Source organism: Schistocerca nitens, chromosome 3 (genome assembly GCF_023898315.1).
Source record: "Schistocerca nitens isolate TAMUIC-IGC-003100 chromosome 3, iqSchNite1.1, whole genome shotgun sequence".
NCBI lineage: Eukaryota > Metazoa > Arthropoda > Insecta > Orthoptera > Acrididae > Schistocerca > Schistocerca nitens.
Genome location: NC_064616.1, coordinates 33,560,096 through 33,632,184, shown reverse-complemented (window position 1 = coordinate 33,632,184; position 72,089 = coordinate 33,560,096).

Here is a 72,089-nt window from a genome sequence, read left to right as displayed (position 1 = left end):
TTGTCAGCATTAATCACTAGAAAGTGGACGACTCAGTTCCCACAAAACGCCGCAACCATTTTCTGATATCCGTCCCCACACCATGACAGATGTTCGGCCCCTCCATTCTCTGCTGGATATATTTACTGTCGAATCTCGTCCCGCTTGGGGAACATTTATTGATAGAACTATTTGGTGTTGTGTAAAATATGTTCTTGTCGGGAAACGTAACTTGGTCCAAGTATGAAAGCGCCTCGAATCACCTTCAAGTGTACCTTTTAGTACTCGGAACGTCCCAATGGGCAGAAGGATTCTAAATAATTCGATAGTCGCGTCCAGTACAATGTATGGCGGCGGAACGCCTTACGAGTCGTCGTCAAGTGGAACCACAACTCGAGAGCGCATTCGGGCGCGGCACGCAAAACGTAATACAGCATCATACCTTTCAGCCAGTTGGCGGCGTTTGTTTGGGCGGTGGGAAAGTATACAATATCTCTGCATAGGAGTTCGTCCGGCGTGATACATTCTGGCTGTATTCGCAACAGCATGCGTTGTATACGATCCCTGCAGCTGCTCGTCGCAGCACATCTCAAGCGGTGAGCGTCCGAATACAAAGGGTCGTCCGTAGGATGGAAGGAATGGAAGCGCTGTCCTATGGCTAATTTGCCGTTCACAGCCCCGTACCGCACGGGACGAGCGTACGTGGCCAGGTATGGGGTGTGGACGGTCCCTCACACCCTGGTCGGCGATTGCTGCGCAAACACTGTCTCCACATATGCGTACACCATATTTACTCTACTATGCAAACATTTGGGATTACACTCGTCTGGTATGAGACGTTGCACGGGGAGTGGGTGGGGGGGGGGGGGGGATGTCCACGGGGGGCCGGACCGCACAGTAACCCTGGGTTCGGTGTGGGGCGGCGATGGGGTGGGTGGACTGTTGTTGGGTTGTGAACCACGAGGGCTACGGCGGGACGAAGCCTCTCCGTCGTTTCTAGGTCCCCGGTTCAATACACAATACACAAAATTGCATACATTCATGCATATGGCTTCAATGCTCACTGGAGGAAGGCAAGACCAAACAGTTCAACTTCCATGTTATAAATACGTCTCAGTTTGCTAATAACCTCAGCCTTCGGTTGATAATCGTTTTGTGTTTCAAGCAGTTAAACAGGTGTTAAACACGTTTTCAGTTAATGATTTCGCCGGCCGCGGTGGTCTCGCGGTTCTAGGCGCGCAGTCCGGAACCGCGCGACTGCTACGGTCGCAGGTTCGAATCCTGCCTCGGGCATGGATGTGTGTGATGTCCTTAGGTTAGTTAGGTTTAAGCAGTTCTAAGTTCTAGGGGACTAATGACCTCAGCAGTTGAGTCCCATAGTGCTCAGAGCCATTTTAGCCAGTTAATGATTTCATAGCTACAGAAACGCAACTTCTGATACCTCTTATGCAAAATAGTTATGCACTGCTGTCAGACGAAAGGATCGACCTGGCTCACACTGTGTGTACTGTTCGAAATCCTCTTCCTATCTGGACAATTAGTTTCTCTTATTCGCAAAATTTGTGAACTTTGTGGCTTAAGAAGTTTTTCGAGGAAATTGATTTCCTTCATCTACAACCAATCTTACAAGAAATCTTCTGAACAGCACTTAATAGCGGTATTGGAATCTGTTACAGGCTGCATTTTGCCGCATTTGGCTGGATGGAAGACAAATAACTGACTGATAAAAAACATCTTCCAGAAGCAAAGGAGGGACGAAATGAAAGCTCCCATGTTGAGAGGTTATTACAGTGATTACAAGACCCGAGTAAAGTTGACAGTACGAGCACGCTGCTGGCGAGACTACGATGTTGCACTGCCTGGGACTTCAATTGATGCAGGGTCAGCTTAGGTCAGACGTATACTGAGCTGGACCTCACGGCTCTGTTAAATTCTACGATAAATAAGCACAGCTTGGATACGAAATTACTGTTGCAGTTTGGTTAAGGAGCCCAATAAGTCAGTTGCATGTTTTCAGACGTAAAAGAGCACTGCAAACAGTCTTCGCTGAATCAGATTATTGAACCTGGTGTTCCACAGAGTTAGAATTCCTTGTTTGCGACTAAGTGTAAGATCACTGAGCCGGATTTGAGGTTTCGAACTCCGCAGTATTATTCTACATTGTTGACGTGGATGCTAAATTAAAAAAGTTATGGGAAAATGTAAACTTAGAACATGTAGAATGCTAAAATTTCATAGTTGATTTTTTGCATTATTTTGTTCCTTACGCTACTTGAAATACGTGACGTCGACCAAATTATCTTGAAGGAATGAACATGTTTCTTGAGCCTTGTGAATTGGCATTTACCGTCAGTTTTAGAGTTTTACAACCGTCGTTGCAAATCACAAGTAATTGAAGTAATGCTGCGCGATTTCTTTTATCAAGTAACGTCTTCGCTAATTAAATTAGTCTTAATGTAATCAATGAATAATTCGAGATGTCCGATATTCACTTGAAAATTAATCCGTAGATATGGAAGGAAGTAAATAATTACACGTTTTTCGGTAACTGCTACTAAATAATGACCAAACTACATTAAATGCATCTTGCAAGCACACCTGCAGCAGCAGCTGAACGAAGAAAATAGCAGAAACAATAATAGTAATAACAGAATTATCTGCTTACTTCATAATCTGCAATGGCAGTTCTCGAATTTTATTGAAACAGGGAAAATTTCCAAACGGCTATAAAAGTAAAAAGCGATTTACAACCCGCAGACAAAAGGACAGCATAATTTCCGTATCAAAAGTTTGCTGAAAATTAACCAGTTAATTTGTAGGTGCTTCTAAAGTTAGAGACGGAAATTTATCAATTTGATGCAAGCATAATTCGAGTGTGGGATTTGTGCACGTATCTAAAGCATGCGTTTTGTAGCCGAGGCAGTTGTTGAATTTCGAAACAGTCGAACAAAATTACTACAGAGCCAGGAAATGAATGCCTTGAACATGGAGTCGGGGATTGAGACCTCTCATACACTGTCGCGCACCTTCCATTACAAGGCGCTGGCATGACTGTAGAAGGTGTCTTTCAGTAGTATGGTTGACTGATCATAGAATGATGTGTCGAAGGTATTGGTTCTGTTCTCACTTCAGGCTTCCATTTTTAGCAGGCACGCACAGATTTCTTCCATCTATGGTAACACCAGGTGAAGAACGTCAGGTTGCACAGTAGTTCATAATCCATATGTTTAGGTTATATCCTGACAGAAGCGACAGTTTTGGAAAACTAACCCTGTCGCCATTAACCTAGATTTTTTTTTTTTTTTTATCTTCGATGAAGTTGAGACGTCGAAAATGTTGGTGCTGGACTGGGATTCGAATTCGGATCTCCCCTTTCGCGGTATTTGACTCTCAAGGGACGATACAGTTGCATCATTTATTTTTTTCCTCAAGAATGCAAACCTCTGTAGGTCTCCACGAAAGGCACGTATCTGGGTTCGAACCCTGGTCCAGCACAAAAATATTCGTATTCCATTTCAAGCCTTAGCGTGTGGACACCGAACTATTTGTGAAAAATAATTTTCATTATTAACGTCTCCTCGTGTGTTGTCAACAATAACTTTAGTTGCCGGTTACACTCGTAGCCATACACTGAACTTCTCATCACATCACAAGTTCAAACATTTCAGTACATCATTACATCTTCAAGCACTCTGCTCCTAGCTACCTGTGAAAGATTATTCGAAAGTAAATATCTCTTCTATTGTTGTCAACAATGTCGATAAGTGCTGGGTTCGACTCCTAGTCGTCAGAGAATTTCCCGTCAAGAAAGAAAAGTTTCCAGTTAAAACATCACGTTACTAGTGAAAAAATCGGTATCTGACGTTTTATATTACTTAGTCAACAGTCCGATGATGTTCTGGGTTTGAATCCCCATCACAAAATTTTGCATCACTTTAGGTAACCGCATTTCAATTTTAAACACTAGCACACATTGTTACTTGTGGGTGAAACCATATTAAACGTCTTTCGTGGTTAGTTAACAACTTAACGAGGGTGTTAATACGATTCAAATAAAGACTACATGCATCAATATATTTTATTTCTGTGCTAACACCATCAGCTTTTGCTCTTAATTTTATTGCATTTGTTCGACCACCATAAAAAGCATCTCTTGGATTCAATGGCTCGACAGTTTCAGGTAACTGTTTTAATTTCTCAAGTTTTTTATACTCCGCTGAGTTAAGCCAATCACATTCCCACATCTCTACTACATTATATCCCGCATTTCGTATTTCTGCACTTCTCGTTAAGTTCTTTTGATGAAGGTCATTCATTTTTTCTTTATTTTTATTGTTAATTGTCTCACTTTTGAAACATTTTTTACAACCATGCCAATAATAACCATCGTATTGATAAACAGCGTTAGTTTCTTTATCAAAACCATCTACTTTTGCACCAGCTATTCTTACTTCACCGCCATTAAGAGGATGCGAGATATTGTTATTGTTTAAACTGTTTTACCAAACTATGGATTCTTTCTTTCTGTTCTTTATCCAATACAGCAATTGTATTTTCAGGTAAATATTTAGATCTGTAAATAGCCATGCAAACCCCAGTAACAGTTAAATAACAGAATGTATCAATATTAGCTATTTTTAAGAACTGTTTTCCCAGTTCTAAACAACCGCTTGTCAAAATATCTACATCAGAATTGCAGTATTCAACAATTTCTTTCTTCATATTGAACACAAAGTTTTCTTTAACTCTTGAGCTGTGCCATTTGAGAAATGCTTCTGTATCTTTTGGCTTCATAGTGTCAACACAATAATATTGAGTATCTGAAATAGGTCCTATGTAATTTTCATTTTCTTGTGTATTGAGCAAATGTGGGAAGTATCCCTTCTTCATGTCTTTCAAATCAGATGTTTTTGGAAAGCTACTAAGTGGCCCTTGGTCAAAGTTATTGCGATATAATTTTTAGGCCTAACTGATCTCCAATAACATCAGCTCTGTTCCTGTGTAGATGGTATATGGGTTTATTCTATTTTCAACACAGTACTTCAAAATGAATTGTGAATCATAACCCTTAGCATAATGAGCTATGAATGTGTAATAACTGTTTTTTTTTTAGATATCAACCACCTACCGAATTCTTCATTTATCTTAATTCTATAAACAGTATCTCCATTAAAATTGTGAAGAATTGTGAGATTTGGAATATGTATACCAGTTTCTTGTTGAGCTTCATAATCAAACCACATGTATCTTTCTGTATGGGTACAATACACTCTTTTAGGGAATCCATCACACAGCATTTAAACTGTTTACCAGCAACTATTTTACTGTATATGAAGCATTGGTACACATAAAAATCTTTGAATTCTCCATTAATATAACAACCATCTTTATTATAATTTGGACAACCTTGCACTATAAAATTCTCACTAAATTTTCTATCACAGATACCTCCTTTTAGCAAATTGTTTTGCATGTAACATTTATGATTTCAAATTTTCGCTGCTTGTTAACAACTTCTGCAAAGTTCAAAGCCACATTTATGTTCTTTAGATTTCAAGGGACCCGTAGTAACGTGGCCGACCCTGATTTGAAGCGGGACAAAGGCCCAAAGAAAATGATGACAATTTTACACACTGGACTTGTATTCAGGAAGATGGCGGGTCATATCCTCGTTTGCAATCCAGATTTAGTTTTCCGTGGTATCCCTGATGGCTTAAGACATTCTCCTAGGATGATTCCTAGGAGGAGGCACGGCAGATTTCCTTCTTCATCCTTCTCCTGTCCGAGCTTGTGCTCAGTCTGTTAAGACCCCATCGTCGACTGGATGTGAAACTCTGTTCCTTCGGTCGGTTTATGCGTACACAGTGATATCCACGCGCTCTAATGGAGGAGATAGAAAGTACTGAGGTCCAGCGACACTGTGGGCCTAGCAACTGGACCGCCTCGAGCGGTCAATCTACTGGGAAAGACGTCGTGGTGCCTTCGCACCGAAACGTGGAAGAACAGCTAGAGCAACGTGATCCTAACGCTAAAGGCACCTCTTCCTGCAGGGGAGACAATGTGTCCCGCTGAACAGTAAATACGTTTCGCCTTCGAAACATCCTGCTGTGAGTACCGGGCGTGAGTCGTGCTTCGGTAGCTCAGTTGGTAGAGCACTTGCCCGCGAAAGGCAAAGGTCCCGAGTTCGAGTCTCGGTCGGGCACACAGTTTTAATCTGCCAGGAAGTTTCAACCTGTCTGCGTGCTAGCCACACTGGTCTGTGGTGCGATTTCGTGTGATAGCAGGAGCAGTCTCGAGGTTATCCCACGCACCCTGACTGCAAAACTGTACGTCAACCTGGTGATTCAATCTCTCGTGCTGCCATTCATGTGCAGCATTCCAGGGGGTGTTTCCTAAGAGGTTAACGCTCGTCCATATACTGCTGTTGTAACCCAACATCCTCTACAGAGGGTCAACACGTTACCTTGGTCTGCTCGAACACCAGATCTATGTGCAGTCGAGCACATATGGGATATCACTGGATGACAACTTCAGCGTCATCCACAACCAGCATTAACCGTCCCTATATCGACCGACCAAGTGAAACAGGCATGGAACTCCATTCGACAATATGACATCCGGCACCTGTGCAACACAATGCATGCACATTTGCATGCTTGCATCCAACATTCTGATGGCTACACCGGTTATTAATGTACCAGCATTTCACATGCGCAATGACTTATCTTGTGCTTACATTAATCTGTGATCTTGCAATGTTAATCACTTACATATGTCACCTAGACACATGTATTTCCGAAATTTCATTACTCTACACTTTTGGTGTCGCTTTTTTTTCCAACAGTGTAAATGCAATGTTTTCAGTCACATATACAGTACATCACTATCACAAGGGATATCTCCAGACAAACTGAAATATACCATTGTCAGACTCCTTTACAAGAAAGGTAGTGAAACACATATCAACAATTACCGACCAGTCTCACGAGTTACCTCTTTCTCGAAGGCACTATAAAAAATTATATATGCAAGAACCATGTTACACCTCTTTAAAAATAAGATACATAGTGAATACCAATTTGAATTTCAAAGGGATCATTCCACAGAACATGCTCTTTTTCGTTTCACAAATCAGTTCATACAAAAACTGAAGAACAAAATATTTCCAACTGGTATCTTCAGCGGCTTGTCAAAAGCGTCTTCGTAGTAATGTCCTAGCGAAGCCAAAGTATAAGTATTAAATACCTTGTTGACAACTGGTTTTGATCCTATCTAACTGAAAGGAAATTCAGGAGGTGTACGTAATGAATGGGAAATAATCACTACACGTGTACCACAGAGATCGATACTGGGAACGCTCTTGTTCTTCTTACATACAAATGATCTTTCGTCATATATCCAAGAAGCAGAAGTAGTTCTCTTTGGTGATGATGCAAGTATTATAACAAAACCTAAAGGAGTAACTTAAACACTTGAAAATATAATTAATATTTTCGTGAACATTGTTCTGCGTAAGATGAATGTCACTGAATTTAGATAAAACGCAATGGTGTAAGTGGGGATTAATGTACTCTTGGGGCAACAGTACGCATCAAGCTTTTAGGTCCCTAAAGCAGTTCAACATCCCACCAGGCAGCGGATACGCCGTTTCAGTTTTATTCTGGAACCTCGTGGCAGTCCGACGCTTACAACTGGAGAAAATGCGGTATCTCACATTTAAATGTTTCCGATTCAAAATCTGTATAATTTTGATTCAGTTTTAGGTGAACCTAAATCTATTTAAAAATTAGATAAACAGTACTGGAACAGGCAGCTATAAGCTTTCAACATCCTCACAGATCTCCGTGATTTCAGTTGTAGGTGTTATCTGCAGAGTGCGAAAAAAGAAAATAGCGGAATGGGATAAAAGTACGCAGGTCCAATGAGGTAGAAGTTCGCGTACATTTTTAACCATATCAAGAAACTATTTGCGAATGTTTATCCTATAACATGTACTCTGACTCGTGTAGTCTCTTCTATCGTATTCAAACATTTCTTGTTGCTGTTTGTTTACCGTAGTTGCTTCATTATTCAGCTTACAAAACATAAATTAATTTTCCTTTTCTGGACTTTTTATTTCGTTTTGTAGTTGTCTTCTCAAACATACCTATCTCCCAAACACATTTCGAGTGTAATCTTCCATAGAGACATGGTTCAAATGGCTCTGAGCACTATGGGACTTAACGTCTGGGGTCATCAGTCCCCTAGAACTTAGAACTACTTAAACCTAACTAACCTAAGGACATCACACACATCCATGCCCGAGGCAAGATTCGAACCTGCGGCCGTAGCAGTCGCACGATACCGGACTGAAGCGCCTAGAATCGCTCGGCCACAATGGCCGGCCATAGAGACATCTCTTTTCCAGAAACCGACCGAGAACATCAAGTCGACAGTCATTAACGGAGCTGCTCTACCATCAAGCTTTTGCCGTAATTCAGAATGCGAGCTTAATACGGCAAGCATCCAAAGCTATCGGGTTTTCAGAGGCTGCCTTACGAAAACGTCTTAAGATCGGCAAAGGATGTGATCACCTCGCCCGATTTACAAAATCTTTTTCACTGGACGAAGAATAAGCAATAGTGCAGCAGCGCATTTTTTTCGAAAAACTTTTTTCGGCTTTACTCTCAGATCATTACAGCATTTACTTTTTAAACTCACCGAAAAGTAGTGAGTTCCTAATTTGTTTTTCCACGTATTTATTTGTAATCCTTTTCAATGTACGAGCTGCGTACTCTTGCCCCAAGCCCCTGTACTCTTACCCAACAGCATGTGGGAAGAGTACGCATAATTACCTTTTAGCAAAACTTTTATTACTCCTCTAATAACAATTGGATGATAAAATTTTACACTATGTTAGCAAAATGTTAAACTAGGTGTTGCACGCGTAAGTGATATAATGTTGCTGCAGACTTTTTTGAAATATTTACAAAAACCAAAATACCGCACTTTTACCCCCACCTACCCTACATGTAATTTATCAGCGTACAAAGGCTGACCACAGCCTTCTAAATTCTTACATGCTTATGTTGATAAGAACCCGACCTGGAAGTCAAATGTTACAGGTCGATTTAAACGTCTTCTCTTTGCAATTTTTGCGTTTTGAATAACATCAGATTTTATAGATATGCTAAAAAAGTAAAAAAAAAACTGACTTTTCCTACTTTTATTCACTAATGTCTTATGGCGTCATATTCTGGGCCAACTCGTCACTGACGGAAAAAGTATTTGTTGCACAGAAGCGTGTAATAAGGATAATGTGTGGTGTCCATTCTAGAACCTCTTGTAGACAGTTCTTTAATCAGTTGGGCATAAAGAGAAGAGTCTCGCAGTTTGAAATCAACAGCAAAACTGATAAATAGCTATCTGCTTGACAACTCTGCTCTATAGAAGAATTTCTGAATGTGTTGTACAAGGATTTTGGGCAGTTGTGTGTAAGAGAGAAGAAAGGGGCATTGAACATAGTTAACCACACGTCACTCTATGCATGCATATTAAAAAACCTTAGGAAATCATGTAAATTGTTAGCACGCTGCAATACAACGTTAAAAAGAGATACTAAAATTGTAAAACTGATTTGTTTCATATCATAGTGAGAGCTCATAATTATGATCCACTGAAGAAGCAAATAATAGTCTATTTAAATACTAACTACCGCTTGATAACTCGACAATTTCTATTGATTAGCTATCGGAGCGGGTAGGACTAAGCAACTAATTCGCAAGCGACATTACACAACGGAATCCCTATACACGTCAATGTAATCCTCACCAAAATAAAAATGAAACATGACAACTAAAATAAAACTTTCGTGGGGAAGGATGCATGACAGACGCCATTTAAGTTATAACGCCGGTTACAGCGCCGTACATTCATAGCAATGCCATTGAAAACACTTCGTTTCAAACCACCACCTTTATGGAACAGAATAACAAAGAAATAGTGCTCATCTACTCACGAATTCGTTGCTCCGCAGTTACTCATGACTCGCTCACTCACTCACTCACTTACACTCACACTCACACACACACACACACACACACACACACGGTACTCGCATAACATCATAATCTCGATCACTAAATTTCAACAGTGGTGGTTAGGAATGATAGTGAAATGAGACTGTTTTAATACCCGTCTGAATAACTGTTAAGTTATTACGATGTTTAATATATATGACTGTGAAGCACTTATACCTTATACAAAATTTGAGCCTAGCATGATCATTTTTTACAACGAACTAGCGGTCTGGCATGGCTTCGCACAGGTAGCACTAAGTATGTGTAGCCGGACGACTTGTTCAGTTGTTTACAGACCCCTGCCGACAGTTGGGAATAAAAATTAGAGAACAGGTTTAGGTAACTGATTATCATCAGTGTCACATACTTTAAACAACTGAAGCAAGGCACTTCAGGAATGTCCTTAGGAAGCATGAATGTTATCTATTTCATATTTAATTAGCGTTTGGAGTGCCATCTCATGGTAATAATGGGAGTAGATCGAGACTTGATTATATTTATACAATCAGTGTAAATATTGTATGCGAATCTTGTGAGACCGAGTGAGGTGGCGCAGTGGTTAGCACACTGGACTCGCATTCGGGAGAACGATGGTTCAAACCCGCGTCCGGCCATCCTGATTTAGGTTTTCCGTGATTTCCCCAGATCGCTTCAGGCAAATGCTGGGATGGTTCCTTTGAAAGGGAACAGGTGACTTCCTTCCCCATCGTTCCCTAATCCGAGCTTGTGCTCCGCCTCTAATGACCACGTTGTCAACGGGACGTTAAACACTATAATCTTCTCCTCCTTCGAGTCATGTATGTCTTATTTTGTAGCATATCATGTGTCTGAGCTGAGTGGACCATGTCTGAAGGCAACAAATGAAATAGTAAAACAACGCCTTGCAGATTTGCAGTCCGTGACAGCCCTTCCTTTGTAAAGCTTAGTACACACCGATTCATTGTACACACTGCCGCAAATTTTTGTCGCAGACTCTTTGTGACAGACTTTTTCGCCCTGCCTCGCAAAGAATCGTGTTCGCATCTAGGTTCGATCCAAGGAAAGCAGAAAGCTGTAAACGGAGTCATCTGCTGCGCTGGTGAAAAAACTTCAAGTAAGTGAAACAAAGCTGCATCCCTCGCTGAAGTGGTTTTTTCTTTTTACTTTTGGTATAAAAAATTAAAATCCACAGGTTTTGGATTCGTGTATTTTTTTCGGTATGCAGTTGTTTCCGAACGGTTGCAGGGAAGCTATTCGGTGAAAATATTGCCACCTGCGCACTTTACAGTCTCACATCCCTGCTTGATCATGAAGTGATTATCTTTACGGTATTGGCTGTGTTTATTACGATACTGAGATATTTAATAACTTACTGTCTATTGGTGAAAGATGTGGCAGTGAATTATGAGCACGAAATGCGAATACTAAATTTACAGAAGCATAAATTGGTCATCAGAAAATGCCCTTTTTTGCCAATGGGGTCACCCAACAATTCTGTAAAAGTTTTGCGAAATGTTTTGTATGCATGTGTAAAGAATTTCTGGATCGCATTCCATCCTCTATGTTTAAGGTACCAAGAAGATCATGCCCTTGTCTGTTCCCTTCTTTGAGAAGCAATGCTGCTACTTCTCGGTTGGTGCACTTAACGTTCCTGCCGGCAGAGATTCGTTTTACCAAGAAAGTGTCGAAACAAGTAATACCTTAATACATGAAGGCCATTCCACACTGAGCGCGCTGTGCCAAACGTATTCCGTGTGTTGTAGGTAAATCAAAGATAGCGGAGTATAAGCTCCAGTTTGAACAAGGCTGCGACGCGTCGTGCATAGTTGTGTTTTCAAGGACTTCTGCCACTCACTGCGAGATGGCAATGGTGTCGCTCCCATAATAGCGGTGGACTTTAATTCATCAGAGTCCAGTCAATCTTCATGAAATATTTATATGCATAGATATTCCTCGTGAATCAGTCTGTCTAGTTGTGAAAACCGTACCAAAATCCCTTCAGTAGTTTCTAAGATTAGCCTGGACATATAGACTGCACGAAGAAGAAAGAGGGGAAGACGAAGACGATATATTGACGTTTCCTCCTGTGACACTAACTATACTGATAAGTCCATTATCTCCAGCAAGTGTACGAGTATCTGCTTTGTCGTACCTGAGGTTGAAAAACATTACTTGTGTCTGAGAAGGCTCTGTACGAAATGCGATCTTTTGAGCGAGATTTGTATATTCTTCAGAAAAAAAACTCATGATGGAGGCTCCTGTCTCATAGACAGACATTCAGTACTTTTCTGGCATCGTTACAGACCCATCACTTATCGCATTGCAATTTCCTCATAGACTGTGGCTGAAACAAAATGTCACCGCAGATTGGGTACATAACATTACAGAAATAATTTTTATTAACGAACTGTACGTGACTTCTCTCTCCAAGAAACCCCGACACAGTCTCTGAACGCCACTGGCTGGTTATCTTCCAGAGGACTCTACCTCCATGCTGTTTGTATGTGCACCTGTAGACAAGGGATGCAGTGCTATCCATTAATCTATGATGAGTGGTTTCACATTCGTGAACGGCTCTATCTTCTATAAATATAGCACGTGGAATAGTCTTAAGAGCTGGAAGTATCACCGCTCTCTTTCTGTGTTCAAAATGAAGAAAGGAAGATTATAGTTTAATGTCCCGTTGACGATTAAGTTGTTATTGACGGGCCACAATCTCGGATTGGAGAAGGAAATCACTCGTGTTCTTTTCAAAGGAACCGCCCGGAAATTGCCTCCACTGATTAAGGGAAAACACTGAATATTTATTACTGAATGGCCGGACAGGGATTTGAACTCCTGTCGTCCTGAATATGCGCCCACTGTCTTGTTCGGGTATCACCTCGATCGGCTGGAGTTCAGATAGTCCTCAGTACTTTGGATTCGTAGCGGCGTATTGTTTGCTCTAACCAAGACACTCGAAGTTTGTCCACCATACCGTACTACAATTCTGTCACCACAGCAGCGTGTAACAAGTTCATCACCGTCTGGTAAGTCAGTTTGAAATGTTTTGTCACAAGAGGGACGGCAGTCTCGTTCGCACTGCTGTCTGAGACGTTTGTAGTTTCTAAACAGTGGAAGTCGCAGACCATCGATGCAGATGGGTACACACCTGTTTCTATACAGATAAAGCTGTACTGATGACTATGGTCATGTGTACAAGATGGAGGTTATGTTGTGTTGTGTTTACATTGAGTCTTACCCACTGGTCTGAAACACGCATCTCTGTCATAGCAGTGGGCCCTGCATTGGCCTCTTACCTAGCTTGTATTTATCGTGGATCCCTCGCACGAAGTCCCAAGCGACTGGAAAGAAGCGCAGGTGACTCCAATGTATAAGAAGAGCAAAAGAACCGACCCGCAAAATTACAGACCAGTATCCTTAACTTCTGTTTGCTGCAGGATCCTTGAACATCTTCACAGTTCGATTATAACAAACTTTCTTGAGACTGAGAAGCTTATGTCCACGAATTAGCATGGTTTTAGAAATCATCGCTCGTACGAAACTCAGCTTGCCCTTTTCTCACAGGATATACTGCGAACAATGGATGAAGGGCAACAGGCTGACTCCATATTACTAGATTTCCGGAAAGTATTTTACCCGGTGCCCCACTGCAGGCTGTCAACGAAAGTACAAGCATTTGGAATAAGTTCACAGTTGTGTGAGTGACTCGAAGACTTCTTAAATAATAAAAACCCGTATGTTGTTCTCGGCGGCGAGTGTTCATCGAAGACAAGGGTATCGACGAGGAGTGTCCCAGGGAAGTGTGATTGGACCGCTGTTGTTCTCTATATACATAAATAATTTGGCTGACAGGGTGGCCAGCAAACTTCGGTTGTTTGCTGATGGTGTGTGGTGTACGGTTGGGTGTCAGACTTGTGTGACTGGAGGAAGATACAAGACGACTTAGACGGAATTCCCTGTTGGTGTGACGAATGGCAGCTAGCCCCAAATGTGGAAAAATGTAAGTTAATGCGGATGAGTAGGAAAATCAAATCTGTAATGTTCGGATACAGGATTACTAGTGGCCTGCGTGATTCAGTCAAGTTGTTTGAATATCTGGGCGTTACGTTGCAAAGCAATATGAGATGCGTTCCATCTTATATCGCTTTGCAACCTTGCTCCCAGATATTCAAACTTGACGAAATCACGCATGTCAGAACTGTGGTAGGAAAAGTGAACAGTCGACTTCGGTTGTTGAGAGAATTTTAGGAAAGAGTAGTTCACCTGTAAAGGAGACCGCATATGGGACCCTGGTTCACCCTCGTCGCCAGTTGTGTAAAGGCCTCGTCCCTACTGCTGTGGAGGTCGAGTTGCCGCTGTTGTTACGGTAGGCGGAATTTGTGAGAAAACAGGATAGGAGAACGAAAGTTTTACAACATTCCAACGAATTGACAACTAAATCACACAAATGAGGTAAAAAAATGTTTACTTATCTTTGTGACTTGTCGAGTAGTGAAGTCTGCATCATTGCATGTAATGTAACACAAAAAAGGCCCTCAATGGCTAAGTACAAATAACCGTCGATAAACTTCCGATTAAATAGCAAACGCTATTTACAACAACTGTCTGTTCCCCGTATAGTCTCCCGCGACCCAGACACATTTCTGTAGAAATTATAAGCGAAATTGTTATTTTTGTGTTCCTTTAGGCCTAAAACTACTTGGGAAAATGCTTAAAAATATTTAATTGACAATTTTCGTGAAATGGTGGGTACAGTATACTGTACTTCTAGACTCCGTCCAATGAAAGGCATATATAAATTCAGTAATGACATCCAAAGTAAACAATTGTAATATTATTCAAACACATTTATCGAAAGTAATAAAATGGATTACAATGTATGTTGAAAAACACATTTTAGTTCAATTAAAAACAGTAACATATATAGTAAATAAAACATATAACAGAGTCATGGGAGTTAAGTTTTCAAGAAACATTTTAAAACAGTTTCTTTTCACTGTAAGGCACAGGAAAATGTTACAAGTTGTACATTGTGCTCTAGTTCTTTCTATGTAGCCTGGCCTTCTACATTTTTACCAGTCCTTAACATCAGAAATTGCTGCCATGTGTACGTGCTTGCATATTGTCCTGCAAAATGATGGTCAGGTTCTGCAGAAAGTGTCATCACTTCTGTCTCTAAGCTGGTCGTAGGTTGTGTTCAAAAAATGAAAAGCATAGAGACGGAAGTGAGACACTTTCTGCAGGACCATCATTTTGGAAGACAATGCTCAAGCACGTACAGTGCAAGCTGATTTATTTGACTGATGGGGCTGCTAAGTGCTATACCACCTACTGCACTCCCCTGACTTAAGCCCTCGTGAGTTCAACTCGATTTCTAAACTGAAGGAAGCACTTCACGGCATTCGCTTCAGAACTGCAACAAATTCATTGGGAAACAGACCGTGCCGCTCGAACTGTCAACACAACTGGCACTGCGAAGAGTATCCTACGACTTCCACATCGCTGGCAACGAGTTATACACAATGCTGGTGACTACTTTGTTGGTCAGTAAAACTTTGAAACACGTATCTATTTTGTACGAGCTGTAAATAAATAGTTTCCACAATTAAAATTCCAATCTTCGTATATATTGAGCAAGCAGTAAAGGAAACAAAAGAAGAATTTGGAGCAGGAACTAAAATCCATGGAGAAGAAATCTTTTGAGATTTGCGATGACATTATAATTCTGTCAAAGACTGCAAAGGACCTGGAAGAGCGGAATGGACTGTGTTTTGAAAGGAGGATATAAGATGAACATCAACAATAGCAAAACGAGGGTAATGGAATGTAGTTGTAGACTGGCACAGAAGGCTACCTGTGCCTGCAGCTGAGCATTGCTTGCGTGAAACAACCACAGCCCGGCAGAGCACGACATTGCAAAGTACACGCTATAAACACACGCTCTTCAAAACACGGCTTACGCTCACTCACTCGCGTTCGCCCGGCTTTCAGTAAATCTCCCCCGGTGGGAACGGATATATTTCCGTACCCCAACTCATAATCCACTTTTTCCTGGGCCTTGGCAAGTGCAAGGAAGTGTTCCATCTGTAGTACCTTAGCTCCACGAAAAACATTCGAGTTATACGAGGTGTGGCTAGAAAAAAACCGGACTAGTACTGGTGAAACAATAAAACGAATGCAATAAGGCTGAAAGTCGCGTGGCCTGTCACGTGACTCTCGCTCCGCCTACTGCTCGAGTTTCATCTGCCTCCTGCACTCAGTCTGCCCGTGGCGTCTGTTTTAAGTAGTTGACGTTTTGTTTGTGCGTCGGAAAATGTTGAGTGTACAGAAAGAACAGCGTGTTAACATCAAATTTTGTTTGAAACTAGGAAAATCTGCAAGTGAAACGTTTGTAATGTTACAACAAGTGTACGGCGATGATTGTTTATCGCGAACACAAGTGTTTGAGTGGTTTAAACGATTTAAAGATGGCCGCGAAGACACCAGTGATGACACTCGCACTGGCAGACCATTGTCAGCAAAAACTGATGCAAACGTTGAAAAAATCGGTAAACTTGTTCGACAAGATCGCCGTTTAACAATCTGCTCTGATTGTTAAACGGCGATCTTGTCGAACAAGTTTACCGATTTTTTCAACGTTTGCATCAGTTTTTGCTGACAATGGTCTGCCAGTGCGAGTGTCATCACTGGTGTCTTCGCGGCCATCTTTAATTCGTTTAAACCACTCAAACACTTGTGTTCGCGATAAACAATCATCGCCGTACACTTGTTGTAACATTACAAACGTTTCACTTGCAGATTTTCCTAGTTTGAAACAAAATTTGATGTTAACACGCTGTTCTTTCTGTACACTCAACATTTTCCGACGCACAGACAAAACGTCAACTACTTAAAACAGACGCCACGGGCAGACTGAGTGCAGGAGGCAGATGAAACTCGAGCAGTAGGCGGAGCGAGAGTCACGTGACAGGCCACGCGACTTTCAGCCTTATTGCATTCGTTTTATTGTTTCACCAGTACTAGTCCGGTTTTTTTCTAGCCACACCTCGTAAGCATATTTATTAGAGACAGCTACCCTCTTGAAGAGCCAACGCCAATGCCGTAAGGACCATTTTGTAGTCCGGCGTGGCACGTCACTATCACATCGTCAGAATTTTCATTCACCATCTGAGTGACAGGTGTGTGCAGGATGGAAAATACATAAGTTATAAGCATCTTTGTAAGCGGTCACGTCATTAGGGATAAGGCTAGAGGCATTACATCTCCATAGTACAGTCGTTGATTTCTTTTACGAATTACTGTGTTGAAGGTGTACCGTGAAAACTTCTAAGTGAGTAAAACGACAGCTTTCAGCATGAAATGTCATCGTCGACAATGTATGGACAGCAGAGGCTTGTAATAAGGGCTATGAGGGCCCACATAGTACACTCCTCATTTCCGCAACTGACTACGACAACGGATAGTCGTGCTAAACATTCACAAACTCCTTGCTATGGTGTACGAAATTAAGCTTTTCAGACGGACATTTCTGATGGACGCACTTCACAGCGCGTACAGAATAGAATGAATACATAATAGTCTTCGACGCTGCAGCATCAGTAAAGGTCCCATGGACTGGCGGTACATATTCGTAAAACTGCGACTAAAAACCACGCGAAGCGATGGATTTCTTTTGATCAGAATGCTATTCACCTCTGTAGCGGTAAACTCGTACAGGAAACGTGGGCTCCGTGGAACGTCTACTATCATACCTTATGAATGAAAATATACTCTGCGAGTAACTGTAATGTGTCTTCCAGAGAGCCGGCCGAAGTGGCCGTGCGGTTAAAGGCGCTGCAGTCTGGAACCGCAAGACCGCTACGGTCGCAGGTTCGAATCCTGCCTCGGGCATGGATGTTTGTGATGTCCTTAGGTTAGTTAGGTTTAACTAGTTCTAAGTTCTAGGGGACTAATGACCTCAGCAGTTGAGTCCCATAGTGCTCAGAGCCATTTGTCTTCCAGAGCAGACTTTTTCCATCGTCCAGTTGTTTCAGACATTTCCTACCAACCATTAAAGCGAGTGACAGGATCGTCCACTACTCTCAGTGTATAGCGATTAACATACAACAGAACATACACGTGAATTTACACGAGTTTCAGGCATATAGTGTACAAACATACCTCATATTTGGTTAAGGTGCTGTTTAAAACTTGAAATACTACAATACTCTGAAGAATGTTTACACCATTCATACACAGGTAAAAGATATCACTTCCTTTTCTTTACGGTGATTTGAGGACGGGAGCACATTAGGACAAAAAAAATGGCTCTGAGCACTATGGGACTTAACTTCTAAGGTCATCAGTCCCCTAGAACTTAGAACTACTTAAACCTAACTAACCTAAGGACGTCACACACATCCATGCCCGAGGTAGGATTTGAACCTGCGACCGTAGCGGTCGCGCGGTTCCAGACTGTAGCGCCTACAACCGCTCGGCCACCCCGGCCGGCCCTTAGGACACACAGATGCTTCTTCGTCAGTGATGTTTAAATGCTTTGGGAAAGTATGATTCTGAATAGACACGTCTAGTAACGATATCAGGCAACCCACTAAATGTGTGAGAGTGCTGTACGCCTGTTATAACCGCGAACGATCGACGAGCGGTGCAGGGCAGAGAATGGAGAAGCGAAGCAGCCATGCGGGGAGCCCGTGAGTGTGGCATCAGTCGTGGGTATCTGGAGCGTGCATCCACAATGAGTAACCACACTGATCCCAAGAATGGGCCCGCAAAATCGAGATTGATGCGGTCGCAGGTCGGCGAGGCGTGGGCCGAGGTGCAAATGATTGCGAAGGGCTGGGCTGGCTTGGTGACGCGCACACACCGTGCAACCACGGACCGAGCGTTCGATGCCGGGCCAATACACCTGCTGGCGAGCCAACACCTTCATACCGGACATCCCCCCAATGTCCACGGTGTAGAAAGTGTAGGACGCAGTGGGTCAAATCGGGTGGGACGATCACCCGATGGGCGTCAGCCTATGTGACAAACGGAAGGACACCCGCCACAACCGAGAGCCTGTGTGAGAGGCGCCGTCAGGGGCTGAATTCAGTTTTCAACCGACGAGTCAGATAGGTGGGCCAACCGTTGGTCACGCAGCGGACAATCTGCCGCAGAATGGGGTCCCGGCGTGTGGCAGAGGCGACCTGTGCAGCTGTGGCAGGAAATCCGTCCAGTGTATGTTGGCGGGCAGTATCAAAGTGAAAGCAGAGGACGTCCTCCTGCTCGAACTCGGAATCAGGGCCAGAGGGGAGACGTGAATAGTCATCTGCGTTGGAGTGATGATAGGTGGGCTTATATCGGATAACGTAAGCGTAATTGCGTAAGACGTTGAGCAGTTCGCTCTGGGAGGTGTGTGTTCCCCAAATAAGGTAACCAAGGGCCTGGGATCAGTGAGGAGAGTGAACTCCGTCCCAAACAGGTAGATGTAAAACTTTTGAATGGCAAACAATCGCCAGAGCCTCTTTCTCAGTCTGCTGAGGATAGCGTCTTGGACGCACACGCAGTGGGCTGTTCTGAGTCATCCTGATTCTGTGAGCCAGGACTGCTCCAGTACCATAGGCCGAAGCATCGGCCGCCACAACCGAGGGGCGGTCTGGAGAGAAGGGAGTCAGGCAAGGACGACTTAAGCATAGTTTTCAAGCAGAGAAAAGCCTGAGCACAGGCCGGAGTCCAGTTGAAAGGCACCCGTTTGCGACGCAAGCGACTGAGGGTCTGTGCAGTTAGCAGCCTGGGATAAAACTTAAAGTAGTAGTTCACCTTGCAAAATAAAAAAAAAAAACTTTGAGCTCATATAAAACCTTGGGGCGGGGAAGGGAGTTGATGGCCGCGACGTTGCGATCCGACGGATGAATGCCGTCTTTAGTAAGCCAGTGCCCCAGGTATTCGACGTCCACTTGAAAGAAACTGAACTTTTCCAGCCGACAGCGTAATCCTGCAGTCTGCAGGGCGTGAAATACAGTGCCAAGGTTTTGAAAATGCTCGTGGCGTGTACGGCTGCTGACTAAGATGTCATCCCAATAATTGACACAAGCCTATGTGAGCTGCTCCGGGTATCTCTGGAAAATAACCGGCATTGAGGAAATACCAAATGGAGGCACTTGTATTTATAAAATCCGAAAGGTGTGTTAATGACAAAGATGTCCTGGGATTCGTCATCTAAGGGTAATTGGTGGTAAACCTCCACCAGGTCGATCTTAGATAAGTGCTCATCACGCGCAAGTTTAGCGAAAAGGGCTTCTGGCCGTGGAATGGTATAAGTTTCAGTCAGGGACTGGGCACTGATTGTAGCTCCGAAATCCCCCACATAGGCGAAGGGAGTCATTGGGTTTCTTGATCACCACTAATGGGGTCGCCCAAGCACTCACTTTCACGTGCTCGATGACGCCAGCAGCCTGTAGTCCATCTAGCTTTTGCTCGACTGCCGGACCTAAGGTCAACGGAATGGGTCGAGCCCGGATGAACCGTGTCTGAACATCAGGCTGGAGAGCAATGTGCTCCTGGAAGTCCGAAGCACACCCTAAGTCAGACTGAAAGAGAGGCATAGGCCGAGCACAGATCATCGTAGCCTGGAACGGGACGGAAGTGGAAATGACCTTAACTTTGTCAGAAATCGAAAAGACGGACAGTGTGAAAGCATCGAGTCCAAAAATGTTTGAAGCCAAGGGATGGTAGAGGGTCAGGAGCCGGGGAACGTCTTTGTGGGTGGCCAGGACCGTGAACTACCCACGGAGGGTGATAGAAGCGTCACCGTCCGCGACCAACGGCCGAGAGGTGGGAGGCAGCTCCGGGGAACCCAGGAGCGTATACGTCGCCAGATTGATCGAGGAGACGGTGGCCCCCGTATCGACCAGCAAACGAACGTCCACGTTAAAAATACGGAGCGTGAGGAAGAACTTCCGTGTCAGTTGGGTGTCCAGTGGGACGACTGACGACAGCGTGCTCACGGTATCCTGATGCCCCGTGGGTGGGGGAGAGAGCGGGTTGAGCGGTTGCGACAGACAGATCGGAGATGACCGTCTTTCTGACAGAGCGTGCACGTCTTCCAGCGATGGGGACAGTCTGCGAAAGAGTGGGCGGAGAAGCACTGCGGACAAGACGGAAATGACCCACGCGACCGCAGACGAGGGGCGACCGGCGGCTCCGAAGCCTAGAGTTGTCAGACAAGGAGGAGACTCGACGACGTTGCTCTCTGTTGGTTGCACCACGCCGACGGGGCGAGGGAGGCGCCCGCTGGGAGGGCTCTGCTGCTGCCACCTGTGGTCTCACCACGAGACGCTCGTTCGCCGGTTGTGCGATTTCAAAGGAGTGAGCTATGCGCAGAATGTCTTCCAGCCAGGGGTTATCGAGTTTCAACGCAGCTGTGAGGAGCTCTGGGTCGGATGCCAGTTGGACGACAAAAATTGCGAATCGAGGAGTCCGCATACGACGCCTTACAATGCTGATCGGTGCAAGTGAAGTCGCATTTGCGGCTGAGACCCTGTAAGTCCGTGACCCAAGAACGGTATGACTGACCGGGTTGTTTGTGGTACTGGTGGAACTCAAGCCGAGACGGTAAGACATGGTATAGCTGGGAATAGTAGTTAGTCAGCAGCACACATATCTCGTTAAAAAGGAGAGCCATCGGGTCTGACAACGGTGCTAACTTGCGGAGCAGAAAGATCGTGTTTGCTGATGCCCAGGACATAAATAACGACCGCTGTAGGGAATCATCCGTGACCTAAAACATTGTGAAATGTTGTTTCAGACGATGCAAATGTGTTTCCACTCTTCCTTAGCGCCGCCAAAGGGCGGAAATGGCGGCGGACGTGGGGAAGCGTCCGAAAATGGGACACTCGGAACGTGGTGCGATAGGGCGTCCCGTGTGTTGACTTTGTCCGTCAGCAACTGCAAGACGTCTAACTGGCGCTGCTGCTGTTGCTCCAGGAGACAGACCGACTTAGCCTTCATGCTACCGAATCTTTTATCTAGTCGCCAATGTTAAGAACGGCTAGCGGTGCCCGGTGGAGAATGGAGACGCGAAGCCGCCAGGCGGGGACCCGCTGGAGGTATCGCTGACAACGAACAGACAGCACAGACGAACAAGTAGGGGATGACCGACACTACGACCGACCAGGACAACGCGAGGCAAGCAAGCAAGAACTGAAGTGATGCATACGGCGAGGCAACAACAGCGCAGGAACACTCCAAGCAACGACAGTATGTTTCTCAAAACACGGAAAGGGAACGCAGTACGGCCGAGATCCAATTTTTACACAACTGACGCTGGAAATCGGTTCTCGAGATTTATCCGACAGGGTTTCCATAGAACGATGTCAACTTTCTTCAGCAAGACAATACATCACTGACATTCTCGAATTATGTCAAACAGTTTCGATCAGCATACCACAGAAGTGAGAGTACGCACTAGACTTGAACGCTGTTCCAACCAATTTTACGAGTTTTAAAAGGACTATGAATTAGGCTAATGGCGTGTGTGTGTGTGTGTGTGTGTGTGTGTGTGTGTGTGTGTGTGTGCGTGTGTGTGTGTCGTAATTGCTCAATAGCCGTTCATCCCAGCAGAAATTTAAAAACAGGAGGGAAAAGGAGCGGATTTCTTCTGGAGGCTTACAAATTACCATTACTATCACAATGAACTTTTTACCTTAGTGACAGTTTAAAAAGAGTGCCTCACACTTGCATTCTATCTGAGCTGAAATAGTGTCACATTGATAATCCGACCACTCCGAGGGAAAAGTTGTAGAGCAACCAAGTACTCATCGCAGTGAACACTGAGAGCCGTTTCCACCTGCCCGCACCTCCTGCTGTCAGGCTTGAGAGGAGAACTGGAAAGTGCCACAAAGCTCCCATCGTTAACAAGACGCCTCCAACTTCAATTCACCGAAGTTCAGCACCGTCGGGTGCGGCCAGTACTTGGACTGGTGATCGTACGGGTACGCTGCGCGCTGTTCACACTTTTCCCTTGGCCTTTAATGCAGTGGGGACAGTAGATCCAGTAGATTTGCGCAGCAATCGCCGACACAGTGTAACTGAGGCGGAATAAGGGGAACCAACGCGCATTCGTCGAGGTAGATGGAAAACCGGCTTAAAAACAGGCTGGCCGACACAGCGGACATGGACACTAATCCGCCGGGCGGATTCGTGCCGGGGACCGGCACGCCTTCCCGACAGGGAAGCAGCGCGTTAGACCGCGCGGCTTGTCGGGCGGGCATTGTTAGGCATACGTTTTGCTTTTCATTTAATCTTATGGATCCTCCATAATTTGAAGTACTCTGTCAGTAACCAAGTGTTAAGATGAATTACTGTCGACAAAATTAAAGAGCTCAAACAGGGCAAGCAATCAGCCAGGCTTAGTTAGCAGAACAGCTATCAGGATTAACGAGCAAAAGCAAAAATGTCAGTTTCTCCTCCACACCAAAATTATGAGGGGGATTCGCTCATTTATATATGGCTGTCAGAATGCGTTTTTATTGTCAGCTTCAATTACATAAATGCCACTGTGGATCCCAAGAGTATGATAACCAGTATTTTTAAAATTAATTTACAGAATTCTACATCAATTCTGAAACAGCTTAACAGCTTTACTGCCCAACAGCAGACCTTTCACTTGTTTAATTAAGAATGACAGTGTAATTCTACCAGATATGGACAGCTTGGTCATTTGAAAAGTTTCGTAACGCCCTGGGAGAAAAGTTGTGAGCGACTGTGTAGTCAGCTCCAGCGAAATGTGTTACTCAACACGCAGGCAGCAAGTGTAAGGGAAACATATTTTCTTAAAAAGAAGCAGACACGCACCAGATGCTAGACGAGAGAAATATATGTGCCAAATGTTGGAAAAAATCGATTTTAATAACTGTTACGTAAAGTCTCAAAAAAAAGTCAAACTTTCATATTAAAATTTCAAACATCGCAAAGACATGATGTTTTCAGTAAGGAATCCATCCACTATTTAGTGGCATAAGTCGGGCAAAGGTGGTCTGGATATAGAAATGTTCGTCGACGCTCTTTCCTCGTCGAAGTGACGAGAGGGGGCGGTGCGCATTTCACGGTCACCAGACTGAGCCAGTGTTCTTGATTAAATTCCGAGCTTTTCCGCGGTGTCTTATGCGATGAAGGATGAGTATTTCCCATTGACAGGATGGGGACGTTAGCCCTGTTACCTACGTAACTTCCTGAGAGTGCCAGACAGTGTGCAGACGCTAGTACTAAACCTCTCTCAACTCTCAACCAGCTTGTCTGACAATAAAATTGAAAGCTACAATTGTTCTTCAGCACAATTATCTATGCCGAAGAGTCATGCTGAGATGGAGCACATCTATTTCTCGACGAATGATTTGATGATATACACTCCTGGAAATTGAAATAAGAACACCGTGAATTCATTGTCCCAGGAAGGGGAAACTTTATTGACACATTCCTGGGGTCAGATACATCACATGATCACACTGACAGAACCACAGGCACATAGACACAGGCAACAGAGCATGCACAATGTCGGCACTAGTACAGTGTATATCCACCTTTCGCAGCAATGCAGGCTGCTATTCTCCCATGGAGACGATCGTAGAGATGCTGGATGTAGTCCTGTGGAACGGCTTGCCATGCCATTTCCACCTGGCGCCTCAGTTGGACCAGCGTTCGTGCTGGACGTGCAGACCGCGTGAGACGACGCTTCATCCAGTCCCAAACATGCTCAATGGGGGACAGATCCGGAGATCTTGCTGGCCAGGGTAGTTGACTTACACCTTCTAGAGCACGTTGGGTGGCACGGGATACATGCGGACGTGCATTGTCCTGTTGGAACAGCAAGTTCCCTTGCCGGTCTAGGAATGGTAGAACGATGGGTTCGATGACGGTTTGGATGTACCGTGCACTATTCAGTGTCCCCTCGACGATCACCAGTGGTGTACGGCCAGTGTAGGAGATCGCTCCCCACACCATGATGCCGGGTGTTGGCCCTGTGTGCCTCGGTCGTATGCAGTCCTGATTGTGGCGCTCACCTGCACGGCGCCAAACACGCATACGACCATCATTGGCACCAAGGCAGAAGCGACTCTCATCGCTGAAGACGACACGTCTCCATTCGTCCCTCCATTCACGCCTGTCGCGACACCACTGGAGGCGGGCTGCACGATGTTGGGGCGTGAGCGGAAGACGGCCTAACGGTGTGCGGGACCGTAGCCCAGCTTCATGGAGACGGTTGCGAATGGTCCTCGCCGATACCCCAGGAGCAACAGTGTCCCTAATTTGCTGGGAAGTGGCGGTGCGGTCCCCTACGGCACTGCGTAGGATCCTACGGTCTTGGCGTGCATCCGTGCGTCACTGCGGTCCGGTCCCAGGTCGACGGGCACGTGCACCTTCCGCCGACCACTGGCGACAACATCGATGTACTGTGGAGACCTCACGCCCCACGTGTTGAGCAATTCGGCGGTACGTCCACCCGGCCTCCCGCATGCCCACTATACGCCCTCGCTCAAAGTCCGTCAACTGCACATACGGTTCACGTCCACGCTGTCGCGGCATGCTACCAGTGTTAAAGACTGTGATGGAGCTCCGTATGCCACGGCAAACTGGCTGACACTGACGGCGGCGGTGCACAAATGCTGCGCAGCTGGCGCCATTCGACGGCCAACACCGCGGTTCCTGGTGTGTCCGCTGTGCCGTGCGTGTGATCATTGCTTGTACAGCCCTCTCGCAGTGTCCGGAGCAAGTATGGTGGGTCTGACACACCGGTGTCAATGTGTTCTTTTTTCCATTTCCAGGAGTGTATTTATAATGAAAGTAGCTGAATTATTCTTTGGCATCTCTAAGGACGACTTAGGTGCTTAGAAAAGTGCCTTCATGATCTTCACTGGCGCTGGCGTCTACTTAGGGAAGAAGCCACACAGGTTGCTCTGCAATTATTCACTGCGAAGCTCTCTTTCCACCATTAGACACTTGGTCGCGGCTGAAGCTGATCAGTAGTGAAGGAACCTCCCAAGAATTTCCTTCAACAGATTAAGCAAAAGAACTACGAAAATTTTAAGAACTACACGTTATAAGTCGAATATCTTCATCCTGTGCCACGTCACGTTGTGCGGTACATTGAGTTTGTGAGAAAAGATGCTTTTTTCATCGATTTCGGATACCATTAAAGCTACTTTTCACCTACCGTGAATTGATTTATTATTTAACGTAGCCCAGAGCTCACTACACAAAAGAATAAGAAAAGAATTCATACACCCTTATACCAAATCACTTCGGACTGAACTATCAACAACGTCACGCCCGATTTTCTCCCCTGTCTCCAATAAATAACCTGGTTCCCCGTCTCTGAACATTCTTGTGAATTGGAAATGAGAATTAAAAATTCGTTCCCTAAAATACGATAGTTTCAGGGATATCGAAGATGAACTTGGCAGGATTGTCCAGGAGGCCCGATGTGAATACAAACTCGATGGCTCTTGTCCACGGAGGATATCATAAGATGGTGGTTATCCGACGCCACATACATTCGTGAAACAACCCCAGTGGCTAGAGAAGCACGTGTCTCTTCAATATAGTAGTAAACCTGACGCGATTGGAATCTACTGATCGGAATACATGTCTAGGACCTTTTTAATGAGTAAAAACGGCTATAGTGCGCAGAAATCTTCTAGGATGAGCTCGACAAGTGCTGATATTGTCCGCGGACAAGGTGAAAATTTTTCGCTATGACACAGACATGAAGTTAATATCAATGAATTGTTTTATACGTTGGTAATTATTTGACTATAAAGAAGTTCATGTCTAAACTCGATCTGCGGAATAATTTAGCTTATATGGTCTTTTAAAATTGTTGTAAGGGTTCTGTTCAAATGGATAAAAGCCAAATGTGTCAATAAATGTATGGACAATGCTTGGAATATTTTAAAAGAAAGCAAACTAATTCTGTAAACCGATTTCGTTTTGTGGGTGCCACGTGGATCGACTACATCCCGTCCGAATAGAAACAGCAACAAAAACAGAGGACGGAAGCCGTTGGTTCCTCAGCAAAGAGGTCGATATTGACTTCAGCTGCCAGGGCTGTGTCCTCTAGTATGCAAACGAGATTCATCTTGAAACCTTCCCTCACGTCGTACTTGGAGTTTCGTTTCGTCGAGCGAAGTCTGCCTTAGGTCTGCGGCCAGAATCTGCACTCTTAGCGACACAAATTATGGGACTTATTACTCCGATGATTAACTAGCCAACGTTTATTGGTGGACCCGAAACTATTTACTGCACTTTCACACTTACAAAAGAGTACTAATCAAAAATGCCAACCTCACGGTGACTCGCCACATACGGTTAAACTTGTCTCTTCTCTGAATCCAATGACTTATGCTCTGCAGTTAGCTAACTGCATTCAGAAAGATCCTGAGATACGACGACTGAGCTGGAATAAACGTACAGTGCTGAAAGGAAATACACCACCTCCAGCTGCTTTCTAGTAACGTAAGCCGTTAATGCTCTCCGAGACAAAACAGGACGATACGTCAAAAGGCACACAAAAACACCCAACTTAAATTGTCCACTAATAGAAATGTACTTTTTTCGCTTCAAATAGACCTCATCGAGTCCATTGATTTTATTAACAGACACACCCAGCAATTACGTGCGCAAGCACTAACCAGCAGCCGGCCTTAGTGGCCGTGCGGTTCTAGGCGCTGCAGTCTGGAACCGCGAGACCGCTACGGTCGCAGGTTCGAATCCTGCCTCGGGCATGGATGTGTGTGATGTCCTTCGGTTAGTTAGGTTTAAGTAGTTCTAAGTTCTAGGGGACTGATGACCTCAGAAGTTGAGTCCCATAGTGCTCAGAGCCATTTGAACCATTTTGAACTAACCAGCATCACTCACCTATAAAATCCGAAAGGAATAATCGGAATCCCACGACTGCGCAAGGGAACACGTTTGCGGAACCTTTTATGCTTTGTGTATTGCCATAAGGACTTTATAATTCACTGAGGATCACTGACTACCGACTTAATATACGCAGCACTCTTAAATCATCACCTCGCCCACCACAAGGCCCACGATGTGCGTGCTACAACCAGCAAGACTGCTAGCGGCCTCCGCGATTTCTCCATCTACTGATATTTCCACGAAATTGTTTTAAGATTTAGGTCTTTCAGCCAATCAAAGCGTCAAATTTCTACAGGTCACTTCCAGCTTCCGCGAAAAGCACTCTTCCACAAAGCGCCGCTACCTCCGATGACTTTTCTCAACTTTATTTCACACAGGTGCTAGAAAATACGAGCCTACATGGGAACCTCACTAGCTCTTAAGTCAGTTCAGTAGGCTCCGGACACAAAGCACTTTAGACAGATTGCGGAAACAGCAGCCAATTCGCTCGTGGCTGGATAAAGCTCCCTGTCACCGAACGCCGAGAACTGGCTATGATGTCCCGAAGAGCCGAGAGGTCGAGCCAAGAATACTTACTTATTTCCCTGTAAAGATTGAAAAAGATACTGGCGAATGCTGCGCAAATCTTCTGGCTTAAATGGACCTACGATGGCCGTCCAATACATAATGCATGACATTTCTTTTTCTCAGACCATATTTATTCTTAACACTTAACATTTAGAATTTGTTGACAATATCAGTGATCATTTCTTTCACATTCACTGGTTTGCTACACAGTCTCCATTACGTTCGACGGCCCTACGCCAGCATTGTGTACAGGCAATCGCAGTTGATAGAAGCTCTTGTCCTGTGCCCGAAGCCATGTTTTGATAGCAACAATTACTCTCTCGACGTCATCAAAATATGTCCCACATTATCGTGAGTGCAACAATTACTCTCTCGTCGTCATCAAAATATGTCCCACATTATCGTGACTTTGCCAGCAAAGGGAGGTTCCTCGAAATTTTTCTTTTTGTCTAACTGTCCGTGACAGAAAGGCCCCGGCTCTCCACTGGTTTCAAACGGCTCCGGCTGTGCAGGTGAAATGGCCTTTCATTGAATGTTGTGCTATGTTGTGAGTATTTGTGCTTCCCGTCGTAGCACGTCTTAGAATATCCAACAGTGTCACTCATTGCTCACTGACAGCTGTAGAAGCAATTGCCGAGTTGTGTCGAGCCGGTCCGCACGATTTATGGCACCCGCGCGAGTCGTAAAGCGGCTGTGACAAGACTGCCCGAACGTAGCCCAACATGGAGGTCCGTTTCTGCACATCACGACGCTTTAACCCTCTATCGGGCTCGTGCATTCCTCTACATTAGTGGACGCACGGCGTACTACGTACTGCATACCAGTCTGTCACATACCCATCACTTCAGTGGAGTCATATTCGAGTAATACATCATTTAGTAGCATTTTACAATGAAGAGCCAAAGAAGCTGATACACCTGCCTAACATCGTGAAGGGCCCCCGCGAGCACGCAAAAGTGCTCCAACACGACGTGGCATGGGCTCGACTACTGTGAAGTAGCGCTGGAGGGAATTGACATCACTAATCCTACAGGGCTGCCCATAAATCCGTAAGAGCACGAGGGGGTGAAGACCTTTTCTGAACAGCACTTGGAAGACATTCCAGATATGCTCAGTTATGTTAATGTCTGGGGGTTTGGTGACCAGTGGAAGTGTTTAAACTCAGAAGAGCGTTCCTGGCGCCACTCTGTAGCAATTCTGGACGTGTGGAGTGTCGCATTGTGCTGCTGGAATTGCAAAAGTCTGACGGAATGCACAACGGACATGCATGGATTCAGGTGATTAGACAGGATTCTTACGTACGTGTCACATGTCAGAGACGTATCTAGACGTATCGAGGGTCCCGTATCACTCCAACTGCACACGCTCCACACCATTACAGAGCCTCCACCTGCTTGAACAGTCCCCTGCTGACCTGCAGGGTCCATGGATTCATGAGATTGTCTCCATACCCGTACACGTCCATCCGCTGGATACAATTTGAAACGAGACTCGTCCGACAAAGCAACATGTTTTCAGTCATCAACAGTCCAATGTAGGTGTTGACAGGCCAAGTCGAGGCGCAAAGTTTTGCGTTGTGCAGTCATCAAGGGTACACGAGTGGGCCTTCGGCTCCGAAAGCCCATATAGATGATGTCTCGTTGAATGGTTCGCACGCTGACAATTGTTGATGGCCCAGTATTGAAAACTGCAGAAATTTCCAGAAGGTTGCACTTCAGTCATCGTTATTCCTGATCCTGGAAGATCTTTTTTCGGCTGCAGCGATGTCGGAGATTTGATGTTATACCGGATTCCTGATATTTACGGTACAGTCGTGAAACGGTCGCACGCGAAAATCCCCACTTCATCGCTACCCCGGAGATGCTGTGTCCCATCGCTTGTCCGCCGACTATAACACCACCTTCAAACTCACTTAAATCTTGATAACCTGTCATTGTAGCAGCAGTAACCGATCTAACAATTGTGGCAGACTCTTATTTTTTTGTATATAGGTGTTGGCGACCGAATCGCCGTATTCTGCCTGTTTACATATCTCTGTATTTGAATACGCATGCCTATCCAGTTTCTTTGGCATTTCAGTGTATTATTATTTCAATATCTTTAATGACAACCTACAGATTGCCTGCTTCTAGTAGCACTATGGGTAGGGATTCACAATGTGTAAAATTCTGATAACTTTATGATACAAAGCATTTTTGTTTTGTCATTTAAATGTGTTCTTTTTTTAAGATTCACAATTTTTAACTTTATTATAATACACAAAAATGGTTTCACAACGCCTTTTTGTTTTATTTTGCTTTTAGTGACGTCGCAGATTTTCTTTCATTTACTCAGCTTGTCTCTTCCTATGATATACAGGGTGTCCATAAAGTCCCTTTATAACTTCAAAATTTTATTACAACGGCAGCTGTTGAAATATTTTAACAAAATTTCTTTTACTGTAATCACTGTTTACTAATGTTTTATATATACTTAAATTTTGTGTTTCAGATATTCTGTTGATGGAAGGAACTGAACCTCTATAAAATGGCAACTCCTCAACAGAAGGCACATTGTGAGTCCTGGTTTATTGAGACAAAACTGGATGTTCAGACTCAACTAACCTTCAGAAAGAAGTATGGAAAAGATCCACCATCGCGCCCTTCAATCCGTGCATGGCACAAAATATTTATGGAGACAGGGACAGTGTTGGATAAAGGGAGAAGCGGGCGACCAAGAACGATCGCGTTTTAAACGTCTTTACTCGTTCACCTCCGAAGTCCATCCGCACTGCTGCCAGACAGTTGCAACTACCACGTGGAACCGTGTACCACGTCCTCCACAAGAACTTGTGGTTGTACGCCTACAAAGTGCAACTGTTACAGACACTTGAGACAAATGACAGACCAAAACGGACCGAGTTTGCACTCAACATGCTGGAACGCCTTTTGGAGGATGAAGCATTCCTCAAGCGAGTTTGTTTCAGGGACGAGGCAACTTTTCATGTTTCTGGGACATTAAACAGACACAATGTGAGAATCTGGGGATCTGAACACCCCCATGTGACTAGGGATCTTCACCGTGATAGTCCAAAAGTGAACGTGTGGTGTGGAATCATGTGCAACCGAATAATTGTTCCATTTTTCTTCCACGAGTCAACAATTGCTGCAGATATTTACCTCGACCTTCTGACCGAATATGTAGCACCACAAATGATTGACTTACAACCAACTCTCATTTTCCAGCAAGATGGTGCACCACCACATTGGGGACTGCATGTTCGTCGGATCCTGAATGAAAAATTTCCAGGCAGATGCATTGGAAGGCATGGGCCAATTCCTTCGCCACCGCGTTCGCCAGATATCAACCCTTGGACTTTTTTATGGGGGTATGTAAAAGATATCGTGTATCAAACACAGATACGGGACATTTCTGACTTGAAGCAAAGGATTCGTAATACCATTGCCACCATTAATGACGATATGCTACAGCGAACAAGGCAAGAAATCGAGTACCGTCTTGGTGTGCTTCGTGCAACTAAAGGCGCCAATATAGAGGTCTATTAAACACTGTAAAAACCTTTTATAAACACTTATACAATGAAAGAAATGTTAAAATATTTCAACAGTTACTGGTTGTAATAAAATTTTGAAGTTGTAAAGAGACTTTATGGACACCCTCTACATCTAATTTGCGAGTCCACTCTTACCTTCACTGCAATAATCTTCAGTATCGTATTCCTTGTCTTTTGTGATCATTTTCTCAATTCTCAATGGATTCATCTTTTTATTCGGTTCTGTCATCATGCCCATCTACTCCATTTCAGCATCGGAATTCATACTCGACAGCCCGTAAAATTTGTCAGTTGTGACGTTTCTATACGGCCTGAACAAGAAAAACATCTTTTGTGCTGTATAGACCACTTGGATACAAAAGCGAAAGAAGAGAAGCTAAACCGGAGAAATTTTACGTGCATGACCAGGCACGGGTTGTATTTTGTACGCCAACGTGAAAACACATTTTAACTTCCCACAGACGGACTACAGGTATTCGACAATGGACAAAACCTATCAGCAAGGTATCTGAAGCACTAATGACAGGAAAACTGTTTGCGCAGAATAAACAAATTACGTACCAGGAATTCAGTTATTGCACTTTGCTTGTAACGAGTGTCTTGCATAGTCGCAGTTTTGTGACTATCTACTGCTCAGCTATCTGTATGAATTCTTCGCAATTTCGCACATGTGCAGAAGAAACATCAAACGTAAAGCACCCAACAGAACGTTTTCTTATGTAAAGTAACGGCTGTAAAAAGTTTGTGACATTATTTATCGAACGAGCGTGGCACATTCACATTTTCACTCTGCAAGCCACCTTACGGTTTTTGGCGGGGAGGGTACCTCTGGTATGGTTCTTTTTCCCTCTTCCCTGATCTAATCACAAGTCACTCGAGGGAAGAATTATCGTCAGTAAAATTCCGTCTGGGCCACAATTTCTCTCGCATTCTCGCCCTGGTCATTTCGCGAGACGTTTGTGGGAGAAATTGTGTTGCGCGACTCTTCTTGGAAAGTATGCTCCGCAGTTTCCGCAGGAAACCTCACCGTGATACACAAAGCGAATTTCGCAGCGTCTGCCATTGGAGTGTGCTGCGCATATCCGTATCGCTCTCGCGCCGACCAAACAGTTACGTGACGAATCGTCCTGCTCTTCGTTGGATCTTCTCTAAGATTCCCATCAATCGTTGTTGGTAAGCGTTCCATGACTGATGATGAATGCCGAGAATCGGTCGAACAAGTGTTTTGTATGCCGCTTATTTCGTGAACGAACTACATTTTCTTACGATTCTCGCAATGAATCTCAGTCTCCAATCTACTTTTCCTACCATTCGTTTTATGTGCTCATGCTACTTTAAGCCGCTCCGCATAGTTACAGCCAGTTATTTGATGTTACAATACGTGAAGAAAGATCACCATTACAAAAGTAGGGAAATTATCTTTCATCAGGACAACTTTGGTTTGGCACTATACAATCAGAGGGAGTTTAAATACAAATTGTTGGAACACCCAGCGTGGTAGAGAGATTAGGCACCCCATAACCTCCAGCTATTCGCACATCTAAAGAAAATTACGTCTGAAAACTTTGCAGAGAGTCATGTTAACTCATTCGTCCGTCGCTTTTAGGTAGAATATCTTCATAATTATACATTAAATCAACTACGTCGCCACTGCACTGTCAGAGATGAAATTCTTTCCAAATGTTGTGCACCTCTATTACATCCTCTTTGACCACAATAGTCAGTTAAGGTCTGATGGCCTATGATGGCCTTGTAGACCGAAAACCGGTTAACGAAATAATTTAATACTGCAGAACATCCACAATTTAGTGCTTTCAATTTATAATATTGCAGAGCGTCCCCCCCCCCCCCCCTCTTGTTCGTTTATATCATTATGTGGAAAAATACGAGTAAGTGTATGCCTTGGCCTAAAAAGACTTTTCACAGCGCCCTCTTACGTACTAGGTTCCGACTGGCGCGGATGACCGAACAGCCAGTAGAAGACGTTGTAGTATTTACAAGGGGAGGAATTCACGGTAGAGATTGGCAAACTGTTATTATTGGGAACTAGTTCACTGGTGACCGGTCCTTTTTGGGACCCGTTCATTTTTAATCGTTCATCGAGTCTTTAGTTATCTATTTATGTAATCCTGTATATCTGGATCAAATTTCAATTTAGTTTTATACGATCAGTAACTGAAAAAGTGCAATTCAGTATTTCGTCGGCTTAGAATGAAAACCTTGCATCTTAAAAAAAAAAAAAGTTCTATCTGAACTATTAGTAAGCCAATGAGAAATAATAACGTACGAAATGCGCTTTAGTGAGGGAAGGTTAAAAAGTATATGTCTAGGCAACCATATTGAGAAAGTCACGCATGGATTTTGCTGTCATTATAAGCCAACGATACGTTAATTAATATTTCCATTTGTTAATGTATATTGTATTTAAATCAAAGTAAAAAGGAAGTAGCTTCTACTGTGATTCGTGTCAGCGACTCCACGCTTAGAAGACTTCTTCGCTACACACTCAGCTACTTTTTTTCGCTTTCTTTTTTAACTGCCAGCGAATATAATGAGCAGAAATTATTTTGTACTCAACGGAGCTTAACTCTTCCAACCTTAATTGCCGATTTATCGAGTTATTATAGAGTTGCGTCGTTTGTGTCAGGAAATTAACATCCGGGCACTGAGCTTAAAATCCTGTAAGTGCGAAGGAAATCGGAGAGTGCCGTCTATAGGGTTAGGAAGAGAAATATCGTATTTACGTCAAACTCGAGTGGGCGTTTAAATTTTCGGAATTACAACGAAAACCTTGTCGACCTGAGAACGGACTCCAGTTTGTCGGCCTGCCCTTCAACCCTTCAGAGCTGTGTCGCAAAATTAACTTCGCTTCGGAATTTTATTTTTTAACAAGTCGTACAATTAGCTGCGAAAGCTCCTCCTCGAGCAAGAATTCGAAGGCAGCGGGCGCTTTAGGGCAAACTCATCGCCGTAAATTGCGGGAGGACGCATTGCGTGCCTGAGGTGCGTGAAGCCGACGGACAGGTCCGTGCGGCACGACAGCCTCACTGCCGCCCCCGCCGCCGGCTGTTCCTGCCACTGACAACCTGTCGCCAAATCATTCCCCAGCCATCTTGCCTCGTCCTCTGAACATATGGGCTGTAACCGAATCTTTGCTTAACGCACTGCCGGCCGTTGAAACTGCGACACCACGAACGATGGCAAATAACGAAATTCTACTTACTGTGCGCATACAGTATTGTAGGAAGAATACACGATTAAATGTTTAGGTGATTTATAAATATGCAAGGCGCGAAATTTGATACACAGTATTGCCATCTCTTCCGGAACGATGTTCCTACCCCGATTGAGCATCGAATCGAATTGAGCTTGGACGACAGATACGGGTACTTCATTAGTGCTGCTCTCTATGGCAGACTTCGCCAATTGTAGTGATTAGCTAGTGGTGGCGCGCCTGTATCTCGTTCATCCCTGATAAGGTGGTTTCATTGGCTGAGAGACCAGGAGAAAGTGTAGTCCAAGGCGAAAGTCTAACACTCTCCGTACTTAGGTTGGTCAGAACAGTACGGGTAACATGCGGTCCTGCGTTATCTTGTTGAAAGATAACGTCACGGAGACCTCGAAGATAGGGCAATGATACCGACCGTATTCAAATTACCGGCTAAGCGAACTAAAAGTGATTGCGTTGTGTAACCAGTTGTACTCAGTAGCATCACACGAGGTGCTGGGCTCGTATGATGACGACAAACGCTATCTGGAAAAAATCATTTTCCTTCGAGCCTTCACAAACAACTACTTCCATCGAGTTGCTCTACGCCGAACGAGTACTCGTCTGAAAGAATACTTGGTGACACTCCTGTGTCCTGTGTTGACAACACCGTCAAAGCGACTCTTTTCGCTTCTACTTGAAGGGAAGCAGCAGCAATGATCGCCGTGCTGGCAGTCAGTGGTGCTCCTGCAGTCGTCTCTCTCTTCTTATGGGTACATGTTGCTGCAAACAAGTCCGTTTCGTCACTCAATGTATGTAACGCGGCGATACCTTCGTATACAGCCGACCGAACATACACTGAGGTGACAAAAGTCATAGGACAGCGATATGCAAATATACAGATGGCGGCAGTGTCGCGTACACAAGGTATAAAACGACAGTTCATGGGCGGAACTGTCATTTGTAATCAGATGATTTATGTGAAAAAGTGTCCGACGTGATTACGGCCCCAAGACGGGAAGTAGCAGATTTTGAACGCAGAATTGTTGTTGGAGGTAGACGCATGCGGCATTCCTTTCCAGAAATCGTTAGGGAACTCAACATTCCGAGATCCACAATGTCGCGGTTCTAGGCGCGACAGTCTGGAACCGCGCGACCGCTACGGTCGCAGGTTCGAATCCTGCCTCGGGCATGGATGTGTGTGATGTCCTTAGGTTAGTTAGGTTTAAGTAGTTCTAAGTTCTAGGGGACTGACGACCTCAGAAGTTAAGTCCCATAGTGCTCAGAGCCATTCCACAGTGTCAAGAGTGTACTAAGAATACCTAATTTCAGGCATTACCTCTCACCAAGGGCAATGCAGTGACCGACGGCTTTCATTTAATGACAGATAGCAGGGCGTTTGCGTAGAATTGTCAGTGCTAACAGACAACCAACACTGCGTGATGCGGGACGTTCGACGAATGTATCCGTTAGGACAGTGCGGCGAAATCTGGCGTTAATGGGCTATGGCGGCAGACGACCGGCGCAAGTGCCTTTGCTGACAGCACGACCGCCTGCATCGCCTCTCCTGGGTTCGTGATCATACCGGTTGGACCCTAGACGACTGAAAAACCGTGCCTGAACATATCACTTTCCATTTCAGCTGGTAAGAGCTGATGGTAGCTTTAGAGTGTGGCGCAGACTCCACGCAGCCATGAACCTAAGTTGTCAACAAGGCACTCAGCAAGTTGGTGGTGGCTCCATCACGGTATGGGATGTGTTTACATGGAATAGACTGGGTCCTTCGGTCCAACTGAATCGATCATTGACTAAATTATGTTCTGCTACTTGGAGACCATTTGCAGCCATTCCTAGAATTTGTGGTCCCAAACAACGACGGAATTTTTATGCATGACAATACGCCATTTCACCGGGCCAAAACTGTTCGAGATACGTTTTAAGAACATTCTGGACAATTTGAGCTAATGATCTGGCCACCGAGATCCACCGACATGAAGTCCAGGGAATATTTACGGGACTTAATGGAGAGGTCAGTTCGTACACAAAATCCTGCACCGGCAACACTTTCGCAATTGTGGACGGCTATAGAGTCAGCATGGCTCAGCATTCCTGCAGAGGACTTCCAACGACTTGTTGAGCCCATACCACATCGAGTTGCAGTAAAACGCTACGCTAACAGAGGTATGATACGATATTACCCTAAGACTTTTCACACCCCAGTGTATGTCTGTCCTCTAGGCCGCTAAATGCACGGGATCACTGAAATACTGTATCACTGAAATACTGTACGGCGTTTAATATGGCCGTCCTGAACTCTTATCTTCCTTATTCGCCGAACAGCTGTGGTTTCCTGACCAACCCGAGTAGCAATGCCGCTGAACAATAAGTATCAATCAATCCCCGTCGACTCGACTGTGGGCGGTTGGGACAGAAGATCGAGAAGGAAAGCAGCGAAGACAGTTGAATCCAAGAACTGCGAACAGCGATTGAAATGTGTCCCTACGGCCAGGAAGCGATGAAGTTCACTGCGTAATGAGACAAACAAAAAACTGCTGTTAGGCATTGTTGAGTATGGTAGTAGGTATAGTCTTCATTAATAACAGAAATAGTTATGTTAATGGGACTTAGCATTGTGTTGGATGCAATAATGGAATTGGTGTCAGTTGCCGATGTACAAGAAAAAAATTGTTGTTGATAGTTATATTTTTCCTTAAGAATGAATACAACCTGTGTTTAATTACAGGGAACAGGCCACAACATAAATAAATAAAACTGGATAAATACACTGAAGCGACAAATAAACTGGTACAGGCATGCGTATTCAAATACAGAGATATATAAACAGGCAGAATACGGCGCTGCGGTGGCCAACGCCTATATATAAAAAAACAAGAGTCTGGCACAATTGTTAGATCGGTTACTGCTGCCAAAGTGGCAGGTTATCAAGATTTAAGTCAGTCTGAGAGCGGTATTATAGTCGGCACACGAGCAATGGGACACAGCATCCTTGAGGCAGCAATGAAGTGAGGATTTTCCCGTACGACCATTTCACGAGTGTACCGTGAGTATCAGGAATGCGGCAAAACATTCAATCTCCGACTTCTCTGCAGCTGGAAAAATTATTACAAGAAAGGGACCATCGACGACTGAAGAGAATCGTTCAATGTGACAGAAGTGCAACCGTTCCGCAAATTGCTGCAGCTTTCAATACTGGGTCATCAACAAGTGTGTGTGCGAACCATTCAACGAAACTTCATCGATATCGGCTTTCGGAGCCCAAGGCTCACTAGTGTACCGTTGATGACTTCACGATACAAACAAAGCTTTACGCTTTGCTTGGGCCCGTCAACACCGACATTGGACTGTTGATAACTGGAAACATGTTGCTTGGTCGGACGAGTCTCGTTTTAAATTGTGTCGAACGGATGGAGGTGTAGGTGTATGGAGCCTCATGAATCAAAGGACCCTGCATGCCAGCAGGGGACTGTTCAAGCAGGTGCAGGGCGTGTGCATTTGGAGTTATATGGGACGCCTGATACGACTCTGACAGGTGACACGTATCTAACAAGGGAACCTCCCCATCACACCCCCCTCAGATTTAGTTATAAGTTGGTACAGAAGATAGGCCTTGAAAAACTGAACACAGATCAATCGAGAAAACAGGAAGAAGTTGTGTGGAACTATGAAAAAATAAGCAAAATATACAAACTGAATAGTCCGTGTGGAAGATAGGCAACATCAAGGGGAGTGTGAACCCAAGAGGGCCCTGGTCCCGTGGTTAGCGTGTGCAGCTGCGGAACGAGAGTTCCATGGTTCAAGTCTTCCCTCGAGAGAAAAGTTTAATTTTTTATTTTCAGACAATATTATCAAAGTTCAGGCACTCACAAATAATCAACTCCGCTCTCCAAAATTCCAGGACATGTTCAGATTTGCTTGGACATATGCAGGATTTGACGGTCTGCACACGGAAAATTTTGAAAACGTTAAAAACATATGTTTTTATAGAGCACAGGGAAAACTGTGCGACTGTGAAACTGTTGCATTAATTTGTTGCAGTTTATGTGACAAACTCTTATGTTTTCATCACTTTTTTTGGAGTGATTATCACATCCACAAGAAAACCTAAATCGGGCAAGGTAGAAGAATCTTTTGACCCATTCACCAAGTGTACAAGTTAGGTGAGTCGACAACATATTCCTGTCATGTGACGCACATACCGTCACCAGTGTCGTATAGAACATATCAGACGTGTTTTTCTGTGGAGGAATCGGTTGACCTATGACCTTGCGATCAAATTTTTTCGGTTCCCATTGGAGAGGCACGTCCTTTCGTCTACTAATCGCACGGTTTTGCGGTGCGGTCGCAAAACACAGACACTAAACTTATTACAGTGAACAGAGACGTCAATGAACGAACGGACAGATCATAACTTTGCAAAAATAAAGAAATTAAACTTTTCACTCGAGGGAAGACTTGAACCAAGGACCTCTAGTTGCGCAGTTGCTCACGCTAACCACGGGACGACGGCGCTCTTGAGCTCGCACTCTCCTAGATGTTGCCTATTTTGCGCATGGGCTACTCAGTTTGTATATTTTGCTTATTTTTTTCAAAGTTCCGCACAACTTCTTCCTGTTTTCTCGATTGATCTGTGTTCAGTTTTTCAAGGCCTATCCACTGTGCCAACTTATAACTAAATCTGAGGGGGGTGCGATGGGGAGGTTCCCTTGTAAGCACCCTGTCTGATCACTTGCATCCGTTCATGTCCATTGTACATTCCGACGGACTTGGGAAATTACAACAGGACAATGGGACACCCCACATCAAGAATTGCTACAGAGTGGCTCCAGGAACACAGTTCTGAGGTTAAAAAATTCCACTGGCCACCAAAATCGCCAGACATGAACATTATTGAGCGTATCTGGGATGCCTTGCAACGTGCTTTTCAGAAAAGATCTCCACACCCTCGTACTCTTACGGATTCGTGGACAGCCCTGCAGCATTCATGGTGTCAATTCCCTACAGCACTACTTCAGACATCAGTGGAACCATGCCACATCGTGTTGCGGCGCTTACTCAATCTTTTATTCCAAAGTCTCGTTGTTTTCCCTAGGATACAACTAGGCCGTCATCTTGCGTGCACCTGTGTTTATTCCGAAAGGCTGAGGTATTTCCCCCGTAAATTTTACTTGAGATGAGTCAAGTGTGTCAGTAAGCGTTTCACGAATTAGCTTTGCTAATTTAACTTACACCAAATCTTCGGATTACTTGATATATACTTTGTCTCTCAATGGAGTCAAAACCCTTTTTCACTCAAGAGCCAAAGAAACTTTCCTCCTGCAAGAAAGGATATGGGGGAGACATGGCTTAGCCACAGCCTGGGGGATGTTTCTAGAATGAAATTTTCACTCTACAGCGGAGTGTGCGCTGATATGAAACTTCCTGGCAGATTAAAACTGTGTGCCGGACCGGGACTCGAACTCGAGACCTTTCAGGAGTGCTAGTTCTGCAAGGTTCGCAGGAGAGCTTCTGTAAAGTTTGGAAGGTAGGAGACGAGCTACTGGCAGAAGTAACAGCTGTGAGGACGGGGCGTGAGTCGTGCTTGGGTAGCTCAGTCGGTAGAGCACTTGCCCGCGAAAGGCATAGGTCCCGAGTTCGAGTCTCGGTCCGGCACACAGTTTTAATCTGCCAGGAAGTTTCATACATAGAATATCTTAGCATTTTCCTAACGATTTCCCTTCTCTTTTTTAGTAGAAATGCAACAAGAAAAATTTGTTGCCGTTCTCTCAATTGGTCATAACCCGATGAGAAGTGAGAAATAATTCAGGTAGCAGCCTGACCCAGCAAGATGAAGAGGAAATTATCGCCTTCAGGTTGGATAAAATTCCAGTTTTGAACTATTTTGCCTCTTCCTTTCTGATACCTCTCATACTCAGTCACCAGTGACATCACTAACGTTGAGAGAAACAGTGTAAACTTATATTTTCCTGCTATATATACAATACTCAACATCAAACTACGAATTACAGTTTGTTCGTAGGGCCTCCATTCTCAGGCAAGGGCCTTACCGAGCTACCTTTGGACAAAACTGTACCGTGCCTCCGTTATCACCCTTAGCATGTATCCCGGTATTTATGACGAGTATATTGAAAGTTCCAGAAAGTGTTGATTTACTATGTTCCTCTTTCGGTGAACTTAAGAATACGACCAAAAAACGTTAACAGAAAAGTGGTAACATGGAGTACCTTCATCATATCTGTGGATAAAAAATACAGGTGTTTACCAAGCAGAAGATTATTTACCGTTAACAGACTATCTCTCTGTCATTACACTGCCCCGAATTGTTTACTACACGGCCCAGTCATATTAATGTGACGACCGCCGACGTGTAATAAACACTCACAGATGTCACGTGGCAGCAATAGCAGTGGAGGGTATATAAAGCGTGACTGGGAAACGCGTTAAACAGTGCAGTCGTTGTCGTAATGCGGAAACGTAGAGTTTTATCTGCTGTTCAAACGGACATCATCAATGACTTTCGGGGCAAGATTGGAAGCATTTCCGAAACGCCTAAGTCTGTAAACCGTTCGCGTATCGCCCCAGTTAAAGTATATCGTGCATGATAAAACTGCGCTATGCGAAACTGGCCTCGAGGCAACAATGCTGAACCACGGTATGTAGGTGACAGGCGTGAACGACAGTTATGAGATGTGTAGCAACTTACCGCCCAGATGAACCGAAATGCTACCAACAGTGTCTCCTCAACGACCGTTCAGCGATCGTTGCTGCGTATGGGCCTCCCCAGCAGGGGCCTGGTTGGTACATCCGTGCTGACTGTTGTTCATCGCGACGAAGGTTGCCAAAACAACAACTGGACGTCCACTGACTGGCGACTGGAGGCCTTTCCAGATGAATCTCGTTTTATGCTCCATCGGACGTATGGCCGTTTGCGTGTATGTTATCGTGGCAGTCCCTGGGTGATCTCGTCATTATGGAAGGTACAATGGATCAACTCAATATACAATTTGGGTAAGGCAATTTATTGCCCGTCCGGTTGGCCGTGCGGTCTAACGCACGGCTTTCCGGGCGGGAAGGAGCGCCTGGTCCCCGGCACCAATCCGCCCCGCGGATTTGTGTCGAGGTCCGGTGAACCGGCCAGTCTGTGGATGGTTTTTAGGCGGTTTTCCATCTGTCTCGGCGAATGCGGGTTGGTTCCCTTTATTCCGCCTCAGTTACACTATGTGGCGATTGCTGCCCAAACAAGTTCTCCACGTACGCGTACACCACCATTACTCTACCACGCAAACATTGGGGTGACACTCGTCTGATGTGAGACGTTCCCTGGGGGGTCCACCGGGGGCCGAACCGCACAATAACCTTGGGTTCGGTGTGGGGCGGCGGAGGAGTGAAGTGTACTGCGGTAGTCGTCGTGGGGTTGTGGACCACTGCGGCTGCGGCGGGGACGGAGCCTCTCCGTCGTTTCTAGGTCCCCGGTTAACATACAATACAAGGCGATTTATTTATATATTTGGAACTTGTGTCGTCCTGTTTTCACATCGCAAGGCCTCCTGATACACATTCATATCACTGACTGGTGAGCGTTCGTGAGAACGGTATTTCTACAAAGCTGGAGATTGCAATCGGTTTTGACGCATTGTAATAGAAAATCAGGTTGCGCTTGTGAACTGAGAAGACAACTATGGCACTCCTTTGCTCACGGCGAATGCCTGTGTGAAGTAATCAAAAAGAAACCTGATAAAATTCTATAAAACAATGAAATACCACCTGTACTTTACGGCAGTGAGACTTGGACAATAACAACTGGAAATGAACGAAGAATACAGTCTGCGGAAATTAACTTCTTAAGAACGATGATAATCATTAAAATAATAGTAAATAGCACTAGGAATGATGTAGATTAGTTTAGAACATTTTAATAGATGTTTAGTATTATAAAAGCGGAAAGGATTAGGAAACAGGAGACGATTGAAATGATAGTGACAGTGACTGTCAGAATTTAAATACAGATCTCTGCCAACATGGGGGAGGGAAAAGTTGTGCGGGAGAGGGATTGACGAGAGTGAGTTTGGAATGAACTTACTTTCTCTGATTCTTGAGGAAGATTGTTGCATAGTCTATTTCTCGACACAGATAATGATTTAGAGACTATGGCAGTGTTATGTGATGGTACAGAGAGGATTTTACTTTGTTGGGAACTTATATTTCTGCTGTGCTGTTCAGATAGTTGTGTAAGAGTTGCAGTTAAATAAGACAGATTGCAATGGTTTAGATGAAGACAGAGCAGACGTAGAGTGTGACATTTTGTACGCTTATCGGCTAGCATCCATGATAACTGTCTGAGCGGTCGAGGGCGGATTGTGACGGCCAGGCGGCGCGGCACGGGCATTTCGGAAACTGCACGACTTGTCGGGTGTTCGAGGAGAGGTGTGGTGAGTGTCTTCAACACGTGGCGAAACCGAGGAGGAACCACGTCCAGCCGTCGTGGCGTTGCCCAGCCACCTCTCATTACTGATGTCTGACGTCTTAGGCTTGGTAAACTGGTAAAACAGGACTGGTGGTTAACTGTGGCGGAAATAACATCAGACTTAAATGCTGGGCAGAGTACAAGTGTGTCTGAACACACGGTGCACCGAACACTCCTAACCACGGGCCTCCGCAACCGACGACCCATGCATGTGTTAACACCATGAAATCGGCAACTAGTACTGAAACGGCCACTTGACCATCGACACTGGACGCTGGCGCAGTGGCAGGGTGTTGCACGGTCTGATGAATCCCGATACCTTCTTCATCATGCCGATGGCAGGGCGGGAATCCGTCGTCTTCCAGGTGAACAGCTCCTTGACACCTGTACTGCGGGACGAACACCAACTGGTGGCGCCTCCATTATTTGCTGGGGAACATTCACGTGGGCATCCATGGGTTCAGTGGTGCTCGTGCAAGGCACCTGACGGCCAAGACGAATCGCACACGGTTTGCAGACCACGTACATCTCTTCATGACGATCGTGCTTCCCGATGGCTGTGGCATTTTTCAACAATACAATGCGCCATGTCACAAGGCCAGTAGTGTGATGGAGTGGTTCGAGGAACACAGTGGCGAAATTGATGTGCTAGCCCGCCAGCTCGACAAATCTGAACCTGACGAACACATCTGAAGTGTGATTCAATGTGGCGTCAGAGCTCATCGCCCCCCTCCCAGGAATTTGTGTGTGCAGATGTGAAGCCAATTCCCTCCAGCGACCTACCGAGGCCTCAGTGCGTCCATGCCACGACGCGTCGCCGCTGTTATCCGTGCCGGCGGTGGACATACCGGCTATTAGGTGGGTGGTCATCATGTGACGATTCCCACTGTTAGCAGTACTATTGTGATGTGAAAACGTCAACAAGAACTTAGCTGTGGTAGGTCTGACAAGGGAAATATCAAAGCACGAACGGTTAAAACAGAATTAAAAACGATTTGAAAATACAGAGATGATGTATTGTAAAACCTTAGAATTAGGAAAAAAATGGAAATTTGTGGTAAGGTATTATGGGACGAAACTGCTGTCATCGGTCCCTAAGCCTGCACACTACTTAAACTAACTTACGCTATGAACAACACACGCAGCCATGCCCGATGGAGGACTCGAACCTCCGACGGGGGAAGCCGCACGGACCGTGACAAGGCGCCCCAGATTGCGCGGCTTACAATTACGAACAATCGATGTTTGAAGGCGTAAAGACTACAGAAGCGTAAGCTGCAGAAGGAACAGTAACGCATAACAGACAATTATAGCCAGCAGACTCACAAAAGCAATAAATGAGATACTATTTGTCGAAAAGCTTAACATTTGCTTGAAGCAATATACCTCTACGTTAACACTTGCAGTACTTCCATATTTATGTTTCCCAAAATACCATTTTTTATGTTGTCACACATTCCTACTACTGTATATTCGTCATGAAAGTACAAATTTGGAGTTTCAGAGAACTGATGAATAGACAGCGGAATATAAAAAAGGACAATATGTGGACATGTAACATTTTCGGTGTATCATAACTTCAGCGGTAGAAATATCAAAGTCACAGAGACCATATTATCAAGTGATGAAACTAGAACATCAACTTCGTAGCCATTATTTACCACGATTATGTATCAGTGTAGAAAGTGGATTGTGTGTATTACAGCGTAAAAGCCAAGCGCCGGCACAACGGTCCTGCAGAGAGGGCTGTGAAGATGATGTCAGCCAATAGTACGCCGACCGACCCCTCTCCAGGACGACAGAGACAGCAGCGGCCTCCAGGCGAAGAGAACATAGGCGCTGCGCCGCCTGGCTGTGACCCAGTTGAAGACTCACTGTTCTACAGCACCGACTTAGGAACTGTATTGCTTCCATACTGATGAGCTTTTCTTATTTTGTCTGCGGCTCATTGCTTGCGACACACCTCTGTAAATTCTCAAAGTTAAGTACTGTCATTTACCTCACAGCAATAAAAATTCATTAATACGACTTGCTTGAATTGCTGTCTAGCGATCAGAGAAAGCAGGTTTTATAGGCACACCATATTCGACGAGTAGGCAAGACACAACACTACGTAACACACTGAAGACCGACGATGAAATATCAGTCATGTAACTTAACCTACTGTTTGTGAATTTGGAATCGTATAATATCAACAAGACGTCTAGCACGGAGTTTGTACTGTATATAAAAATATTATGGTTACACTCTATTGTTTATTCATCGACTTTGTCCTCTCTTATCTTTATATGGTTACCTTCAAATATCGCTTGCACACAAATGCAGAATTTTATAGATAGATGAGCTTCATGGGTGGTAGAAGAGACGCAGCAACGCGTTTCAAAGCCTTCTTTCTCGATTTTGGCCGTTGAAGCTGTAGTAGTTTTCTTGTGAGAAATTAATTGACAAGGGCCACAGTGCCGCTAACTACTGCAGGGGACTTAGGTTGCAGTTTCGGCACAGAAGCCAGTAACAGAACGATTATTTGGGAGGTGATGAGTCTCGTTTTTCATGGTGGTGCTGCTATCTAAAAGCCACTTGCCTCAACAACGTTTTCTCCACATCAGTTGCAAGCCACCTACTCTTCTTTGTAATTGATCTAAGTACATAATAAGTGTCCTCAGAAAAAAGACCTGAATATTACATCCCTCTTATACAAAATTGAGACCCAAGAAATCATTTGTAATGCAGTCTGACCACAGTTTCGTAAACATATTTAACAGTTACACTGCTCAACTGCGTGGTGGCCGAGCGGTTCTAGGCGCTTCAGTCCGGAACAGCGCGGCTGCTACGGTCGCAGGTTCGAATCCTGCCTCAGGCATGGATGTATGTGATGTCCTTAGGTTAGTATAAGTAGTTTTAAGTTCTAGCGGACTGATGACCTCAGATGTTAAGTCCCATAGTGCTCAGAGCCATTTGAACCATTTGCCATAATCTGATAAGCAGTAGGGGGTCTCATAGTCTCGGCAGCAGCGAGCTGTAAAACGCATGCAAAGAACTGTAAAAAGTTTCTGCTGGCTGCAGTTTTGAAAAAGCCTCTGATAATTACCTTCATGCTTCATATTGACTAATATTCTTGCTGTAGGCAGAATACAGAGTTTGCTTATGAATGTAAAATCACGGATTTCTCAAGTGACTCGGGTATGAAAATAAATCGTAAATGCTTTGGTTAAATTTATTATTATTAAGATTCAATTCGAAAGGAGTCATCAACAGAATACTACACTTGTCTCGTGATATACCACATGATATACAAATCCACGATGTATGAAAAGCTGAACAAAGAAAATCTAGAAACATTAAAAAATCCTGAACAGATTTAAATCAACATACATGTGATGTAGCTAATACGCCTACCGTATGGATAAACAAGTAAAAACCTGATTCTGTACCCCACACATGCATCACGATGTACCTTCCTGAACAATGGCAGTTGAGCTTGAACTAAGTGAAGGCACATTCAAGACACGAAACGCTGCAGACAATATTACGTTAAGTTGCAAAATTTATGTCACAAGCCCACCACACTTATCGTAGTTCAACATCTACATCTACACAGATATATCGCAAGCCATTGTAGGGTGCGTGGCGGAGGGTACCCTGTACCACTACTAGTCATTTCCTTTGCTTTTCTGCTCGCAAATAGAACAAAGGAAAAATGATTGTACGCCTCCGTAAGAGCCCTAATTTATCGTATCTTATCTTCGTGGTTCTTACGCGCGATGTATGTTGCCGGCAGCAGAAAGGTTCGACAGTCAGCTTCAAATGCCGGTTATCTAAATTTTCTCACTAGTGTTGCTCTAAAAGTGTCTTCCATCCAGGGATTCCCATTTGAGTTCCCGAAGCATCTCCGTGACAGTTACGTGTTGTTCAGACCTACCGATAACAAAACTAGCAGTCTGCCTCTGAACTGCTTCAATGCCTTGTTTTAATCCGAAATGGTACAGATCCCAAGCACTCTAGCAGTACTTAAGAACAGGTCGCTCCAGCGTCATATGTTGTCTCCTTTACAGGTGAACCACTCTTTACTAAAATTCGCCTTCCCTCCTACAGTTCTCACATGCTCGTTCCATTTCATATCGCTTTGCAACATTATCGCCAGGTATTTAAACGACGTGACTGTGTCAAGCAGGACGCTATTAATGCTGTATCCGAACATTACAGGTTTATTTTTCCTACTCATCCGGATTAACTCACATGTTTCTCCATTACGAACCAGCTGCCATTCATCACACCAACTAGAAATTTAGTCCAGGTGATCTTGTATCGAACTACAGTCACTTATCTTTGACACTTTCCTGTACACCACAGCATCGTCAGCCAAAAACCACAGTTTGCTGCCCACCCTGACAGCCAAATCATTTATGTACATAGAAAACAACAGCGGTCCTGTCACACTTTTCGGGGGCACTCCTGACGATACCCCTGTCTCTGATGAACACTCGCCGTCGAGGACGACATATTGGGTTGAGTTACTTAAGAAGTCTTCGAGCCGCTCACCTGTCTGTGAACTTAATCCATATGCTCGTACCTTCGTTAACAGCCTGCAATGGGACTCCGTGTCAAACGCTAACCGGAAATCTAGAAATATGCACTGTGCCTGTTGCCCTTCATCCATAGTTATCAGTGTATCATGTGGGAAGAGGGCAATCTGAGTTTCGAACGGCAGATGCTTTCTAAAACCATGCTGGTTCGTGGGCATCAGATTCTCGGTCTCAAGAAATTTTTTTATATTCGAACTGAGAATATGTTCAAGGATTCTGCAGTAAACCTATGTTAGGGATATTGGTCTGTAATTTTGCGACTGCGTTCTTTCACTCTTCTTATATACTGGAGTCACCTGTGCTTTTTTCCAGTCGCTTGGACCTCAGAACTAGCATCTGACAGCACTCTCAATCCAGATACCAAATCTATGAACAAGCTGCGACACCAGTTATCCAGAACAGAATTGTATGCAGGAAGCAGAAGGAACAGCAACCGAATGCAGAATGCTTTGAAAACTCCCTGTCAAATTAAAACTGTGTGCCGGACGGAGACCCCAACACGGGATCTTTGCCTTCACTCGACCAGCCAAAGATCATAATACATTAAGTAGTTGATGTGTCTCTTATAGATTGTCTTTTAAACAGACATTCGTCTCAGAATTTGTATAAGAAAGAACAGCTGGGAAGTTACATTTTAACGAACGACTTTACTGTTTACTGATGCAAAGAACGCCATTTCGACTATTCGTGGCACACACATGTGCCTTCTGTCTCATTCTTGGAGTAGTTCTCCTGAAATAAGGATGTGGAATGAAACGCTCTCTGCCCTTTATGGTTTTTCTTAGAGGCATTTGGCTATTGGCATACAATAACCGATAGCAGCCACATAGTCTCATTTTTAACAGAGACTAAACTATAAACTTTATTGAATACACTAGCTCAATGGGACAACGACTGGCGAAGCAATTTCCTGAGGGAACAACCCTAACATTCGTCTGGAGTGATTTGTGGAACCTATGGAAACTATCAACCTAGATGGTTGGAGTGGTATTTTAACCTTGATCCTATCCTCCCGAATACACCATTTAATATAAGCCATTGAGAATGCTGTTTATGCAAAGCCATTGTGTGTAAAGCACGAGGGGATGTGTCAACAAATAAAGCATAGCAAATATTTTCTACTATGGTAATGTAGCTGGGACTCTTCAATTTCACAGACGTCCGTTTCATATACGTCATACATTTGACCAGACAGGGCTTTTCCAGTAGGAGCGTTAACTACTCACAATCAGAAAAAAATTCCGCTCACGTTACTGTCATTGTCTCGTCAATAGTTCTGTAAGCAAATGAAAATCGGACGGAGTGAATTCGGGACGTATGGCGAATGATCGACGACAGTGAACCCAAGGCGTGGGACTGTTTCAGATGTAGCAGCGCTCGTGTGTGGCCTGGCCTTGTCATGCTGAAGGAGAGGGTGCTCCACACATGGACTTACTCAACGAATTCGAAACTCAATTACAGCACGCTGTTTCTCACGCACCAACATAGTTACATTACAAATTGCCATGTTGCACGCTATGATTCGAAACCCCCTACCGGCAGAGGGCTGCAAATATGTAGACGTGAAGTATAAAGATGTAGAATGCTAGTAACCTTTGTTTTATTTAAAAAGCTTTAAGCGTTTTCTCATAAGAAATTCACAGGCATTACTCCTCAGCACGCCCTCGTAAATAGTTCCGCAGGACGTAAGCTGTACAACAGCTCTTGTTTTCTCTCTTCTTGACGAAAACTAAGTACTAAGAAGTTCAGAAATAAGGGTATGGTGATCGAGAGCAACGCTTATTTCTCGGCCGGCAACAAAATTTCATCTTGGAGCTCGGCGGCTGCCACGGCCTGCCGTATTTTAAGGTAGACAGTACAGTAGCAAACATGACGCCTGTCACGAATATGCCTGTCGTATTTCACCGTTCTGGAAGAAACAAACAATGGTGCGAGACACGGCAACATTCACACAACAAACACTGTTGATAAACTATTAGTTACGGAACCCCTGCGTATTCCTTCATCGCACTAAAAATAAGAAAAGGTAAGAAGAGCTTTCTGTCAGTGTTAACAGCTTAAAGCATGGACATTCGATACGAGATACGTTAGTGTTTCTAGTATTTGATCCTTGAGCAATTTCTGTTGCTTTTTTAGACCTACAGGTGCTATACATGAGGCATGGTGATCTGGTTCTCATACCTTTTATTCATCCACTTCAGACTTTGTGTTTGTACACAAATTTCATGGCGGTATTGTTGTTTGCAACGAAAACAGTTTTGTAGAGCTGCAACTGTTAAGCATGAGGTGTTGGCAATGAACTACTTTGGAATGTTACTACAATGACAGTCGTAAACTCTACAAAAAATCTGGAAGAAAATCCAAAGTACCTCTTTCTGCCCATAAACCGTAATGAGACAGCAGCATTCATTGTAGACGTATTGAAGTGTGTTACTTCCTTGTCTGAAGCAAGTCGTAACTGGTTTCAGCGCGGCAGAATGACGAAAAGGATTGCTAGCGCGCCAGGTCTGATACAAGAAGTAGCTCTGCTCCAACCACTAAATAGGAAAAAAATTATTTGAAAATACGACCACCAATTAACGACAGTTAACAGTAAAACTCTGCAACTGTGTGTAATCTATCCAGTCAGTACAAAAATTTCGAGATTGGATTAATGAAAAATAAAGAAAAGTTGAGATGGCGGTTTTACTGCTTAAAGTGTTCTACATAGTCACCTCTCAGTTGAGTACAACACACAGAATCTTCATACAACCGTGTGAGACTGTCAGAAGTGTCCTTCTTTGGGATGTTGTTCAACTTGCGCGTCACATTGTCAGTCGTGGAGTCAAAGCATGACCCTTCATCGGAATTTCTGTGCTATTTCTTTTTGTGGTAGGTTCGTATTGACACCACCAAGTCTCGTAACTGGGATGATTTTTCCAGAAAAGAGTTATCCGTATTTTGCATTTCGATCAAGTCGCGGTTGGCGTCCACGCCTCGTTTTTGTTCGGTTGTCAAGCTCTGCGGGACAAACTTGGCACGCACTTTTCTCGTCTTCAAAATATTCTAGAGAATGTCTTGAACACTTGATTTAGATATATTGCTCTGCTGCGATTTGTGACACATCATCATTAACGCACCACGACCCCATGTCCACTTAACACTGCCTGCTCACCTTTGCCTGGTCCAATACACATCTGTCGTTTACAGTTATTATTTCAAGCTGCCACTGCAGTTAGTCTGTTGACGTCGCTTATACACCAGGAATAAAACCAGTCTCGGAACGTTTTGGACTGGCATTGTCAGTCAATGTTTTTCCATCAAGGATATTACGTTAGAGACACTGCCACCACAGACAACCAAATACTGCCACCACTGAATGTATAAATTTTTGTGCAGTACTGACTTTATGCGCATCCAGACTGACGAACCCAAGGTCACATTATATGATTCATACATCAAAAGACAAAAAAAGACGCACAACGAAGGAAGTATCCGAATGGGACGGAAATCGGTAGCTGTGATGTACATGTACAGACAAAAAAATGATTACAATTCCAGAAATATTGGATGATATATTCCGGAGAAAGAGATTCACAAACTGAGCAAGTCAGTAGTGCGTTCGTCCACCTCTGGCCCTTATACAAACAGTTATTCTCCTCTACGTTGATGGATAGAGTTGTTAGAAGTCCTCCTGAGGCCTGAGGGTTAGCGTGCCAAATTCTGTCCAATTGGCGCGTTAAATCGTCAAAATCCCGAGCTGGTTGGAGGGTTCTGACCGTAATGCTCTAAACGCTCGCCATTGGGGAAAGATCAGACGACCTTGCTGTCCAGGTTAGGGATTGACAAGTACTAAGACAAGCAGTAGAAACCCTCGCAGTGTGCGGGAGGAGGGGGGGGGGCACTTGTCACTTGTGAGATGAAAGCAGAGCTGACCATTTGCAGCAAAGTCGACAGGACCGATTGCGGACCTCTGGTACAGAGCCGAGTGCGGGGTCTGAATCAGAGGCTCAGACGGTCCTGCGACCGTGTAGGCTGCAGATTCCTCGACTTGCGCCAAAGGGTGGTAGGGTTCCGGGTTCCGCTGAATAGGTCAGGAGTCCACTACACGCAGGAGGCGGCTACACGGGTAGCAGGGGCTGTGTGCCGTGGACTGGGCGGTTTTTTAGGTTAGAGGGTCTCGGGAAAACACAAAAAGGGCTTCAGTCACAAAGGGTGCAGGCCGAACAAAGGAAGAACGCTGATACAAGAACCATCGGTATAACAGCTGTAAACTGTTGTAGCTTTGTTGGGAAAGTACCAGAGGTCCAAGCGCTAATAGAAAGCCCTGTGCTCAAATCGTTATAGGCACTGAAAGCTGGTTCAAGCTGGATGTAAGTTCAGCCGAAATTTTTGTGAAGAACCTAACGGTGTTAGGAAAGGGTAGACTAAACACAGTTGGCGGTGGCCTGTTTGTTGTTGTTAAAAGTAGTTTATCTTGTCGCGAAATTGAAGTGGGTGGTTCCTGTGAGTTATCATGGGCAGAGGTCATTCTAGGCAACCAGAATACAATAATAATTGGATCCTTTTACCGACCTCCCAATTCATATGATACAATTGCTTATAGGTTCAAAGAAAACTGGAGTTTGATTTCAAACACATACCCGACTCACACAATTATAGTTGGTGGTGACTTTAATTTACCCTCGATATGCTGGCGAAAATGCATGTTTAATTCCGGAGGTACACACAAACCATCATCCGAAATTATCCTAAACGCATTCTCTGAAAATTATTTAGAGCAGTTAGTTCATGGGCCTACGGGAATAGTAAATGGTTGTGAAAACACACTTGACTTCTTAGCAACAAATAATCCTGAGTTAATAACGAGCATCAAAATGGATTCAGGGATTAGTGAACACAGGGTTGTCGTAGCGAGACTGAATATTGTAAAACCCAAATCCTCCAAAAATAAACGAAAAATATACCTATTCAAAAAGTCAGAAAAAATTCATTTACCGCCTTCCTGAGAGACAATCCCCATTCCTTCGAAATTAACAATGTAATTGTAGACCAGATGTGGCTTGAATTCAAAGAAATAATATCGGTAGCAATTGAGAGATTTATACCAAATAAATTAACAAACGACGGAGCTGATCCTCCTTGGTACACAAAACGGGTTAGAACACTGTTGCAGAAACAACGAAACAAACATGCCAAATTTAAACATACGCAAAATCCCCAGGATTTGCGATCCTTTACAGAAGCTCGAAACTTAACGCGGAGTTCAATGCGAGACGCCTGTAACAGTTTCCACAACGAAACTTTGTCTCGAAACCTGGCAGAAGGTAAAAAGAGATTCTGGTCGTATGTGAAATACGACACAATTCGTGCCTGCTCTTCGCGATAGCAATGGAGATACTATCGAAGACAGTACTGCCAAATCAGATTTACTAAACACTGCCTTCCGAAATTCCTTCGCCAATAAAGACGGACTAAATGTTCCAGAATTCGAATCAAGAGCAATTGCCAACATGAGTAACATAGAAGTAGATAACCCCGGATTAGTGAAGCAACTTTAATCACTTAATAAAAGCAAGTCTTCTGGTCCAGACTGTATATCAGTTAGGTTCCTAAAGAGTATGCTTATGCAGTAGTTCCATACGTAACAATCATATACAACCGTTCGCTCGACGAAAGATTCGTACCCAAAGACTGGAAAGTTGCACAGGTTATACCAATATTCAGGAAAGGTGGTAGGAGTAACCCAGTAATTACAGGCCCATATCATTAACGTCAATGTGCAGCAGGATTTTGGAAGATATATTGTGTTCGAACATTGTGAATTACCTCGAAGAAAACGGTCTACTGACACACAGTCAACACGGATTTAGAAGACTTCGTTCTTATGAAACACAACTAGCTCTTTACTCGCACGAAGTGTTGAGTGCTACTGACAAGGGATTTCAAATGAATTCCGTATTTCTGGATTTTAGGAAGGTTTTTGACACTGTACCACACAAGCGGCTTGTAGTGAAATTGTGTGCTTATGGAATATCGTCTCAGTAATGTGACTGGATTCGTGATTTCCTGTAAAACAGATCACAGTTCGTAGTAATTGACGGAAAGTCATCGAGTAAAACAGAAGTGATATCTGGCGTTCCCCAAGGTAGTGTTACAGGCCCTTTGCCGTTCCTTATCTATATAAACGATTTAGGAGACCATCTGAGCAATCGTCTTAGGCTGTTTGCAGATGACGCTGTCGTTTATGGACTAGCAAAGTCCTCAGGAGATTTGTTGGTCGGTTTAAAAGAGGGGGAAATGGACCAAACTACGAGATCATGAGTCCCTTGTTCCTAACAAAACAATGACACAAGTATGAGAATAAAACAGACAAGACATATAACATAAAACAGAAAGAAAGGAAGACCACAAGAACGAAGGAAAGGCAACGAACACTAAAAGAAACAAAAGAGGACAAGAAAACAACAGAGAGATGAAAGAAACAGTTAGAAGGGTAAAGCAAGGAAGCAGATTACAGTGGCTGGCCGACCACGGAAATAAAAACGAAAAGCCAGCCACTCTGCAACACATTAAAACCTCCACCTTAAAAGCACTAGGGTGGAGGAGGACACAGAAGGACAAAAGACATGCGCTAAAACTCAGATCGAATGATAAAACCCACCCTCACGGATGAAACGTTAAAACCAAATCAGCCGATGAGGCGTTGTCTGCTAAAATCAATGATAACGAGTCCGGGAACCAAATATGAAGTCGCAGGGCAGCCAAACAAGGAGAGAGCAGAAGAATATGGGCCACTGCCAACCGGGCACCGCACCGACACTGAGGTGGGTCTTCACGGCGCAGGAGGTAACCGTGGGTCGGCCAGGCATGGCCAATGCGGAGCCGGCAGAGAACCACAGAGTCCTGCGAGAGGCCCTCATCGAGGACTTCCACACATTCTTGGACTCCTTAATTGCTCGCAGTTTGTTGTGCGTACTGAGATTTTGTCATTCCGTCTCCCAAAGCTGAAAAACCTTGCGGCGTAATAACTAACGCACGTCACTTGCGAAGATGCCCATCTCCAGAAGCCTGTTTGGCCAGACTATCAGCCAGTTCATTTCCTGGGATTCCCACGTGACCTGGGGTCCAGACGAACACCACTGAACGACTGGACGGTTCCAGGGGATAGATGGACTCCTGGATGGACGCTACCAAAGGATGATGAGGGTAACATCACTGGTCGATAGTTTTCAAGCTGCTCAAGGAGTCAGTACATACAAGAAAATACTCCACATGGCATGAACGGAGTCACTGAAGTGCACGAGAAATGGCCACCAGCTATGCATGAATACACTGCAGCCATCGAGTAAGGAGGGCTGTTCAATATGGCCGCCATGAACGTAGGCAAAGCCAACACGACCAGCAGCCATCGGGCCGTCGGTGTAAACCACTTCAGAGCCCCGGAACACGTCAAGAATAGAGAGGAAGTGACAGTGGAGAGCCGCAGGGTTAACGGAGTCCTGAGGGCCACGCGACAGGTTCAAGTGAAGCTTCGGCCTACAGCGACACTACGGAAGTGTACATGAATGGACCTCGAGGATAGGTGGTACAGGCAAGGACTCCAGACAGAAGCGATCGCATACGAACCGCAATCGTTAGCCCCGACCTAGGCCGCCGACGAGGGAGATGGACTGCCACAGACTGTAATTTGGATGCTCACGAGAACTACGAATGTGTGCTACGTAACTGATGAGGAATTGTGCACGTCTGATTTGCAATGGAGTGACCCAGCCTCCACCAGTACATCAGGAGATCAAAACAAATTGCAAAACGATTTAGAAAAGATATCTGTATGGTGCGAAAATTGGTAATTGACCCTAAATAACGAATCGATTAAACTTCGGTTACACAATAAATCAGTCAAATCTAAAGGCCGTAAATTCAGCTAAATACCCAGGAATTACAACTTAAATTGGAAGGAACATGCAGAAAATGTTGTGGGGAAGGCTAACCAAAGACTACGTTTTATTGGCAGGACACTTAGAAAATGTAACAGAGCTACTAAAGAGTCTGCCTACACTACGCTTGTTCGTCCTCTTTTAGAATACTGTTGCGCTGTGTGGGATCCTTACCAGATAGGGCTGACGGAGTACTTCGAAAAAGTTCAAAGAAGGTAGCACGTTTTGTATTATCGCGAAATAGGGGAGGGAGAGTCACGGAAATGATACAGAATTTGGGATGGACATCATTAAAACAAAGGCGTTTTTCGCTGTGGAGGAATCTTCTCACGAAATTAGAAGCACCACCGTTCTCTTCCGAATGCGAAAATTTTGTTGACGCCGACCTACATAGGGACAGACGATCACCGTGATAAAATAAGGAAAATCGGAGCTCTCACGGAAAGATATAGATCAGGGCCGGCCAAACGCTTCACAGTGTGCAGACGTGCGAAAGTGCTGCACATGTGCGCACGTGTGCGACAGCGAGCGATAGCGACATCTGTTATTAGACATGTGTCCTAAATGAACGGCGGCGGCTCCACTTCCCTGTTTCTGTGGTACAAGCAAGAGCGCAACATACCCAGTCTCGTTTACCCCTGGTGACCGTAACATTAACAGAGATGTACTGAGAAATGGCAGATACTGTGAAAAAGCAAAGGACGCGAGATCTATGTTCTCAGTCGTTTAAAAATGACTGGGAACTGCAATTCTTTTTTGTGGCCGTTGTGGAAAACTCACAGCGTTTGCTGTGCCGCCGAATAATAGGCGGCCAGCGAAAGTTTTCACTACAATACATGTCACAAAGACGAGTGTAGTGTACTCAACAGTGAAGAACGGCAAGCAAAATTAAACGTCCTTAAGAAAATGGATGAGACACATCAACTCGATTTTACTGTATTTCTTGAACTCTTAGTTTCTTGTGTTACATTTATGTCTATTTTACTGTACGCTGTACAGTGTACTGTTTTCAATTTTCCAGACAACCACTCTAAATCTTTACTGCGAGCAAGTTTTAAAATCGCATTAAGAACTGCACAATCTGGGAAACCCTTTTCCGAAGGGGAGTTTGTGAAAGGGTGTCTCATTGATGCTGCAGAATTTGTGTGTTCCACGAACGTTAGCAGGTTTCAAGAAATCAGTTTATCCAAACAAACAGTGACAAGACGTATCAGTGTTATGGCCGGCGATGTGCTCAGGCAGCTAATAAATTAGGCTAAAGACTTTGTTGCTTCCTCTGTTGCGCTCGATGAAGCAACAAAAAAATGGCTCTGAGCACTATGGGACTCAACTGCTGTGGTCATAAGTCCCCTAGAACTTAGAACTACTTAAACCTAACTAACCTAAGGACAGCACACAACACCCAGCCATCACGAGGCAGAGAAAATCCCTGACCCCGCCGGGAATCGAACCCGGGAACCCGGGCGTGGGAAGCGAGAACGCTACCGCACGACCACGAGATGCGGGCATGAAGCAACAGATCTTACAGATACAGCCAAGGTTGTGATATACATACGAGGTGTCGATAACGCACTTTGTGTGACAGAAGACGTATCTTTGAAAGGGACTACTACAGGTGCGGACTTACTCCAAGCTGTCGAGCAAGCGATTGATGGTGTCGGTATGGACTGGAATCGGTTAGTCTCAGTGACCACAGATGGAGCACCATCAATGCAAGGCCATCAGAGAGGACTCGTAGCACGGATGCGCAAAAAGCTAGGGCGCACAGACGAGACGTTGTATGGAATTAACTGCAATCTGCATCGAGAGGCGCTTTGTGCAAAATCAGTAACGTTAGCTAATGTCATGCACAATATTGTGCGTACTGTAAACTATCTCAAGACACATGGGCTTACGCATCGCCAGTTTCGGCGGTCCTTGGAGGAATTAGTAGCGGAGTACGGCGACATACCTTACTATACCGAAGTACGCTGGCTCCGTCGAGGTAAAATGTTGAAAACATTTTTTTGATTTACGTTTGGTCGTAGTAACATTCTTACATGAGAAGCGAAAAAGTGAACCTATGTTGGAAGACCCTTGTTGGATATCAGACCTTGCTTTTCTCGTAGACATTACGTCTCACATGAACAGCCTGAACGTCAGGTTGCAAGGTGAAAATAATTTAATTTCTGACATGTCGGAAAAAGTTAATGCCTTTGAAATGAAGCTTGCGCTTTGGGAGAGCCAGCTATTGACAGAAAACACTGCACATTTCCATACTCTTGGACTGGTCCATGAAAGTGCTAGATTTCAAGAATACGTGTCAATAATTGTAAAAATTAAGGGACAATTTCGAGCACGATTTGCAGGTGTTACGAGTTTGTCTCCTGTCATTCGCCTCTTTGCTCGACCGTTCTCGTCGTCAGTTGAAGATGCTCCGAATTATCTACAGATGGAACTGATCGACCTACAGTGCAATACAAGACTGAAGGACAAGTTCTTTTCAGTGCGAAGCACAAAAGACTTCTACGAAACTGTTTCACAACAAGAATTTCCACGGCTGCACCGAGAAGCCGCGAGAGTTATGTCCATGCCGGCCGGTGTGGCCGTGCGGTTAAAGGCGCTTCAGTCTGGAACCGCGTGACCGCTACGGTCGCAGGTTCGAATCCTGCATCGGGCATGGTTGTGTGTGATGTCCTTAGGTTAGTTAGGTTTAATTAGTTCTACGTTCTAGGCGACTGATGACCTCAGAAGTTAAGTCGCATAGTGCTCAGAGCCATTTGAACCATAGTTATGTCCATGTTCCGGTCGACATATGTTTGTGAAAGATTTTTCTCGGTAATGAAAATGAATAAATCAAGATTTCGATCAAGCATAAGTGATGAAAATCTTTGCAACGGCTTGCGTTTGTCAATGAGCCGTGCTTTTGTGGCCGATATTAACTATGTCATTACTCATGAGCAGTGATAAATGTATTTGGATTTATTCCTTTCATAATTAAAAATTATTGTTTACTAACTGAGCATTATTGCCTCATTCTGCTCCATGTTACATTATTATCAGGAAAACTGGCCATTAAACCGATTGTTCCAATGTATACTTACATTTAGGGTTTTTTTTTTATGTGTGAAGGGCTACGTTCAGCTGAAGTCGATAAAACATAACATTCATCTAATTGTCGGTTATTATGCAGATTTCAGACGGAACTGATGAAAGATATAGCAATAATGGTACTGAACTAACAGGTGATCATCGAGTGGTCTGCGGTTACCATTCTGTTCAGAGGTCAGTGAGACAGAAATTATGTAGGTGTAACTGAGGGCACCGAGAATTAGTTATAGGAAACTTTGCATTAGTTTAATATTAGCTGAAATCATGAATAAGGTTTGTTGGAAGTCGCTAAGTGCTCTCTTTCTTAGACCAGGTCATAAACATTACGCGTATCTACGTGCCGCCAATCAAGCTGCCTTAATAAAAACCCACGGTTATTAACTGTATTACTTGTCTTACTGAGTTAAACTGTTAACATAAAAGTAGACGTCTCAATGAGTAGACTTTGACAGTATTTTAAATGTTTAATACGCGAGATGCCTTCCCATGGTTGGCTTGCAAGTTGTGGACAGAGCACTAGAATGCGCCGGTACAGAGTATCCCAGCAAGTGGATAAAGCGACATCTGTGCGTAGAAACATGCACTACTGACTACATGAATGCTGACGGCTGCGGCGTGCACGCTGAGACCCGGAAGTTGCACATGTGCAGGAGCACCGCACGCGTGCAGAATTTCTGGCCGGCCCTGATATAGATGTTCATTCGTTCCGCGCGCTATACGAGACTGGAATAATAAAGAATTGTGAAGATGGTTCGATAAACCCTCTGCCAGGCATTTAAATGTGATTTCCAGAATATCGGTGTAGATGTAGATTATGTTGCTGAAATGTAAGCCCAGGCCGGCCGCGGTGGTCTCGCGGTTCTAGGCGCGCAGTCCGGAACCGTGCGACTGCTACGGTCAAAAATGGTTCAAATGGCTCTGAGCACTATGGGACTCAACTGATGTGGTTATCAGTCCCCCAGAACTTAGAACTACTTAAACCTAACTAACCTAAGGACATCACACACATCCATGTCCGAGGCAGGATTCGAACCTGCGACCGTAGCAGTCCCACGGTTCCGGACTGCGCGCCTAGAACCGCGAGACCACCGCGGCCGGCGACTGCTACGGTCGCAGGTTCGAATCCTGCCTTGGGGATGGATGTGTGTGATGTCCGTAGGTTAGTTAGGTTTAAGTAGTTCTAAGTTCTAGGGGACTGATGACCACAGCAGTTGAGTCCCATAGTGCTCAGAGCCATTTGAACCATTTTTTGTAAGCCCAGGAAGGCTTGCTGTGAAGAGCAACAGAACGGGGCGTAGAACATCGTCGACGTCCGCTGTGTTGTAAGGGTGCCGCGGTCCTGCTATGAAAAGAAACGGCCCCCACACCATCACTCCCCGCTGTGGGCTGTATGGCGGTCGACAGTCAGGTTGGTGTCCCACTGCTATCTGGGGCGTCTCTAGACACGTCTTCGTTGCTCACTGCGTCTCAATTCGAAGCGGAACGCATCGGTGAAATGACTCGACTCCATTCAACGAGATTCCAAACCAGATCTCTCACAAATTAAGAACGTTTAGAGCATTATGGGGAGAGTCCTCCAGCCATCCCGAGATTTTGACAATCTAACGCTCCAGTTGGGCAGAATTTGGTCCGATATCCCTCAAGAGGACATCCAAAAACTCTATTCATCAATGCCATGCCGAATAACTGTTTGCATAAGGGCCAGAGTGGGCCAACGGATTATTGCCTTGCTCAAAATGTGAAGCTCTTTCTCTTGAATAAATCATCAAATTTGTCTGAAATTGTAATCATTTGTTTCTCTCTACATGCACATCACATTGTCTTAGAGTGTATTTCATCTTCCATCCTCACTCTTATCTACAACCGACATTCTTCACCGAATACAGCTATGTTAACGCATGTCTTACAAAGGCCTGGGAGTGAAGCTGATATTTAGGTTCCATCATTTGATAACGCGATCATTGTGGCTTCATGTCCTCAGCTCTAGCCGTGCGCATACATCAAAAATGATTGGCCATATCCACGTGTTGTCATTATTAAGTGTGCATACTGTTTACTACCTCTGTCTTTGAAGTACGTAACTGAAGCTCCATACTTGTAATTACACTTCGATGGAGAGTAAGAGAAGAAAGCGTGGCAACACGGGAACTTTTATTTTTGTAAATATGGCTCTGTGAGGGCTGCATATGTTAATATATACTGTTACAAGCAGATGTTTAGCTTTTTGTTAAATAATACGTCGCTTATGAGTGTTTTGAATTTGATGGTCACACTTTTCTGTTAGAGGTATTGTTTCTAAAGTCTTTAGATTTGTTAACAATGAAACATCAAGTGCACACAGATGCAGAGTTCTGCAGGTGAAATTCCTTGATGGGTGGTACAACAGACACGTTCCCGTTTTTTCAAATCATTTTCATTTTGTTTTAGCCATTCGATGTGATGCTTCCTTTGTAATTTTCAGGCGGTTTTTCACTATTATCTACGCGAAGGTGGCTTTTATTATACTGTACCGGCGATTAAAACACAGAGAAAAAGTACAGACAGACAGAAATTTACGATCACAACCAAATCACTGAACTATCTGCAGTGTCCACCAGATTTCAAGAAACGAGTTTCATCTCAGTGTTTTAGAAGGAAGTGTATGTAGCACGACCTAATATCGTACGAATGTATCTGGCACATTGTCGGATCCCCAACAACTTTGTACCCTTAGGATAAGATGGTCTGTTTTGGTACTACAAATATTCCTGTCGGTTGGATAGATGCAATATTGTAAGATAAATTACACAACACAAAGACTTCAGATACCTGAAGTTTACCACTCAGCATTACTATTAGCTTGGTCTTTGTAATTCGAATCAAGAAGACAGTTTCAAAGCGCAAAGTAACTCCATAAAACGCAAAAATGCAAATGCGACAGCGGGCCAGAATTTCTTGGCATACACGAAATGCCACGGACAGAAAAGAAATTTTGTTTTTCGTATATTGTTACGTGTTGCTCAAAACTGTTAATCAGTTGCTATCTTGATCTACGAAATTGTATTGATTGTACGATAGTTATTGTTTCACGGTCATCCGTGTTCACCGGCCGGAGTGGCCGTGCGGTTCTAGGCGCTACAGTCTGGAGCCGAGCGACCGCTACGGTCGCAGGTTCGAATCCTGCCTCGGGCATGGATGTGTGTGATGTCCTTAGGTTAGTTATGTTTAATTAGTTCTACGTTCTAGGCAACTGATGACCTCAGAAGTTAAGTCGCATAGTGCTCAGAGCCATCATCCGTGTTCTTTTTGTTGACACTACGGCGTTTTATAGTAATTTTGCTGTTTTTGTTCGATTCAGATCGGTAAAGTTAAATATTGTAACTTAATAAAGTTCTTTGTTTCGTAGAGTATCGCAATGGGCGTTTATACGAAGCTCGTGAGAGTTTACAAAGTCTTTTGTTTCGTTTTGAACGCCAAAGAATGTGACATTGTATTAGTGACGCGGCAGAACTTTCTTTAAAGACGATTGTCGACAAAGTACGTATTATGGTATCGAACAAACGATAATTGAAGATGTGTGAAATGGTTGACGCCATACGAATGTGAGCAGAAATAGTAAGGTAGATTTCACGTGAAGAATTAAATATGAAAACAGTCTACGCCAATATAGTGCTACATTTGTTAAATGTTGACCAAAATCAGATGTGAAAACGAGTTTTCTAGCAATTTTTACATTTTTAAAAACAATCCAACTAATTTGGTGCGGTAGTTGTTCAGTGTGGATGAGACGTGAGTTCGTTCCTTTAAGCTAGAAATGGCAATTGAAGCACTGGGAGGAGCACACAAGGAAGGCGAAATCGGTTTTCCTCTGTCGGAAAGATGTGAGCAGTGTTTTGTGCGATTAAGAAAAGATTCTCCTAGTTAATTAGCTTGAAAAGTGCAAAATAAAATCTAACGCGCTGGCCTTTTGCACAAGATGGATGTAAAAATACGAACAGCGTGTCTGATTGCAAAAGAAAATAGAGTGATAAACACAACCGACATCTCTTTCAATTCTAATGAACTTGAACTTGACCTTTTAAACCGAGGCCTCAAGCATAATATTACCTAAACAATTATTAGCAAAACACGTAAGACATACTATCAGCTACGATGTTTTCATGTAATACTGCCAAACGACAGTCTAATGAGAAAAATGCCTTGGTATATAACGCTAACAAACTCATTACCAAACACACAAGTTAGGCAAATTGTATAAACAACAATGAACAAAAAATTATTAAACATATCGACGATAAACTAATTGCTAACAAGGCCCTCATGGCGAAGTCTGATAAAAGAAATTCTGCAATCATTAGTATGTGTATGAAGCAGTGTAAATTGACAAAACTGTAGAATTCTACCAGACTAATAACTTTACAGAACTAGAATAAGATCCCATAGAAAACTTCCAAGCTAAACTCGGTGAACTGCTTAAGGTTGGTTCAAATGGCTCTGAGCACTATGGAACTTAACATCTTAGGTCATCAGTCCCCTAGAACTTAGAACTACTTAAACCTAACTAACCTAAGCACACCACACACATTCATGCCCGAGGCAGGATTCGAACCTGCGTCCGTAGCAGTCACGCGGTTCCAGACTGAAGCGCCTAGAACCACACGGCCACCGCGGCCGGCGAACTGCTTAAGGTTGTTTCCATAGTAGATAAGCTCTCCAAGAAAATAAAAGCAAGAAATCCTGACAATAAATCTCTGCAACAACATCTACGGTAACTGTGATGGAGAAAAAATCAATACCTTATGCACTCATATCATATACATCCCACTTTCGTATAAAAATTCAAATCGATTCAAGAAGAAGAACATCAAAATCAGCTTCTTCACCAATAATAAACCTCAGCACAGAGTCGTACACGCCATCCACACACTATCATCCCCCAAAAATGGTCAGGAATCTCTAACTGAACTATAATAACTGTCCCAAATTCTACATTGACCAAACAGGTAGAACTTCTGAAGAAGGTGTAAGGAACACCTTGATGCCCTAAGACTGAATAATGGAAGCAAATCAGCCTTTGTGCCCATCTTGCAGGAAATAATCATACAGCAGGTAACATATGAAACAACTTGCAGATCTTACACCTTACAGATAAGGGCAGCACAATGAATCTTCTGGAAGAGGTTGAGGTCGATATATAAAAACATCTTTTCTGATCTCATTCTGAATGTAAAAACAGTCAGCCAACACTTCCATTCTAAATAACTTCCGTAAGGTCTTCTTATCGTTTAAGCCAACATAATATTCCCATAGTCCAAGAGAGCCGCAGTACTCTAAATGTTGTTACATAAAAACATTTTTTTCCCATGTTGCATGAATGATATATAAACTACTTATACATTTATTGTGACACTGACATTTAAATAACATTCATACCTTGGTGTGTCAAAATATTACAGCTTATTTGTTGTAACTGTATGAGCAATCAAACTATATTATATTAGTATTTGTACTGTGTCTCAATGTTCAAACTTAGCTTTATCACTACAGCAAAAAACGTATCCTATTGTGCTTATGGAGCGAACACAGTGTTTGGTATTGTTTGTACGTAATCTCTATATGGGTGATTTTTAACATTCAATAGAATATCATAATAGACATTATTGTAAATAAAGAAATTATTGTAAATAATTTGACTTCTCTTTTCGTTTTTTAAATTAATCTCTTTTCACTAACAAAGACATATGTTACTATGATCAAACACTCTCATAGCATCGGTAACTTAAAATTTTTAGCACTGTAATATATTTGAAAAATTGTTAAGTTACTGAAGCTGGGCCACCCTTTATAAAAGTTTATCGTGTGTTAATTTCAAAATTCATAACAAAACATAGGTCCAAATGGTCACACGGAATCATACAGCACGTAATTTCTCACACATTTCACGTTTTTCTAACTTTATAAACTTTCCATGAATGTTTGGTAGAAATAAAAGGAACTAAATCTCCCGTGAATTTTAGCGATTTGTGAACAAAAAACTTCCTGACTATCCTAGTGCAGTAAACCAATAATGAATACAAAACGAGGCCCTAGAGAGAAAGCAAGGAAGTCTGTAACAACGATCTGAAGATGGATTTGAAGGACATCCGAACCCAGTCATGGTTTGATTCAAATCTTGTTAATTCATATTTGTGGCTGGCTTCTATTTAAATTACAAACAGCCACGTTTCTCAAAATGTCAGTTTTCGACTAGAGTGAGGGAAAAAATCAGCCTTCGGGACGAAGCACCTCTACACAGTGGTAGTAGGGAATCTAAGAGACCCGAGATAACAGTTGTTGAAACAACCTCCCAATTCACCAGATGTGTCACACTCTGACTTCCAACTTCTCTCATATCTAAGGAAATTATTGTCTGGAAATCCCTTTCAGTACAAAGAAGAAAAATGGCTCTGAGCACTATGGGACTTAACATCTATGGTCATCAGTCCCCTAGAACTTAGAACTACTTAAACCTAACTAACCTAAGGACAGCACACAACACCCAGTCATCACGAGGCAGAGAAAATCCCTGACCCCGCCGTACAAAGAAGAGATCGTGGCAGTTGCAGGCCGGCCGGAGTGGCCGTGCGGTTAAAGGCGCTGCAGTCTGGAACCGCAAGACCGCTACGGTCGCAGGTTCGAATCCTGCCTCGGGCATGGATGTTTGTGATGTCCTTAGGTTAGTTAGGTTTAACTAGTTCTAAGTTCTAGGGGACTAATGACCTCAGCAGTTGAGTCCCATAGTGCTCAGAGCCATTTTGAGCAGTTGCAGGAGCATGTTTTTTAACGTATCAGGATTATAATTATGGGATGGAATTACTCACTGCAAAAGTGTTGGAGAAAGTGTATTTACGTAAAAGGAGAATGCGTCGAAAAATAATTTTTAACGTAAAACCGTCTTTCACTGGTGGCCGAGAAATTTTGCGCATTATATACGAAATATCAGTTAAATCCAACCAACTGAGATTAAAATGGCAGGTTTCTAACGTTCCGCTAACCGAAATCATTAAATGTATATTCAATCACTATTTTCCATAATAAAATTACAGAGTATTACCTGGTCTGTAATTGATGGAATAATGTAACAATTTCTCGTTTTCACTACGTGCAAGACGTTGGGCCTTTGTCTGCCTCTTACTTTCACATGATCATTTCTGTGTATAACGGAGCGCAGACATACCGCGTAGTGTGATTTCTGTAACTGATAAGCATAGAAACGAAAGTGCATGAGGGAGCAGTGCCTGGTGACAACACACATCACATTTGCTTAAGGAAGCGACAAACTCAGTGCCACCATAGCAGAGATCAGGAAACTGAGAAAGCAGAAGAAGCTAGTGACAGCGCGGATGTTGTGTGTCTCACCTCTGTACCTTTCCTGGCCCTAGTTTTAGTAAGTTAGAGTCTTAGAGGAATTCAAGCTAGTTTTCGCATTCGGAGACAAAGTTAGTGACTGGAATTTCGTGAAAAGATCTCACCGCAACAAAAAAGTGTTCTGCCAATAGGACTGAGTCTTTGGTTTGCCTGCCCTACAACATTATCTATGTAATCGTTCTAATTTAAGTTGTTCACAACTATAATTCTTAGGAGTTTAGTTATATTGACAGCCGTGAAATTTGAGATATATTGTCGCATGGGCCACGAGTGTTTTTTATAAGTGTGTGGAATGCTTGGCGAACATGTTGAACATCAATACGTTTATTTATAAAATAACGTTTTCTGCTGCAAATATGTGTAACTTGTTTGGAAACAAACTTTTTCCTTGCAGTCACGGTACTTGCTGTTGACAACGGTAATACTCACTTTGCTCTTCGCCTTGAAGTTCGCATCCAGTACTACTCGGTTCTGTCTCGTTTCGGTTTCTCCAGCGTTGTTAGTTGCGCGTCAATCGTGAAACAGCAATACGGATATGTTTACCGAGTTCGCCAATATGCATCTCGCTACGGAATCACTAATTGCAACGGGAGAGCGCCAGCTCGGCGCAATGGCAAGTTGCTCCCTCAGCGACGGTCATCACATCACAGAAGTTTTGCATTGATGGTTGTTACATTACTCTCTTTCTGTTGTAGGTTTGCTCATTGTATAAATGCTGATTTTTTCATTATTATGAAAGCAGTTTCACGAACACGAAGGTAACTGGGATAAAAAACCGAATAAATCATAATTACGGTTTAATCTGTAACGAGCCACCGGAGACCAGGATTCCTTAAAGAAAAGTACTCAAAAAATATCCCTGAACAACCTGCGAAATTTTCCCTTCCCTCGCTTTGCAGATAATGTTTTTCTTCGTGGAAATACCCGCAAATAGTGCAGCGCGCCCTCTAGTCGCCGTCAGCGTGTTGCTCTTCTAGACCAGCGTCTTCATTTTCTTCGGGTGATCTAACACGGTGTACTCGTAGAAACGCCGGCTAGGCCACGTGGCCCATACGACACGTGTCAGCTGCCTCGCAGCAGCGGGTGAACAACAATTTCGGCGCCGATTGAATGAACGCGTTGACCCACAAACGGCAACAGCGGTTGAGCGCTCCCCAGACCTCACACCAATGGATGACTTCCTCTGTGGATGCAGGGCGGAGACCGCGTGCCAAGTTGCAGCGGCGGCAGCTGGCTGGCTGGCTGACGCCACAAACTTGAGCACAAGTTTCCAGCAGCAGGACGCCGCCACGATACGCCTAATCAGCTCTGCTGCCAATACTTCGACCGTACTGTATGATTGCCGGCAACGCCTTTATGTACATTTCCTCTCACTCATTTAATTATATGCTCCCTAGCTTATACATTCAGCCTGATTTTGAACAATAGTGGCAAGCTGAGAGAATAAGAAACACTCAAGAACTAGTCAGCGTAATGAACGTATTTACTATAAAAACGCGTCTTTCCCGCTAGAGCTCATTTTACGAATACTAAAAGTTTTCGTAGAGGATGTCGGTGCTTTTTATTTTATCCACCAGAAATGATCGCTGAAAGCCTGAGACTATAAAAACAATGGGTTTATTTGCAAAATAACTTTCTCTGCTACAGTCAAAATATTTTCAGTGCAAAGATAAATGGGGATAAAAATAAAACGAAATGGAATGACTCTGTAACAAGCCACGGGAGACCATTGGCCCTTATGCCAAATTACACAAAATCCCTGAACAAGTTCCCAAATTCGTGTTCACTCTATATATATAACGATCAATTTCTGATTTCACCTACGTCTACACACATATTACTGGAGCCCCTGCACCATTACTAGTCTTTCACTGTCTTGTTTCACTCACATATGAGGCACGAAACATCGGACCCGGATTGATATAATTTGTATGTAGTAGAAGCTAACATGTTACACCAATGTAAATTATGCACTATTTTGCATTATCATAACATTTCCTAAATCCTTCCTGTTTCTATGACACATAAATAATAATGAAGACTCTGGAACAACATTTATATATGTGTTACTTTATCCATGTTGGATCATGTGAACTCCGTGGCCGTTAATGATACTTGGTGAATGACGCAACCAGCCACAAATACTTTTAAGTGTTTTATTTTACTGCCATAACCGGTTTCGGGGGACCATGCCGATCTTCAGATAGCTAACATTTCTTCGTTACATAAATGGCATGTCGTCTGCACAAGAATACTTGAGTACTTAGTGCCACTTTATCAGTTGTTTCATTAATAAAATAAACGTTAAAATGCTTGCATTATATATGGCTCTGAGCACTATGGGACTCAACTGCTGTGGTCATTAGTCCCCTAGAACTTAGAACTACTTAAACCTAACTAACCTAAGGACATCACAAACATCCATGCCCGAGGCAGGATTCGAACCTGCGACCGTAGCAGTCGCACGGTTCCGGACTGCGCGCCTAGAACCGCGAGACCACCGCGGCCGGCACTTGCATTATACGAGGGGCGTTCAGAAAGTAAGCTCCGATCGGTCGCGAAATGGAAACGACTATGAAAATCCGATAAAGCTTTGCACAGACGTGTTGGGTAGTGTCTCTAGCATAACCCCAGTTAGCATCACGTCGCTCTTCTCATTTCTGAGCTCGCAGTGAGTGCGTAAAGATGTCTAGAAAATAGTGTCTGCCGCCAAGTACGAGGGCCTGGTGAGAAATTTCGCCTGAAGCTATGCAGCTAACATTACATAACTGTCGTGCTGTTTCTTCTTCAAGACAATTCTCAGCCGCATTCTGCAGGGGCAATGAAGACGCTCCTGCATCGTTATCAAATGGAAATGTGAGATTACCCACAATACAGTCCGCAATTGTCTCCCCCTGAGTTTCATCTCTGGTCACATGAACCGCTGTCTTTGAAGACAACATTTTGACACAGACAACGAGGTGTAGGCCAGCGTGGAGAATTGGCGGAAAGCACTGGCGGCTGCCTTCTATGATGAGGCTATTAAAAAGTTGGTACAACGCTATGACAAAAGTCTAAGTCAGAACGGCGACTACGTAGAGAAGTAGCTGAAAGGTGTAGCTAATTGTTACAAGTAAAACATTTCTGATGTTCACTGTGGTTTCAATTTGGCAATCAATCGGAGCTTACTTTCTGAACAGGCCTCGTATATATATGATGGTCCATTGACAGTGACCGGGCCAAATATCTCACGAAATAAGCATCAAACGGAAGAACTACAAAGAACGAAACTCGTCTAGCTTGAAGGGGGAAACCAGATGGCGCTAGATGGCGCTGCCTTAGGTCAAACGGATATCAACTGCGTTTTTTAAAATAGGAACCCCCATTTTTATTACATATTCGTGTAGTACGTAAAGAAATATGAATGTTTTAGTTGGACCACCTTTTTCGCTTTGTGATAGATGGCGCTGTAATAGTCACCAACGTATAAGTACGTGGTATCACGTAACATTCCGCCAGTGCGGACGGTATTTGCTTCGTGATACATTGCCAGTGTTAAAATGGACCATTTACCAATTGCGGAAAAGGCCGATATCATGTTGATGTATGGCTATTGCGATCAAAATGCCCAACGGGCGTGTGCTTTGTATGCTGCTCGGTATCCTGGACGACATCATCCAAGTGTCCGGACCGTTCGCCGGATAGTTACGTTATTTAAGGAAACAGGAAGTGTTCAGCCACATGTGAAACGTCAACCACGACCTGCAACAAATGATGATGCCCACGTAGGTGTTTTAGCTGCTGTCACGGCTAATCCGCTAATCAGTAGCGGACAAATTGCGCGAGAATCGGGAATCTCAAAAACGTCAGTGTTGAGAATGCTACATCAGTATCTATTGCACCCGTACCATATTTGTATGCATCAGGAATTGCGTGGCGACGACTTTCAACGTCGTTTACAGTTCTGCCACTGGGCACAAGAGAAATTACGGGACGATGACAGATTTTTTGCACGAGTTCTGTTTATCGATGAAGCGTCATTCACCAATAGCGGTAATGTAAACCGTCATCATATGCACTATTGGGCAACGGAACATCCACGATGGCTGCGGCAAGTGGAACATCAGCTACCTTGGGGGGTTAATGTAAGGTGCGGCATTATGGGAGGAAGGATAATTGGCTCCCATTTTATCGATGGCAATCTAAATGGTGCAATGTATGTTGATTTTCTACGTAATGTTCTACCGATGTTACTACAAGATGTTTCACTCCATGACAGAATGCCGATATACTTCCAATATGACGGATGTCCGCCACATAGCTCGCGTGAGGTTGAAGCGTATTGAATAGCATATTTCATGACAGTTGGATTGGTTATGGAAGCACCATACCATGGACCGCACATTTACCTGATCTGACGTACCCGGATTTCTTTCTATGGGGAAAGTTGAAGGATATTTGCCATCGTGATCCACTGACAACGCCTGACAACATGCGTCAGCGCATTGTCGATGCATGTGCGAACATTACGGAAGGCGAACTACTCGCTGTTGAGAGGAATGTCGTTACACGTATTGCCAAATGCATTGAGGTTGACGGACATCATTTTGAACATTTATTGCATTAATGTGGTATTTACAGGTAATCACGCTTTAACAGCATGCGTTCTCAGAAATGATAAGTTCACAAAAGTACATGTATCACATTGGAACAACCGAAATAAAATGTTCAAACGAACCTACGTTCTGTATTTTAATTTAAAAAACCTACCTGTTACCAGCTGCTCGTCAGGAAGTGTGAGCCATATGTTTGTGACTATTACAGCGCCGTCTATCACAAAGCGAAAAAAGTGGTCCAACTGAAACATGCATATTTATTTACGTACTACACGATTATGTAATAAACAATAGGGGTTCCTATTTTAAAAAACGCAGTTGATATCAGTTTGACCTATGGCAGCGCCATCTAGCGGGCCAATAATAGCGCCATCTGGTTTCCCCCTTCAAGCTAGACAAGTTTCGTTCTTTGTAGTTTTTTCGTTTGACGCTTGTTTCGTGAGATATTTGGCCCGGTCACGATCAATGGACCACCCTATATATATATATATATATATATATATATATATATATATATATATATATGTGTGTGTGTGTGTGTGTGTGTGTGTGTGTGTGCGTGTGTGTTTGTAACGTTTTTTTATTAATGAAACAATTGATAAAGTGGCACGAGGTACTCAAGTATTCTTGTGCAGTGTGGAGCAGACGAAACATCTAAGTAACGAAAAATAGCCATCTGAAGATCGGCATGGTAGCTGGAAACCGGTTATGGCAGTATAATAAAACATTCAGGAAGTATTTGTGGCTGGTTGCGTCATTCACCAACTATTTATATGTTTATTTTAGTAG